General features: G+C 45.6%; 3 protein-coding genes and 1 pseudogene across 3 annotated transcripts; all 4 read right to left on the bottom strand.

Moving 5' to 3' along the window:
- Positions 1-12,954: 12,954 nt before the first annotated feature.
- Positions 12,955-22,904, bottom strand: LOC109777122 (disease resistance protein RPM1-like; annotated as a pseudogene).
- Positions 16,451-16,978, bottom strand: LOC141027386 (uncharacterized). The gene has a single exon (XM_073504394.1). The coding sequence runs from the start codon at positions 16,976-16,978 to the stop codon at positions 16,451-16,453; it is 528 nt and encodes a 175-aa protein (XP_073360495.1).
- Positions 22,905-26,314: 3,410 nt separating the features above from the next.
- LOC120969069 (uncharacterized) lies at positions 26,315-28,598 on the bottom strand. The gene is made up of 2 exons (XM_073502927.1): positions 28,275-28,598; positions 26,315-27,913 (listed from the first exon to the last, which is right to left on the bottom strand). The coding sequence occupies exons 1-2, from the start codon at positions 28,368-28,370 to the stop codon at positions 27,242-27,244; spliced, it is 768 nt and encodes a 255-aa protein (XP_073359028.1). The 5' UTR covers positions 28,371-28,598; the 3' UTR covers positions 26,315-27,241.
- A 25,794-nt stretch (positions 28,599-54,392) lies between these two features.
- Positions 54,393-56,213, bottom strand: LOC109776378 (immune-associated nucleotide-binding protein 9-like). Its single transcript, XM_073502925.1, has 6 exons — positions 55,985-56,213; positions 55,540-55,796; positions 55,314-55,397; positions 55,046-55,150; positions 54,925-54,963; positions 54,393-54,796 (listed from the first exon to the last, which is right to left on the bottom strand). Exons 1-6 carry the CDS (start codon positions 56,211-56,213, stop codon positions 54,713-54,715), a joined length of 798 nt encoding a protein of 265 aa, XP_073359026.1. The 3' UTR covers positions 54,393-54,712.
- Between the last annotated feature and the right edge of the window lie 15,876 nt (positions 56,214-72,089).

Genomic DNA, 72,089 nt, shown 5'->3' with positions numbered 1-72,089 from the left:
GGCCAGTCGACCCGAGGCTCGTGGGCCCAAGACCCGTGGACCGGAGGCTCCTGGACCGGAGTCCGTGTAGCCTCCTCCTCGGACGAGTCCACCCTAGCAGTCACGTGCTCGGGTGAAACAGCTGGGGGTGGCGGCGAGGAAGGTGCCCTAGCAGTCACCCTACCTCCTCTCCCGCGACCACGTGCCCCACCTCCTCTCTTCCTACCTCGTCCCCTGCTGGGCACCGCGGTCGACGAAGAAGGGCCCGGCGGTGTGGACATACTGTCCAGCAACGCTCGGCGGAGAGGTACGTCTGGAATCGAAGACCTCAGACCACGCGCCGACGAAGAAGGGGCCTTGGCGCGCTCCCGACCAGCGCCCACCATCTTTCAACACCTGCCATGACAAATAGTAAACGAAATTAGTACAACATAAAAAAAAAGACCGACATGAATAATAATATGTGTATCACTTAAGTGTATCATCATCAAGTACAACATTAAAAAATTTAATGCCTGACACTACTAATAATCTCGATCAGTATCATCAATAAATGCATAATCATCATCATCACTATAATCAATGACGGGCTCATAGGGTTCAGTGGCATCAACATGTGCAAGGCCACCTTGACGTAATCGGTGAAGCAATGACAGGTCATCTGCAGCAGTAACCTCTTCTTGTTCCGGCTCTTCTTGTTCCTCCTCTGGGGTGATGTCGGATTCACTGTCGCTGTCTACTTCAATGTTTTGGGGTGAAGTATAGCGGTTCTTGAAACGCTTTTTGGAAAGACGTGTCTCTTGGAAGAATTCTCCTTCATATGTGTCTGGGTTAATGTGAGGTTCATAATCCTCTTCCTTTGGGGGAGATAGTCTAGCACGTGGTGGCACTTCATAAACGACATCCCAACCTTTCAGATTTGGATTAGTTTGGCAGGCCCACGGTACATAGAATACTTGGGTCGCCTGTTGAGCCGTAATATAGACATCAGGAACATCTAAATGGGTGCTTTGGTTGATTTCAACTAGCCCTATATGTTCATGAGTCCTTCTAGTCTCCTTCGGCTGAAACCAATAACATTTGAAGACTACGACATTCGGTGGGTTTTCACCATAGAATAGAAGTTCATAAATTGCTTCAACTCTCCCATAATACTCGGTACCTCCTTCGCCGATAGCAGATACACAACAATTTGTAGACTTTCGGTCGGCCATAGATAGCTCTTTGCCATAGGTACGAAAGCGATACCCGTTGATGTCGTATTTGTCAAATGAATGGACCTTATAGTCAAAACCATTAGCGACTTGTCTCAATTCGGCGTCCATAGACTCTGAATTAGCCTACAAGTTTAATATGAAAGGATTGTTGCATTACGCACAAATTAGCGAATGAAACCGGGATAGCCGCCTACAAATTAGCCTACAAGTCTAATAGAAATTACCGTTTGTTTGAACCAAGAGATGAAACCGGGATAGCCGCCTCCTTGCTTTGCGAGAAGCTCATACTCTTCGACAGAATCCTTTTGGATCACCGCTCCATACGAGAATAAGGCGACGTATCGACTGTATGAAATATCCAGGAATAAGAGCAGTTCAAAGGAAATAGAAGTTGCGAAACTATGTACCGAGAACTTACTCGATGTACGGCCGCACTTCTATCAGGTTGTTGAAGATATACAACGAAATGGTCCGCCATTGTTCGTTATCCAAAGATACTAGATTTGAAACACTGGCTGGTGCGAGATTCCCTTTGAATAGGCTGAGGTTGGATCCACCCTTTTTAGGGTCGTCAGCATTGTACCGAGGCTTCGGATTATGCAAATGACGATTTTTGGCTTCGTAGTGTGCTGTCACGAAGTTTGCCGCCTCCTCAGTGATGAATGCCTCAGCCATCGATGCTTCAATTCTACGTTTATTTTTACATTTTTGTCGAAGCGTCTTCTGCATCCTCTCAGTTGGGTAGCACCAACGATTTTGCACGGGGCCCCCCAATCTTGCCTCGGTCGGGAGATGCAAAATCAAATGTTGCATTGGATTAAAGAAGCCCGGTGGAAAGATCTTCTCTAACTTGCAGATCAACTCCGGCGCCAACTCTTCCATTTCTTCTAGCACGCCAGGCGATAGTTCTTTCGCACAAAGAACACGGAAGAAATAGCTGAGTTCTGCCAGTACTAGCCATTCATCCTCAGGGATGAAGCCACGCAACATCACCGGCATTACCCGCTCAATCCATATGTGCCAATCATGACTCTTGAGACCAAATATCTTCAATTTATCAAGACTGGCTCCCCTCTGTAGATTCGCTGCATACCCATCGGGGAACATCAACTGCATTTTCACCCACAAGATAATTTCCCTCATAGCTGGCCTTCCAAGATTGAACCATGCCTTTGGCTTCGTCCAGTTCTGCTTTCCTTTCGGTTCTTTCATGTTTTGTAACGGCCTATCACATAGCGCCTCCAGATCGACTCTAGCCTTAGTATTATCCTTTGACTTCCCATCTATGCCGAACAATGTACCAAAAAGTGCCTCGGCGATATTCTTCTCAGTGTGCATCACGTCGATGTTGTGTGGGCAAAGGAGGTCTTTGAAGTAAGGCAGATCCCATAAGCATGTTTTGTGAGTCCAGACGTGCTTAGAATTATACCCCTTAAAGTACCCTGGACGCTCTGGATCTGGCTCGAGAGCGTTTAATTGATCCAGGGTCTGTTGGCCTGTCAATGCATGTGGTGCAGAGTTTTTGACAACTCTACCTCTGATGAAGTTCTTCTTGTCTTTCCTGAACTTATGGCGAGGATTCAGGAACTGTCTATGCATGTCGAAGCAAGAAAACTTGCGACCGGCCTGAAGCCAATGAAACTCAAGAGCTCCCTTGCATGTGGGGCACGGGAACCTTCCATGCACACACCAGCCAACGAATAGCGCATACGCCGGCAAGTCATGCGTCGAGTACATGTACCAGACACGCATTATGAAGTTCTGTTTGCTATAGGCATCGTATGTCTTGAACCCATTATCCCAGGCTTCTTGCAATTCGTCCTTAAGCGGTTGCATGTACACATTCATATTTTTCCCCGGATAGTTGGGCCCTGGAATTATCAACGTCAGGAAAATGTTGTTTCTTTGCATAATCTGTCCGGGGGGAGATTGAGTGGAAAGACAAATACGGGCCAACAACTGTATTGGGCTGCCGTCATACCAAACACACTGAACCCATCCGTGCTGATGCCGACTCGAGGATGCCTCGGATCTGTCGCTTTGTCACCATGTAATTCATCAAACTTTTTCCACGCAACACCATCCGATGTGTGTACAATCATCAGATTCCCATCTGCATCTAGTTCGGTTCTTTTGCCCGTTTTGTGCCATGTCATCTGTCTGGCCGTCTCTTCGACCATGAAAAGACGTTGAAGTCTTGGTACGATTGGCATATACCGAAGAACACTAACGGGGATTTTGGTCTGTGTCTTCTCACCCATACCGTTGTCTACCACAACATACCTGGAAGACTTGCAAATGGGACAATAGTTCAAGTCCGCATAGTCAAGCCTAAACAAGACACATCCTTTCTCACAGGCATGTATCTTATCATAGGGCATCTTCAGTGCACGGAGGATTTTGTCCGACTGGTACAGGTTTGCAGGCATTACATGGCCTTTGGGTAGAAAGCGTCCAAATACTGTCATCATTGCATCGTAGCATTCTCTGCCCAAGTTGAACTGAGCCTTCAGAGCCATTACTTGTGAGATGGCATCCAACTGACAAAGCTCAGTGTGCTCATGGAGCGGACGTTTTGAAGACTCCAACATTTCATTGAAGGCCTTTGCAGATTCCTCCATCTCCTCGTCCGAATCCCGAGCATCATCAAAGTCTTGCACCATGTTTTCCATCCCGGTACCATGCTCGTCGGTGCGACGACGATCCACCTCAGCTCGGTCACGTTGGGCAGACTGACCATGAAATGTCCACACCGTATAATCGGGCGTAAAACCACTCTTCTGCAGGTGTTTGCCCATTTCAGCCTATGTCCTCTTTTTCCAATTGCCGCACCGTAAACAGGGACACCAGGTTTTCCTCTGGCCATTTGCAAATGCGGCTCGCACAAACCCCTTGGTTTTTGTGAACCATTCAGTGCTCCATTTGTTCTGACCAGTGTGACCGGTGTACATCCACGCACGATCACTCATCTTGACTTTCAGAGCTACTAGACACACAACAAATATATATATAATTCAGCATGTATGTATTCATCAGTTGATCTACTTTGTCAATTTTATTACGTCCATGCAACCTACACTCTAATAGGTAATGATAGGTCCTAATCCCACCCGAGTATGTTTAGATTGGGTTCATTTTCCCATGCTATGCCCCGGATCCTACGCAAAATTTCGGCAGCACCTCCCTGCTGTTTTCCTGATACACGTCTCTGCAATAAACAGAGAGGATGTGTACCCGGAGAACAACAGGGGAGGCACTGACGAAATTTATGCGTCGGATCCGGAGCAAAGCATATGGGAAAACGAACCCAATCTAAACATACTCGGGCTGTCCATGGATAGCGTTGGACAATTCGAAAGAATCAAGGTTATAAATATGCAAATGCATGCATATTTATAACTATGACGCTTTCGAACGGGAGACACATATTGGTTACGCATACTGATGATTCAAGACACATATATATCTAGCTATCAAGTTTCATCGGAATAGATCAAATAATTAATGGGGGAGGAGGACATGTCATTTGTGCTCACCCACGAACGAAGGGGCAGAGCTCGTCAAACGCACGGCGAGGTCGTCGAACACCAAACCTCGCAGCGATGAAACAACTGCACATTTAAAACTACCCGATCAACACAATTATATATGATGTTTTTCATAACAAAATCGAAAGATATATGACCTAACTAATAATTCACAAATATATGACCCCGTCGGCTTCTGGAAGGCCAAAGAACACCTTTTCGGGAGGTGTCGGGGGTCGGGGTGTCGTGTCGGTCTCGGGGTGCCGTGTCGGGGTCGGGGTCTCGGGGTCGGGGTGTCGTGTCGGTGTCGGGGTCGGGGTGTCGGGTCAGGCTCAGGGTCGGGGTGTGGTGTCGGGATGTGGTGTCGGGGTGTGGTGTCGGGGTTGGGGGGTCAGGGGGTCAGGGGGTCTTCTCATTCTTCTACTACTTCTACTTCTTCTCATTCTTCTACTTCTTCTCATCCCCCGTCTTCTTCTTCTTCTTCTTCTTTCTCCTCCTCCTCCTCCTCCTCCTCCTCTTCTTCTTCTTCTTCTTCTTCTTCTTCTTCTTCTTCTTCTTCTTCTTTCTCCTCCTCCTCCTCCTCCTCCTCCTCCTCCTCCTCTTCTTCTTCTTCTTCTTCTTCTTCTTCTTCTTCTTCTTCTTCTTCTTCTTCTTCTTCTTCTTTCTCCTCCTCCTCCTCCTCCTCCTCCTCCTCCTCTTCTTCTTCTTCTTCTTCTTCTTCTTCTTCTTCTTCTTCTTCTTCTTCTTCTTCTTCTTCTCCTCCTCCTCCTCCTCCTCCTCCTCCTCCTCCTCCTCCTCCTCTTCTTCTTCTTCTTCTTCTTCTTCTTCCCCCTTCTACTTAACCTAAACCTAAACTAAAAACCTAAACTAATTAAAACTAAACTATTTAAACTAATTAAACCTAAACTAATTAAACTAAATAACCTACACTAATTAATTCTAAACTGAAAAAACTTAAACTAAAAAACCTTATCTAAACAGAAAAAAAAATACAGAAGAAAAAAAATGGGATGGAGGGGCTCACTGTGGGGGGGCGGCGACGGGTCGGGGAGGGGCCGGCGACGGGGGGCCGGGGCGGGGCGGTGGAGGAGGCGGGGCGGCGGGGGCCCAGCCGGCAGGGGGCCGGGGCGGCGGGGGGCCGGGGCGGGGCGGTGGAGGAGGCGGGGCGGCGGGGGCCGGGGCGGCGGGGCGGCCGGGGCGGGGCGGTGGAGGAGGCGGCGGGGGGCCGGGGCGGGGGGGGCGACGGGGCGGCGGGGCGGTGGGGCGGCGGGAAGCCGGGGCGGCGGGCGGCGGCGGCGGCGGCGGGGTCGGAGGAGAAGGGCGCGCGAGGACGAAGTGAGTAACGGGCGGGGGGGGTACCTGCCGTTAGGCAAGTGCCCTCTTTGCCGTCAGCCAGCCTTTGCCGTCCGCTTTTTTGCCTCTTTGCCGTCTGCTAGCGGACGGCAAAGAGGTGGGCCGTTAAGATTTTTTCAAACAAGCGGGGGGTGAGGGCCATCACAATTCTTTGCCGTCCGCTGGCGGACGGCAAAGAGGTGGCTGATGGCAAAGAGCTTCTTTGCCGTCAGCCTTTTCTTTGCCGTCCGCTTACGTGTAGCTGATGGCAAAGAGCTTCTTTGCCGTCAGCTAGCAGACGGCAAAGAGCTGGCAGATGGCAAATTAGCTGATTCCAGTTGTGATGATGCATATGAAACACTACGGTGGTGTAGTAGAGAATAACGAAGATGCTTGGAACATGACGTACATAAGATGCAGTGGGAATATTACCTACAACCAATTGTACATACTTGGTCTGAATTTATAAATCAAGAATTAAGAGAAACGCATGCCAGAGCAGGAATTACCGCAGGTAGTTGTCCTAAATCTATCTGTACTTAGCAGCCATGTAGTAAAAGACTAAAATTGTTGAGCGGTCCCTCCACAATTTGTAATCTGAAGGGACATCTAAGAGGACCCATCATAGCCACCATGGCACTGGTTTGTTTGGTAGCATTTGACGGAAAAAAGCAATACCTGTGTAGACCAACACATGTCCCACTACCAAACACAAAGGGAACTACAGAACAAAATTAAGCAAGGCAACAAAAGCCTCTCCTGCAAAGAGAACAACATGCCTGGTCTCTCGGGAATAATACGAGAAACTAAAACAAGATAGACCACCAACCAAGCCACAGGAAAATCACCTAGCCTTTAATAAAGAACCCTAGGCTGCCATGGAAAAACCATTCACACCAATATTGTTGAGAAATGAGGATTAAAGAGAGGAGGGCTAAACCTGCAGATCTGTGGATGTAGCTATGGCAGGAAGGCGACCACGAGCACAAATCGGACTCGGGCATGTACGGGAATTCGAGGAACTTGAGACAACAACAATCCTGCGAAAATATCAGACGCACAATTAATGGAAATATGAAAACATAGAACTGAAGGAGAACACCAGGACCTCTATCAGGGGAACGGATCACCTGGCCATCAGCGAAATGGCTGCGCTGGGGAGCACCAGCGCCGTGTCACCCTGGGCCTCCTCACCGCCGAAGGCACTCCTACAGCAATGGATAGGGGGTCCGCAGCTAGCTTTGATAGGGCTTCTCGGCCGCTCCTTGGGGTGGGGCTCCGCCCAGATCCAATCGGGATTGGGTGTGGGGCACTGCCGAGGGCGGGTCGCCGGTTGGATCCGTGGCTGATGGCGACTCCCTCACCCTCTGTCCCGCTGGTGTAGCCATGGGAAGGGGTGGTGCTCGTGGATGGATTCCTGGACAGAAATAGGAGGGAGGAGACGGAGAGGAGCCATCGGAGTCCACCGGAGCCGCGCCGGCGGCGAAGGCGCTGCCCAGCCCAGCCCGAAACCCTAGCCACGGATGAGGGCCGCGGGCGAGCGTGAGAGGCTGTGCGCCGCGGTTCTAGCCGGATAGGAAGAAGAGGCGGAGCAAGGGGAGTCCTCGGTGTGGGGAGGAGGCGCCGGGAAGCGTGAGGTCGGGGACGGGGGAGCGCGGCGGCGGCACCTGGGGGAGGACAGGAGCGCGGTGGGGAAGGACGGGAGCGAAGGAGAGGGGCACGAGCGGGGGTGGGGGCGAACCAATCGGGCACTCTCCTCGCCCATACGTGAAACCCAGCCATCCACACTGCGCCACGCATGACCACACACGTGAAAAGACAAAAATGCCCTCAGCGGGGCATGGGAATAAGGGCGGTGGCACGAGATCTTTACAGCGGGGGGTGAAACTGTTCATTGTAGCAGTAACTCTAGGTCGATCCAATGACCCAGCTCCTCCCACCGCTTGATCCGACGCCCGGAAACGCATCAAGCGGCTCGATCCGACAGCCGACGGTGGCTGAGCTCTGAGAGAGCTCATGTTCTCCCAACTTACCTATTTCTGGATGAGGTGGTCGGTTGTTGGGTGTTTCAATGGATGTCTCACTTGTCTACCAGCGTCCCAAATCTAGTTTAGTTAGGTATAGTGCCGCCGTGTTGTGGGGTTTTGCTTGACTTTCTCGTAATTAACCAACAATATATGGTTTTCCGGTCCAATTTTCCTCGTTAATAAGATCAAGTTTCGTAATGAGCTTCCCTCCAGATTTCGTTCTTTTTTTTACCCCGCAAGCCCAAATGCTATTTGGCACCTAAGCACCAAATGCAGGCAATTCCTATTTAGCGCCATAGGCGCCGGTTTCTTCAGTTTTTCAACAAACCGGCGCCTGCAGCAGCTTTCTCACGGGTCTAGTTGGGCCGGCCCATAATTTTCCATTTTCCCTGGTAAAATCAAAAAAAAGGTGCAGCGACGGTGGTTCTAACCAGCGACCTCCAGACTAGCACAGAACAGAACCAACCACTCAGCCACGTTCACAGTTTGTGTCTAATATACTCTTTCCTTCTTTCTATTCTAGCTCAAGTTCGCTGTGAATCGAGATTTCTTTTTTCCTTTTTCTTTTTCTTCATCTTTTTGAAAAATGCACGAAATTTTCAAATTCAATGAACTTTTTCTTCAAACCGATGAACTATTTTTTTTAAATTGATTTTTTTTTTCAAATTCAATGAAATATTTTCAAATTCTTTGGACTATTTTGAAGTTCTATGAACTTTTTTTATTTCGTGAACTTTATTACAATTTTGATGAACTTTTTTTAAAATTGATGCACTTTTTTTCAAATTCGATAAACTCCTTTCAATTTTGATGAACTTTTTTTCAATTTCGGTGAACTTTTTTCTAAATTGATGAACTTTTACAAAATCGATGGACGTTTTTCAAAATCAGTGAACTATTATTTCAAATTTACAGACTTTTTTATGCAAATTTGATGAACTTTTTAAAAATTGGTGACTTTTGTTCAAATCTGTGAACATTGTTTCAAAATCGATGAACTATTTCCAAATTTGTGAACTTTTTTCGAAATTTCATGAAGTTTATCCTAAATTTTGTGAACTTTTCTCAAAATTCTGATTTTTTTTCCTCAAATTCATGATTTTTGTCAAATTCGATGAACTTTCTTTAAATTTGATGAACTTTCTTTAATTCGATGAACTTTAAAAAAACCATGATTTTCTTTCAAATTTGAAAAAAATTCGTGGATTTTGAAAGAAAAAGCGTTCTTTGATTTTTTTTTTAATAACAGTGCACGCATTTAGCAAAAAAGAAGGAAAAAAGGCAAGCAAAACCGTTACAGAAAAATAGAAACGAGAAAGAAAAAAGCTTGGGTAAGAATAAATGACAGCAAACGACCTTAGTAAGCACTAGTTGTTCTTTGCCGTGCTGGTTAGAGCAGCTCAATTTGTACGCTGAGGTCTTCAGTTCGAGTCCTGTTCCCTGCAGATCTTTTTTTGCATTTTCGAACAGAAAAAAAAACATGTGGGCCGGCCCGCTACGCGTTCCTGCAAGCGCCAGGATCGCTAATCGGCGCTAACAGCGCCGACTAGGCCTGCAAACGAGTCGAGCTCGAGCGAGTTGGAGTTGGCTCAGCTCAACTTATATAAAAATTCGAGCGAGCTCAAACTTAGTGAAGCTCATGATCGAGCTGTAGAACATGAGTCGTGCTCAGCTTGTAACGATCTCGAGTCGATCTCGAGCTAGTTTCGAGCTAGATGAGATGGTAAAAAATATAAATCTATGGATGAATAACAAAAAAATTAAGGTGTATATTGGGAACCTTTGCCAAAAATATAGGATATTTAACACATAGTCGACCATGTGCCATAATTAGGCCTAAATCTTCTCTGCACTTAATTAAGTTTTCATGTTCGTTGGTAAATAAAATGAAGAAAATTGTGGACAACATGTATGATAATAAATCATCTTATTTCCATTTAATATATGACATGATTATTTAACATAATGATATTCTGTCGAGCTATCGAGCTAAATCGACCGAGCCAACATTGGCTCAAGATCGGCTCGTTTCTCGGTCGAGCTACATAAAGTGTTAAAACTCAGCTTGTTTCTTTTCGAGTCGATCTCGAGTCGAGTCAAAAAACGAGTCGATCTCGAGCGGCTCACGAGCCTCGAGCTTTTTTTGCAGCCCTAGCGCCGACTAGGAGCTCCCCCAAATGCAGGCAAAACGGTATAGGGCGCACCCTCCCTGTTTACTAGATTTGGGTGAGGTTTGGCCCATTACCTCTCGTCCCTCGGCTTTTGGGCTGGGTTTTCTATTTCCTTCAGCCGGTTTTCCTTTTCTTTCTTTTTTGTTTCTGTTTGTCTTTCTGTTCTATTTTTCCTTTTCATTGTTTTTTGAAAACGTCCGAACAATTTCCAAATTCATGATCTTTTTAAAAATAGTGAATAATTTTTGAATTCAAATTTTCTTTTCCAAATTTCGTGAACATTTTCAAATACATAATTATAAAATTCACAAACATTTTTCAAAGCCGTGAATATTTTTAAAATCCATGAACATTTTTAAATCCATATTCAAATTCATGAATATTTTTCATGCCCGTGAATGCTTTTAGAATGCACAAAATCTGTGATTTTTAAATCTACGAACCTGACCCAAATTCGTTAACTTTTTTGCAATACATGATTTTTATTGAATCCATGAAATCTGCATACTTTTCCATATCTGTGAAAATATTTTTTCAAATCTATGAAATTTTCAAAACTACTGACCGTTTTTCAATTGGACGATCTTATTTTCCAAATCCATGAACATTTTTTCAAATGCACAAACTTCTTTCAAATCACATTTTTCTTCAAATCTACAAACTCTTTAAGAAAATTCAGGGATCAATTGGTCAATTGAACAGGACACTCTCCCGCCGCTGCGACTATATCTAACTTATGGCGAGGTGGTAGGATCTCTCGCTTTAGTGTCTAAAGTAATCAGCTCGGCCCGTTCGAAGAAATAAAGATTGAAAAGGGGAGGACTCAAGGAGCGATCCCTGGTCTCTTGGGAGTCGGCCAGCCCTGATAACCACTATATCTCACTTTAGTGTTGTTGTTTTTTTCTATTTTTTCACAGGTTTTCTTCGGTTTTCACTGGTTTTTTCTTTTCTTTCTTTGTCGTTGTTTTTCTTCAGTTTTCTTTATTTTTTTCTCAGTTTTCAATCGTTTTTTCTTTTTAGTTTTACTGGATATAGAAGTTTTTTTTAGGCAATACTGGATATAGAAGTGAAATCAGGGAAATGGAGAAGGCCTGTTGGCCCATGGGCCATGACGATGGGAAAGATTGTTGGACAAAGACGGTGGACTGGACTCCGTGCGGAGCGGAGTCCGCACAGCGCCTTTTATATGCAAATCGAGACGACGCAGTAATTCCACGATATCCCCATTCTGCCTTGAGCACTGCTTCACACACGACACTTTCCACACGAATACAGACGACATGTCAAATCCCACCAATCCAAAGCCAAGGCTAAACAGCTTTAGCCGGTTGGACTGGGCATCGTTCAGTATCGTTCACCGAAGCATCGTTCCAGTAATCTATGTTATATACGTCCTGAAGTACATGACTGACATAGGTTGAGTTTGAGTTGGAGCAAGCACCATTAATTTTGAGCGATACCTCGGGTACTCTAGCAAGCAAAATATTGAACCCAGACAGGACATAGGCACACAGCCACCATGTAAAGAAGAGGATGATCTTGTCGATTTAGCAGTTTTGCACCACAGATCCACAAGACCAAACATGTCCATCTCAAACAATTTTGCCACTCTTCTTCATCAACCCTGTGGTCCTGCAATATGACAAACAAGTTTCAAACTTCCAACCAGCATATCATCAAAATTCTCGGACCCGAGAGGGTTTCCTGCCTTGCGATCCTAGTATTTCTTTTGTGGCACTGCACGAGCTAATGATGTTCACCTTCTGGCCTAGAAATTTCAGTGTCACTACTGTTTTTTTTTGGCAACCCTAGCTACTTGCGTAGTATTTGTAGATGCTTCATTGATTCTTCGCAGTTGGTGTTGTGCAATACTGTAGATGCTTCAGACATAGTAGAACAAACCACATGAAGATCTAAATGAACTGCCATCGCCCAGATTTGCATGACAGCTGCACAAAACTGCCCTCTGCTTCCTCGATACACATCCTTAAAAAGAGAGAACATCGGAAATTTCCGAATCACCAATATCCACAAATGCATAAAAGGAACAAGTATTAATATGTAAAGTTCAAACGATAATTAAGATGCTCCAGATAAGTACTCCAGAACGCAGCACGTAAAATACTTTACCATGTCTCAGCGCTCAAAGAAAATGGAACACAATCAACCTTGATCACTGGTAAGATATTTTAAAGGGAAAACAACAAGCCCAAGAAAACAACCAAACATGTACTGATATATCATTTAGAGCACAGCCTATGAGTTGCAAAAATGAGATACAACCACAGAAGGAGCAACCTGATGACAAATGAAACTACTGTGCGAAACTGTAAGCAACATCTTATCAGAGCACAGAATGTAGTATTATTTTCCCTCAAGGAAATGACACATGATTTAACAAACAGAATCGACAACAACACAGTTCACAAGCACAAAAATAGAGTAGTGAAGTAGCACCCCAAGTAAAGCATCATGGAACTACCACCCATACTGCACTGGAGGAGTCTTTTAACGACAGGGGTGGAGCCCAGTAAAAACACAAGAAACCTGACGAGCCACCAGTTGTACCATGCATGGATATGTCTCCCTCATCTTGCAGTCTAAAGCATTTTCTTTCTGGTGACCTAGCCACATGAGCATGTTCAAGTTACACGAGGAAATAATATTGAAATTCCAATCAGTAGTTGAGTGTTTTACATACCTATGCATGTCCAGACCAGTAGCGGTCAATGGCGTAGAGAATGCTGCCATCGCACCCTGCCAATTCTAGACATTGGCGCAGCAACATCAGGAAGTCGGGGTGATTCCGGCAAAGCTTAGCTTTTTAAGGTGCCCAAGGAACTCAATGCCAGGTGGGACCTCCGTCATGCTATTTAGGTTGATCAGTATCAATCTTTCCCAGGCTCGCATGGCATCTTTTTTAAACTCTAGCAGCTTCAGATTAGGAAGGTCTCTTAGAAAGAGGGTCTTCAGATTAGGAAACCAGCCACTGAGAAATATCAGCTCCTCTCCAGTATATGCACTTGTCAAATCTAGGTCTGTCATATTTGACATCTAGAAAGTGATGGCAGGGGTTTTCTTTCAACTCGGACCAATATAGATGCGAAACGAATACAAGTTCTGACCCACAGCTTGGAAGAGAGACTCGCACAAATGTCCCTTCCGCTAATCTTCCAGTCAGACGTAGCTTCTTCAGATTTGGTGGGAGAGCATTCAACTGGAGAACCTCATTCTTATCACTTGCATTCACACTTAGCACAGACAAAAATTGCATCTGAACAAGGATTCACACAGGCGTCCACAGTAGATTCCTTCACATTCCATATCCTGAAGCTTCTAGTTGCCTAAGCTCCCCAAACAACCTAGAGACTCATCCTGTGCATCTAACGCATTCAATGTCTGTAGATTTGTCAGGTTCCCCAAGATTTCTGGGGATACGTACACCACTAGCAGACCTAAATTCTGCCCAAGTTGCATCATACACTCTCTCAGCAAGCAAATGTCTAAGATTCTTCAGTTGACAATCCCTCTAGGAAGCTACTTGTCTATCAGATCCAAAAAGGTCCAGTGTCAATAAATTTGTAAGTTTCTCAACAGACTTAGGGAGGACCTTCACCTTTGAACCACGCAGACCTAAATGGCGGAGATTGAAAAGATCTTCAATAGCATCTGGAACATTCTCAATGGGTAGGCACTTAGCTCCAGTACCGACATATATCTTGACATCCCCACTATTAGAGGCAGTAGACTGGATGATGGAGTACCAATGTCCAATGCAATGAGAGAACGAAGGCGGTGTAAGTTTGAGGGTGATTGGTATATTCCCTTCTTCAGTTTGTGTATTACCAGTCGACGTCCATCCTTCTCCTCAATATATTCTGCATGCTTATCCCCTCGTATACACCACCAAAGCACTCTTTCTGACATAAATCTACTGCCAACTCGTGCATGATATCATGGATCCGGAATGATTTCATCCTACCAAATGAGTTCTTTTGAACAAGTTGTAGCATATTTCTGTGAACCAACTCTTTAGATAACCTCTGCACTTCTCCATTGTGCTTTCACCCCTTCTCTCGATGAACCCTCTGCTACCCACAACCTTATAGTTTTTTTTCTTCTCATGAGATAGTCCTCTGGAAACAAGCTGCAGTATAGGAAAACCTTTTCAAGTGTGTCGGAAGGTAAATGTAGCTCAAATAAAGGATATTCCTGACATGTTCCAAGCTTGGATTATTAAATAGCTCCCAGTTGAGCTGGTCGTGTATTCGCTTCAATTCCTCTTTGGTCTTGTCACGCCTGAAGAGGAGCCTACCAATAGAGACAATGGCAAGAGGTATGCCTTTACACTTGCTTGCTACTTGATGTGCTAATTTTGTCATTTCTTTCGGGCATTTATGATTTGTATCTCCTGGGAATGCTGTATTACAAAAGAGCTCCCATGCTTTATCTTTTGGTAAAGCTTCCAGCATAGGACATGTCCTGCTGAGGCAAGTGCAGCAACGTGGCCTTCCCGTGTTGTGATTACGAGTCTACTGCCCTTGTCATTACAGATAAGTGCCCCAGAAAAATCATTGAATGATTCGAGAGTCCAGATATCATCCAATATGATAAAATACTTCTTTTGTTCCAGAAAATTCCTCAGTGTCTCTTCGAGCTATGTTGGATAGAACACTGGCTTTATCTTTGAATAGTTGCTTGATTAAATTCCTCAAGATATCTTCTCTAGAATAAGTTTGAGAGATGGAGATCCAGGCATGGCAGTCAAACTTTTCTCTGCCCTTCCGGTACACATTTGCAGCCAAAGCTGTTTTACCAAGCCCTCCCATCCCGTGCAGTACTATCACAGATCTTTCCAAATCATCACTTTCCAACCAGTTCTCAAGTGTTTTTTTATTTTCATCAACCCCCACAAGATCTTCTTCACCAAGGGAACGCGAATTGCTTGCCAGATGTTGAGACCTCTCAACAATGTAACTTGAGTCATTGGTATTTATTTATTTTTGAACGGTCACCGGGTGGGGGGGGGGGGGGGGGGGGGGGGGGAGCTTCCCCACCTGAATATATTACCACTAAATGGAAGGTCAGAGAATTACAGCAGAAGTATGGGTACAATTTCAGCTAGAAGGGATTGCAGAGGACAGAAAGTGTAGCCACTGTCTAGCAGAGTTACTATCTTCAGTCTTTTTGAATCGGAAAACCCAGAGAGAGAAATCTGCTACAATATTTCTTAGCGTAATTCTGAGAGAGTGGTCTTCATTCCTGAACACGAGAGCGTTCCTCGAGTCCCAGAGCTTCCAGGAAACTGTTAAGGCCACCTACTATCGGAACCCACCGATCCTTGGCCTGGAACAGGTGCACAAGATTGATCTCTGCTTCCTTAACCAATGAAGCTATCCTATTTAAAGAAAGCAAGACATTTGGATGCTTGAATCCTTTTTTCAGATAGATTCTCCATCCACCATGATGTTTCTGACCGACAATATGCAAATACTCGTCCGCAATATCCTCAATCCCATATGCAAGCATTCTCACCTCCTCCACCCAGATTTCATATGTTGGATTCTTGTGATTCCTCACATCCATTCGGCAAAGAAATTCATGAATTAGCCTGAGTTCTCTTCTTATGCGACCCATGCTGCCTTGAAGCTCTGTTAGCTGCGCAATGAACTTTTTGAATTGTGAACTAGCCTGATTGATTGCTTCATTCCCCAGAGCAGCACCAATCTTTGCCACAGCTAAAAGAATCACTGATTCAGCCATTTGCTACAAGTTTGAGACAGCTAGGTTGAACATCAGGGCACCCTTGATATCTCTCTCAAGATCTTGAAAAGCATGAACTGGAAAAAAGCATTATGATAAATACCACAGTCATTGACTAAATAATCATATAGATGAACATTACAAGAAAACGAAAAAAAGGAAGGATAACCATAATGGCATTAGCGAATGTTCATGTTAGGAGAAAATCAAAATTTTATCTTATAAATGTAGCTAAAACAATGTTATGGGGAGATGCCAGTCACTTTTTAAAGGCTGCAAATTCCACCAACTGGGAGCTGAGAACATCGGATGTGCTACACTTTATATTTTTTTCGAGAAAACGCAGAAGATTTGCGTTTCATTGCATTGAAAAGGAAAGGGGTTTTCAGTTACATCCTCCTAGGAGGCAATCATACAGTATGAGGGTGTTGCAATTAGTGTACATCCCAGGTCTGGGGAATGAGGGCACGCAGGCCCAGCGCGCCGGCTCTGGCCCAAAGGGTCGCCTCCTCCTTGATCTTAGCCAGAAGCGCAGCCATAGAAGGGCTAGCTCTGTCAAAGACGCAGTCGTTCCGATGCTTCCAAAGCATCCAAGGAATGAGTAGTGTCGCCGAGGCGAGGCCCTTGCGCATAGGCGTGGGCGTGTGCTGCCGCATGGAGAGCCACCAGGTGTTGGTTGATGGCTCGCCATCAGGCGGGTTGCAGGGAACCCTTAGCCAGCTCAGGATTTCGTACCATACCTGCCGGGAGAACGGGCAGGCGAGGAGGAGATGCTGGATGGTCTCCGACGCTTGGTCACAGAGTGGGCAGCGCGCTGGGTGCTGCAAGCCGCGACGGGGGAGGCGGTCGGCGGTCCAGCACCGGTCTAGGTGGGCGAGCCAATGGAAGAAGCGTACCCGGGGCGGCGCCCAGCATTTCCAAGTGAGTTTCCAGGCATCACATGCGGTGGATCCGTGGAACATGGCAAGGTAGGCGGACTGCGCGGTGTAGGTGCCTTTGGAGCTCCACTTCTAGAGTAGACGATCCGGCTCGGCGGAGAGCGTTGTGTGCTCGATCATGTGCCAGAGTTGCAGGTACTCGCCGATCTCTTGAATCCCAATGGTGCCCTGTATGTCGCGCGCCCAACTGTTGGCCTGGAGGCCATCCGCCACCGTCCGCAGCTTGCGGCGTCTTTTGGGGATGCAAGAGTATAGCGCCGGCGCGATCTCGCTGACGGAGCGTCCGTCGATCCAGCGGTCCTCCCAGAACAAGGCGAGCTGGCCGTTGCCAATCTGCATAGTGGTCGAGGCAAAGAAAAAGGCGCGCTCGTCGGCGGAGAACTGCAGGCCAAGACCACTCCAAGCCCTGGCGCTGTCGGTGCGGCTTAGCCACAGCCAACGTGTGCGGAGAGCGGGGCCTGTGCGCTCCAGGTCGTGGACACCAAGTCCTCCGAGCGAGATCGGCCATGCGACGCGCCGCCAATTGACATGGCAATTGCCGCCATTGGCTTCGGCGCGTCCGGCCCAGAGGAATCCCCTCTGTATCTTCTCCAGCGCCTTGATGATCCGCTTCGGGGGTGCTAGCGCCAGCAGCTGGTGGATGGGGATGGCGCTGAGCACGGCCTTGACGAACGCGAGGCGACCAGCTTTGTTCATGAGGCGCGCCTTCCAAGTAGGCAGCATGCCAGCAGTTTTGTCGACCACACACATTCCTCCTTCCGAGTTGCTTGTCCGAACTTGGCTCTTTAGTAAAACGAAGGAGCTGCTAAGCTATTATTAGGTATCAATTTAGGAGCCTTTTGTCATTTCCAACTACATTATTGGTTGAAGCAGGGCAGCGGATGGACGCTTGATCGTGAGCGGGATGCCAAGATATGTGATAGGCAGGTCGATGATGGGGCAGCCAAGTGCGTCAATGATGGGTGCCACGCCATCGGCGTCGCAGCAGATGAGGGTGGCTAAGCTCTTCAGGAAGTTCACCTGGAGGCCCGACGCGCGTCCGAAGAGCTGCAGGACTCCTTTCACAGCCATGGTGTCGCCCTGGGTGGGGTGGCAGAAAAGGATCACATCGTCCGCATATAGCGAGACGGCAGGGATCGGGCACCGCGGGTGAAGCTGCTGTAAGATGCCCGTCTCGGTGGCTCGGTGAAGGAGACGGCTAAGCGTGTCGACCGCGAGGACGAATAGCTGGGGCGAGAGGGGATCACCCTGTCAAAACCCGCAGCGGTGCCAAATGGTCGGGCCGGGCTTGCCGTTCAGGAGCACATTGGTGCTGGCCGACGAAAGGAGGATGGCCAGCCAGTCCAGGAAGCGGCTGCCGAATCCGTACTGGCGCAGGACCTCAAAGAGGAACGGCCAGCTGATCGAGTCGAAGGCCCGTGCCAAGTCCAGCTTCAACAGCAAGCGGGGGGCCTTGAGCTGATGGAGGAGGCGCGCGGACTGCCGGACGAGGACGAAGTTGTCATGCAACGAGCGTCCAGGGATGAACGCGTTCTTGTTCGCGCTGACGAGAGCATTAAGCTTGGGCGCGAGTCGCAGCGAGAGGACCTTCGCGAAGATCTTGGCGACGAGGTGGATGAGGCTTATTGGCCTGTAGTCTCCAAGGCAGCGAGCATCCGCGCGCTTGGGCAGCAGCGTGAGGAGCACCTGGTTGAGGCAGCTAAAACCTCGGCCCCGGAGCGCGTAGAGCTGCTGGAACACGTCGACGAGGTCCTGCTTGACGATGGGCCAACATGCGCGCAGGAAGTCAGCGGTGAAGCCGTTGGGACCGGGCGCTTTGCGCGCGGGCAAGCGCTTGATGGCCTGCCAAATCTCCTCGGCGTCAAAGGGTGCATCGAGGTCGTCGAGGTTGGCAGGCGTGATGAGGGCGGAGAGGTCCAGAGTGCACTCCCGGGGCGCGGCGGTGCCAAGCAGAGCGTCAAAGTGCGCGTAAGCTGCCGCGGCCATGTCTTCCTGGTCCGTGATGATTTCCTCGTCAACCACCAAGCTGTGCACCGTGTTCTTCTGCCGCCTATAGGAGCATTGCCGGTGGTAGAAAGATGTGTTGGCATCGCCGTCCTTGAGAGTCGCAAGGTGGGCGCGTTGGCGAGCGATGGATCGCTCCAGGGAAGCAAGGCCTAGATAGGAGGCCTTGATCTGGCGACGCAGCCAGTCTTCGTGCGGGGACAGAGCTCTACTCTCCAAAGCAGTGTCAAGCTTGAGGAGAAGCTCGCGGGAGATCGCCAGCCTGAGGCGCACATTGCCCACGGTCCGCGAACTCCAGCTAGTGAGCCGGCGCGCGGTGGCCTGCATGCGCAACATGAAGCGCCGGAATGGGTCTGTCACGTGGACGGAGTGCCATGCGGCCGCGACGACGTCGTGGAATCCGTCGAGGCGAATCCAGAAATCCTCGAAGTGGAAGCGCCGGTGTGTAGGCACTACCGGAGAGCAGTCCAAGAGCAGGGGACTGTGGTCGGAGACGACGGAGGCAAGGCAGTAGGCCTGCAAACGAGTCGAGCTCGAGCGAGTTGGAGTTGGCTCAGCTCAACTTATATGAAAATTCGAGCGAGCTCAAACTTAGTGAAGCTCATGATCGAGCTGTAGAACATGAGTCGTGCTCAGCTTGTAACGATCTCGAGTCGATCTCGACCTAGTTTCGAGCTAAATGAGATGATAAAAAATATAAATCTATGGATGAATAACAAAAAAATTAAGGTGAATATATTGGGAACCTTTGCCAAAAATATAGGATATTTAACACATAGTCGACCATGTGCCATAATTAGGCCTAAATCTTCTCTGCACTTAATTAAGTTTCCATGTTCGTTGGTAAATAAAATGAAGAAAAATTATGGACAACATGTATGATAATAAATTATCTTATTTCCATTTAATATATGACATGATTATTTAACATAATGATATTCTATCGAGCTATCGAGCTAAATCGACCGAGCCAACATTGGCTCAAGATCGGCTCGTTTCTCGGTCGAGCTACATAAAGTGTTAAAACTCAGCTTGTTTCTTTTCGAGTCGATCTCGAGTCGAGTCAAAAAACGAGTCGATCTCGAGTGGCTCACGAGCCTCGAGCTTTTTTTTCAGCCCTACAAGGCAGTGTAGGAGGCACGCGCTGTGAAGCTCCTCCCAGTCCGTGGTGCAAAGCACCCGGTCGAGGTGGACAAGGGTCGGGGGCGACTGCTCGTTCGACCAAGTGTAGCGTCTCCCGCTGAGGTACACTTCTTTGAGCGCTAGGTCGTTGAGCACGCGTCGAAAGCGACCCATCATGCGGCGGTTGACGTTCCGTTGTTCTTGTCCTCGTCGCGATATATGAGGTTGAAGTCTCCGCACAACATCCACGGTCCGGGGCACTCATCGCGGATGTCGCGGAGCTCTTGAAGGAAGGCAACCTTGTCGTCGTCTAGCTGGGGCCCATAAACAACGGTGAGCCACCATGGAGTGCCAACGCCAGACGCGGTGGAGACCTTAGCAGACAAGGCGTTGGTAGTGAAAAGAGGATCGGTGATGGCCACCTCTCTACTCTTCCATGCCAACAGGATGCCGCCACGGGTCCCGACCGCGGGCAAGTACACATAATCGTCAAAATCCGAGCCAAGAGTCTCAAGGACAACCGACGAGCAAACTAACTGCATCTTAGTTTCTTGGAGGCAGGCGATCGACAATCAATCTAGTGACATATACCTTTTTTTTTTGTTAATGTAAGAAAAACTACGAGGGACATCTAAAATCGGCTGCAGCTGTGCATGAGTAGATTGGACTTGTAGAAGTTTGCAGCTTTAATCTAGGTTTTTGTGCACTCCGCTCTTGCAAGGATTTTACGTTGCACCTCACAGTTACACTTGGCTACGCTCCATCTCTTCTTAGTACACAACATACACTTTTTCCTGCATATTTGAAAGAAAGAAAATTGCAACTAAAAGTCTAAAAGAATACAGGCAGAACAAAAACATGCCTATAACCAAGAGGAGATGCATGCAAACTGAGCAGACTGATAAACGTAGATTAACTTGGGAAAAGGAGTTAAGCAGCTTCTGTATTTTTCTGAAATGGTTGATCCTACTGTTTCATTAGCAGAGGGAATAAATGGTACTCTTGGAAGTATTGACTGTCAATCGCATAGTTCTGTATGAAGTGTTAACGAGTTCAGATATGTTGAGCATGAAATTTCACTAAACGATGTAGAAGTTCAAGGAAGTAGTACAAAAGCTATATTCATGTGTACCTGTTATTGACGCGGCAATCGGATCCTGAAGTTCTTGCAGTCCCCATAACCTTTGGACTTCCACAGATGGTAGTCTAGCCATATGGCTCTGTTGTTTTCTTCAACTTCACATTGCTCATCCATCTCTTATGAGCCCAATGATTGTTCTTTTAAAAAATTGGGAGTTGCTGGTTTGGAATTTCATTTCAAGAACATGGTGTAGTCACAAAAGAGAAGACCTGGAAATGTCTTAGTCAAGTACATCAATCAGGTAGCATCATTCAGGCCGGCGTAAGCCCGCCGTAGCTCCGTCAAAAAAAAAAAATCAGGTAGCATCTTTAGTACAAATAATTGCCGTCCTAACTACTACATAAGTATATATTGCATATGAGTTCACGCGTCCAATTATTGATAGTGACATATTTTGTTGTATTAGTTGCGACTGGCCAACTAAACAATTGCTTGTAATTAATCTGAGAGCTGGTGCTGGCAGCCATGTGAAGGCATATAAGCAAATGGTGGACGGCGACAACCAGATTGAGACCTGTTAACAGCTTACGAGATGCTAAAGAAGCAACTTATATTGCATATGAGTTCACGCCTCCAATTATTGATGGTGACATATTTTGTTTAATTAGTTGCAACCAAGGTTTTGGTTACCGGTCGAAATTTCGAGATTTCCCATGGTTACCGCGTATTTCCGTGCCCCTCGGTAAATCCCCGTACCAAGCAAAAAATACCAATTTTTTGAATTTAAACGCTCGATTTATAGTAAAGTATGTAGGATCTAATTAATGCCATGAGAGTTGGTTCTGACGTGTTGATAGAAACCTAGTTCTTGTTTTGAGAGGTCTCTGGTTCGAATGTTCATTCATTCACTTATTTAAATTCAAAATTTAACTATAAAATTCGCTCGAAATATTCTCGGTATTTCTTGATAACCGTGGTAACCACGTTTACGAGTCCCCCTGGGTAAAATTGTCTTATTCGGTAACCAAAACCTTGGTTGCAACTGGCCAAGTAAACAATTGCTTCTAACTAATCTGAGAGCTGGTGCTGGCAGCCATGTGAAGGCATATAAGCAAATGGTGGACGGCGACAACCTGATTGAGACCTGTTAACAGCTTACGAGATGCTAAAGAAGCAACTTATGATGCCTAATTTGTCCAGAATTCTGGCCCATGGACCATGGCTGGAGATCCCATCAGAAAAGAAATAAGTAAAGTTTAAATAGCTGAGAGCCTGAGAGCAGGTTTCTTTCTGTTATACTTACTCAAAGAAAATACTGCAGTATATTTTTGTCTTAATGGAAATGCAGAAACCCTTATCAAGGGGCTCGAAGCCAACAAATATATAGCTCGACTGCTCAAGACGTAAATGGCTTGAGGACGAATGGATGCTCAATTTGGTCTTAATCCTGTGTTAATATCAGTTCAAATACTTGACATCCTAACGAGAAAAACAAGGGAAAGGTCACAAATATGAGGAATGGCGACTCCTAAAGCAGGGGATGTCGGGGTGCTTCCCTCGTACCTCGCCGCTGCCGCCAATGTGCCCTACTCGCCGGTGCAGCGATTTTGCTGCACGCCGGCCACACCGGCTAAGGGAAGAGAGGTTGGGCCGCCGTCCAACCTAACCGCCGGCAGGATCTGCGAGACGCCATAGCCGCGACCACGGCGCCGTTGACTATCCAGTAGGGTGCGGGGAGCGTGGTTGGGCTGCTGGAGTAGGTGCAGGCGCCCATAGCCCGCCCGTCAGCCCATTTCGTTTGGAGGAAACGGCTCCAGCAGTTCCGTTTGGTACCCTTCGGGCCCGGGGAAATATCATGGGCTCCCAGCCTCAGGGTGCTCCCCTGCTCCAATTTCAAAATATCAATTTTAAATATTTCAAAGATTCCTTCCCTCAATTTTTTTTTCAAAAATTCCGAAAACAATTGTAGGTGTTCACAAGAAATTTGATTACAACCTTTAAAATTTTCAGGTCCAAACTCTAAATGCACATTGAGAAACAAAAATGTGAAATCTAGCATGAATAGTGTAAAAAAAACAAAGCCAACATCACTCAGGCCAGGAATTTTAAGTATCACAGGAATTCAGATCAGAGGATAATTGTTGAGTGTCCAGATAAACAATGCCAGTTCTTTATGGTGGCAGCAATTATAAAAGGGGAGAAAACCTTTGTAATTAAGAAGATGAGACTAGAGCACACTTGCCCTAGTACCACTGAGACCACCAGGGTTAGTGCTAAGTGGCTAGCACAGAAATATGAGCATCTCTTCAGATCTGATATAACTACTGGTATTCAGACAATAATTGATGCATGCATGGAAAAATATGGTGTAGATGTGCCCAAGTGCATGGCATATAGGGCAAAGAACATAGCTATTGAAGCTGTCTGAGGAGATCACAAGAAGCAATATCCTAGGCTTAAAGACTATGCTCAGACTGTCATGACACAAACCCTGGGAGTAGAGTAATAGTCACTACTGTTACTCCAGTACGAAATGCAAAAATACCCCACCCAGGCCCAAGATTCCATGCCATGTTCTTTTGCCTGAATGGAGCAAGGGAGGGGTTTCTCAATGGGTGTAGGCCATTCATTGGTTAGTTCCCGAACCTTGTGCACCATTTACATATTGTAGAGTACTCCATATTGTATATCACTTGAATGTATTTAATGTTTGGAAATGTTGATTATGCAGGTCTTGATGGATGCTTCATTAAGCTCACTACAGGAGCTCTACTCCTTGCTGCCACTGGTAGAGATGGCAACAACAACATATATCCACTGGCATTTGGCATAGTTGGACAAGAGGACACACCTAGTTGGTGTTGGTTTCTACACCAACTGAAAATTTGCCTAGGTGGAGAAGTGGGCAAGTTTGGACCTTATACTATAATGTCAGATAGACAAAAGGTATGTGTTTGCACATTTCATTTTGTTTTGCACAAGTGTTAACAGTAGCTAAGAGTTTCATTGGTGCATATTTATTTACCTTGTAGCTTAGACTTGTTAAATTGTTTGTGTCAAGGGTTATTGAATGCAGTGAATGCTGTGTTTCCAAATTGCAACCAAAGATTCTGCCTTAGGCATTTATATGCAAATTTCCAAAATGCTGAGTTTAGGGGTGAAGATCTTAAGAAGTGCATGGATAATGCTAGCTATGCCTACAATGAACACAAATTTCATATTGCAATGAATGATCTTAGAGCTGAAAGTGAGGAAGCTTGGGAGTGGCTTACTGCAATACCAAAAAAAACATGGGCAAGGCATGCATTTGACACAAACTGCAAGACTGACTTGGTAGTGAACAACTTGTCTGAGGTGTTCAACAAGTACATTCTAGATGTTAGGAGAAAACCTATAAGGACAATGTGTGATGGGATAAAAGATAAGCAGATGGTGAGGTGGCATAGGAACAGAGAGAGTGTAAAGGCAGCAAGATGGGATATAACACCTCATTACAGTGAGAAGCTAGAGGTTGAGAAGGAGAGGGCCAGATATTGCAAGCCAATACAGGCAGGGGTCAACTTATGGCAAGTTACAAGTGGGCAGCAAACACATGCTGTCAACCTGGAACTTGAGACTTGTGGATGCAGGAAGTGGGCCTTAGTGGCATACCTTGCAACCATGTCATCTCTGCAATAAACAAGGCTAAAAGGAAACCAGAGGATTATGTCAGCAAATTCTTCAAGAAAGATTTTTATGTTGCAGCTTATGAACCAATGATCTTTCCTGTGCCTGGTGAGCATGATTGGACAAGGACCCCTGGTCCAGACATAGAACCACCTGCATTCAAAATCAAGAGAGGAAGAAAGAAATAAAAGAGGATCAAGGGCAAATTTGAAGTACCAAAGCCAAAAGACACTTCAAGAATGGGGACCATAACATGTGGCAATTGTGGTCTCCAAGGGCATAGGTACACAAACTGTCTTCAACAGTTGAAGCCTGAGCTAGCTTTGAGGAAGAATAAGCATGTGGTAATAATTTTTCACCTTAATATACAAATCTTTCCTTTATTTCTTGTACATTTCTTTCTAGCATTATTAACTGTTTTCCTTTTATTTGTAAGGCTACTCCAAGTAACTCACAGCCATGAGCTGCTGGTCCTTCTACTACAACAACAGCAAGATAGCCAAGAGCTGCTGCCAGAGGAAGAGGAGCTGCTACTTCTAGTACACCACCACCATCTGGAAGAGGAGCTGGCAGAGGAAGAGGAGCTGGAAGAGGTGCTCCAAGGCCATTCAGTGCCCCCAGGCAATATGCTGACATTCCTACTGATGGTACACACACTGGATGGATGTCCTACTTCACTGCTAGCAGAGGAAGAGGACCATGTAATTTGAAATGATGTGGTCTTATTTTGGTTGAACTTGATGCTGATGTTGATGTGTTGTTGCCACTTGATGCATAATTTGGCACAATCCAGTACTGGTTATTGTAATGTTGAACTTGAGGTGGAGTACTCTAGTTGGGGCACCATATTTTGGTGTTGAATATGTTGCTACTGGATATGTATGTGTTGAACTTGAGGTGGTTATCTAAATGTTGAACTTTAGGTGGTTATTGTAATGTTGAACTTGAGGTGGAGTACCAGTATTTGCAAAGCAGTAACACATTTTCAGTTACTTGTTGCAAATGAGTACCAATACTGCTGCTAGTTGTTGCATGTCAGTACCAATATTGGGGCATCACATAACATGCAGTACCACATTTGGGGATCCTGACATGTGGGACATATACCTCTCCTACTATTAAAGTGACAACACAAGATCTCAGATTTGGGAATGAAACTAGGGTTCGTCCACGCAGTGTCCATTTGGAGCGCAGCGAAGGAGAAGAAGGAGAAATCTCAGCGTGGAGGCGCTGACTGGGGCCGGCGGTGGAGAGAGAGATGTCGTGGTCGTCTAGTGCCAGGTCCGCTCCCGGATTTCGTCGAGCTGCAGGAAGGAGGGGGGAGGAGTCGCGCTCGCCGGTACGCTACCGCGAGCTCCCAGTGGCATACGAGCCTCCAGTGATGTGCCACTGCTCACCTCCGAGGAAGGCGCCAAGATGGATCTCCTGGAGCAGGCAGAACCCTGGTAGGAGGTACTATAGCTGCGTGGATGCTATGGTGAGTGTTGTTTTTTGACTAATTTCCTTCCTTTTTCTTCTGTGCAATAGTATGTGAAATGATATATTTTTGGAAATTTGTTTGTGCATCTTAATAGCACGGTGGCTGTGGATTTGTGCAATGGCATGATGATCCATTGCCCACATTCTGGAGTGAGCTCATTAGGGATCTACGTGATGAAGTATGGAGGCTTAAAGGTGCAACTGTTGCTAGATCTGAAGATCAATTTCCAATCCTGACTCCAAGAAGATGATGGCACAAGGGAGGCCATGTTTCTGTCTCTGCAAACTCAACTCAGAGAGAAGAATGCAGAGATTGCAGGGATTAGGGCCAAATTTCACAATGTGTTGTTTCTTTTCACTATATTTGTGCTTGGCTTAGTTGCAGGCAAGATATTAATTTAGTTAGTTGGTTTAGTTGCAGCCAATCTAAATGCAATGTACTGTCTGGTTTAGTTGCTCTAGTTTAAGCCAAGTTGTAATGGATCAAGTGGTAATGGATCCGTGAAGTTATCTTCTGATGCAATGAGATTTAGTCAGTCTTGTTCCTCTTTTATTTTGTATGAAATGAGTGGTTTGCTGCAACATTGTCATATTGTATCATCATCAACATATCCATCTACATAATCAGCATATCCATACATAATAAGAAACTGATCCATGTCTACCAATCATAGCACACATTAGTTTCTGGAGTTCAACTCATTATAGTCATACATAACCATTGTTCACAATACATAGAGGAGTTCAACTTCAAATGCATAGTTCATCCTTTTCTCACAAAAGGATGAATAGCATAACTACTACATACATACACAGCCATAGTTCACCATTAGTACAAGCATATAGTACACAACCTTAGTTCCTAGATGCTATGTCATTACACAACCATCATTCCCAAAAGGTCAGCAATGCCACTAATCTCATTTTCATCTTCTTCACTTCTCCAAGATGGCCTGAATCCCCCTGAACTTCTCCTTCAACTTTTCATTCTGAAACTCTAACTGCCACTTCTCTTCAATATGCTTTTCATTTCCCTTAAGCAGATCAGCAACCTGAAGCTTCAACTCTAGCTTCTCTTGGGTGAGCTTCTCCTGACACTTTGTTAGCTCTGCATTCTTCAGCTCCAAATTCATACTAGCTTCAGTAAGCGCTTGCTTCTCTTTCATTTTGTTCAACTTCAAGTTCTGAATGACTGTTGCTTGAGCTCTTGTCAGGTTGAGCAGCAGCTCATACTTCTGAGTAAGTTTCTGGGTCTCTGCATCTTTCTTTGCCATCTCACTTGCCATCTGTGCCTTCATATCATCAATCGGTTCTTTTCTTACCTCCTGCTGATATGTAATGGCAGACTGAAGATGTCTGAAATCCACCACCTTATCTTCCTGGAAGTTCATCAGCTCATGCACATCTTGGACTAGCTTGTCATAGTTGGCCTCCAGCTTGTTCTTCTCTTCTGTCAGATGGTGGATAGTGAAAAAACTTTCAAGATTGTCATTCACCCTAGCAGTTTTGGCATCTTCAACCATTGCCCATAGCTTCAACAATGCATTCTGCATTGTTGGGGGCCACTGGTGATCAACCCATTCAACAAAGCCACAATTGCTACCTGCCTGCAAAAACAACAACAACACCAACACAGTTCATACAACAAGTAATTACACAAGATAACTGCAGTTGCCAAAAAGAATATCTAAATTTAGCATCAGAACACTACATTTAACAAGAGGAGCAGCCACTTGAGTAGCTGACTGACTAGGTTAGTTACCATTTTTAAGCAACTCCAGTACCACTATTAACCAAAATTACTATGCCATTGTACTCCAGCAAAATATACTCATGCTTGACCTAAATAAGCTACTCTAGTACCACTATGAACCAAAATGTTGGCAGCAAGCAGAGTACTCCAGCAAACAGAGTTCAATATGGCACTGACAAAGTAAGAAAAATAATCACTATGCCTACAATCCATACCGGCTGTGCACATGCTAAAAACCGCCTGCCTGTGTCTGTTCCTTCAAAGGCAACAAGCCTCTCAGATGCCATGCCATGCTTCTCACATGGAGACATCACATCCAGCTCAAGCCCCTTGTAATCTGGATCTTCAAGGCTGAAAGGGACCTGCAGAAGCTCGCACAAAGACAATGGGCAAATCAAAACCTACCAAAATCAACCAAATCAAGAAATCCCAAATCTGGAACCCTAACCCTAAACTCACTGTACTGACCTCGTTGAGACCGTCTGTGGAGGAAGAATGCATGTACGGGAGGCTAGACTGGTCGTCGCTGCTTTCGTCCTCCAAAACCATGGCGTCGGCAGGGCGGTGCGGCGGCCGACAGTCGGGACGCGGGCGACGGCGATAGAGGAAACGGGTGAGGAGAGGAGGAGGGGAGGGGAATGGTGCAGCGGGGGCGAGCTGGTGCGACCGGACCGGGTTGGAGAGCAGCAGCGGACCGGCTCGTCCTAGTCAGCGCGCGGGCACGCGCGAGCACGCGCCGATTGGCCAGCGTGGCACCTGACGGGTGGGCCCGAGCTATCGGATCAAGCGTCAATACGTATAAATACGCGTTTTAGCCTTATTTGAAAAAACCTGGAGCAATCGTGGTACTGACATGCAAAAATTAGCAATCGTGGTACCAATCTGCATGTGATGCCCCAATTGTGGTACTTCTGTGCAATTAACTCATTTCAGACAGATCTTTAAATCACTGTGGGCAGGTAGGTGGTGAAGAGGGCAAGGGCGTGGGATGAGGGCGGCCGTTGCGGCGTCCTCAGGGGCGGGCACTCCGGCGGAATCGCCGGCCGCGGACCGGGTGCCGTTTCTGGGCGCTTGAGACGGAAGGCGAGGACGGCGAGGAAGATGACGAGGAGCTGGCCGGAGATCCATCCGGGCCGGCGTCACCAACGCCATCGGATAATGTGTGCCTTCTTTTGACGGAGGGTTACGACGAGAAGGAGTTGGCTAGGATCATCGATGAGCTCCTGCCCGCGGATGATTCGGCGAGGGTTGGATTGAAGGACAAGGAGGGCGACGAGGTAATCCGGCGGGTCGCACAGCAGCGGATGGCGGCGATGTCTATTCGGCCATGGATCGGGCCGATACCCAAGGTATGTTTACCTCAGCTCACTCTGTGTGACATGATACATCCGGAGATGTGGACGATGGTGGTTCGTCGGAAGAAGGGACGTCGGCCGCCGATGGAGACGGTGCCGCCGCGATCTCCGGCGAATTCACGGGCGGTCAGATCACAGCGTTTGAAATTTTTGATGGGCTTGATTGGGCTGAATTCTTCGTTGGACTCAGGGCATGCGGCCCAAAATGAGCTAACGCAAGGGCAAGAGGAGGACTGCGCACTGGCGAGGCGAGATGGCTCGAGCGTGCCGGCGGTGTCGGGCCTGGGAGGCTCCCGACCCAACATGGCTAGCCCTGTAGCGCTGCATGATGTGGGCCTGAGGTGCGCTCGGCCCAACATGGCATGTACTAGGGTACGACCTGTGCGTCCTTCGCCCGGGTTTCGTTCGATTGGAAAAGGTAAGGCGCCGCGAGTTTGGCTGTCACCGGTGGCGGGGGATACGCGATCTTTCGCGTCCGTGGTGATGAGCTCGGGAGGTGGCGGCGACTGGCCTCCTCAGCGGGCCGCTGGCGGCAATAACATGCAGGGACGTCCCGACGCCGAGGGCAATCGCGGCGGAGCTACGGGGGGTCGTGGCGCGCCAAACGGCAGGGTGGCGCAGACGGCATCCACTGACCGGCAAGTTGGCGGGCTGATGCGACCGGAAAACATGGCGGAGGCGGCCGTGGAGGCTATGGTGGTTTTGGCAATTACAGCGGCGGCGGCGGCTATAATGGCGGTCGCACGAACTGGAATCGCCAATGGGGTGATGATGGCTACGGGGCATATGGTGACGGGCAGTTTGCTGGTTCTTCATCAGGTGGACAGAGAGCGGGACGTGATGACTATGGTGGCTTTCAGGGTCCTGTCAGAGGTTTCGTTGAGGGACCTGCTGGCCTGCAGCAGTACCAGCCGCGTCGGGGTGGTCCGGCAGGCAAGCGATTCGGGAGGACTGGGGGCCGGAACATACGCCCACCGAGGAGGGATACTCCGCCGCGGCGTGATCCGACGTTGGTGACTCCGTCGGCGGTGGCGGATGCTAGTTTCACTAGTAGAAAAAGAGGCTTCCATACGCCCCCATTAGTCCCTAAAATAATCGAACCGCGACAAAAGGGGTCTTTAGTCGCGGTTCGGGAGGAGACCCGCGACCAACAATCTGGGCCCAGCGCGCTCGGTCGACAGCTGGCGGACGGGAGGGGCTTTAGTCCCGGTTGGCCTGGCCAATCGGGACTAAAGGTCCTCAAGCTGGCCCGAAGGCCTTTAGTCGCGGTTGGCCAGGCCAACCGGGACTAAAGGCCCATCCCTATATATAGGACTCAGCTCACTTCACTTAGCCACAATTCAGAAGGGGGGTGGTGGGTTTGCTTTTGGTTCCTCCTATGCACACAAGGTGTTCGATGAAATGCCCGAGAGCATGAAACAAACATGATATGAAGTGTCCGATCCACACTTGAGCTTTCTCATTTATTTTTCCTCCGCGATCGCGGTTAGCAACTTGAACCTTTCATGTGTCATTGATAAAATATGCATGTGTGTAGTTCATTGTTTAATTTGTATTATTTCTAGCTAGTTAGTTTAACAAATGCATGATGGTTAATTATATACTTTATATAATAATAATGCAGATGAATCGGCAATGGATGTACGGTCCCCGAGTCTCCGGCGAGTTCACTACGGGTTTGAAAGATTTCCTCGTAGTGGCAAATGCGAACAAGCAGCGAGGTTTTATTATCTGTCCATGTGCTGTCTGTAAGAATCAGAAGGGTTACTCCTCCTCAAGAGACGTTCACATGCACCTGCTTCGGCATGGTTTCATGCGAAGCTATAATTGTTGGACCAACCATGGAGAAAGAGGGGTTAGAATGGAAGAAGATGAAGAAGGGGATGATATCGATGACAACTATCATGATCATTTCGGTGATACTTTCATGGAGGATGATGCTGAAGGTGGGGAAGGGTTAGGTGAAGGTGAAGAAGAGGCACATGATGAGCCCGCTGATGATCTTGGTCGGACCATTGCTGATGCACGGAGACGCTGCGAAACTAATAAGGAGAGGGAGAATTTGGATCGCATGTTAGAGGATCACAAAAAGTCGTTGTATCCAGGATGCGATAATAGTGTGAAAAAGCTGGGCTGCACACTGGATTTGCTAAAATGGAAGGCACAGGAAGGTGTAGCTGACTCATCATTTGAAAATTTGCTGAAAATGTTGAAGAATATGTTTCCGAAGAATAACAAGTTGCCCGCCAGTACGTACGAAGCAAAGAAGGTTGTCTTCCCTCTAGGTTTAGAGGTTCTGAAGATACATGCATGCATTAACGACTGCATCCTCTACCGCGGTGAATACGAGAATTTGAATGAATGCCCTGTATGCATTGCATTGCGTTATAAGATCAGAGGCGATGACCCTGGTGACGATGTTGAGGGCGAGAAACCCAGGAAGAGGGTTCCCGCCAAGGTGATGTGGTATGCTCCTATAATACCACGGTTGAAACGTCTGTTCAGGAACAAAAAGCATGCCAAGTCGTTGCGATGGCACAAAGAGGACCGTAAGTCCGACGGGGAGTTGAGACACACCGCTGATGGAACGCAATGGAGAAAGATCGACAGAGTGTTCAAAGATTTTGCAGCTGACGCAAGGAACATAAGATTTGGTCTAAGTACTGATGGCATGAATCCTTTTGGCGAGCAGAGCTCCAGCCATAGCACCTGGCCCGTGACTCTATGCATCTACAACCTTCCTCCTTGGTTGTGCATGAAGCGGAAGTTCATTATGATGCCAGTGCTCATCCAAGGTCCAAAGCAACCCGGGAACGACATCGATGTGTACCTAAGGCCATTAGTTGATGAACTTTTACAGTTGTGGGGCAGACCTGGTGTACGTGTCTGGGATGAGCACAAAGAAGAGGAATTTGACCTACGAGCGTTGCTTTTTGTAACCATCCACGATTGGCCTGCTCTCAGTAACCTTTCGGGACAGACAAATAAGGGATACAATGCATGCACGCACTGCTTACATGAGACTGAAAGTGTACGTTTGGGTAATTGTAAGAAGAACGTGTACCTGGGTCATCGTCGATTTCTTCCCCGAAATCATAACGTAAGAAAGAAAGGCAAGCATTTCAACGGCAAGGCAGATCACCGGCCGAAGCCTGCGGAACGTACTGGTGCTGAGATATTTGATATGGTCAAGGATTTGAAAGTCATCTTTGGAAAGGGTCCTGGCGGACAATCAGTTCCGCGGGGAGTTGACGGGCACGCACCCATGTGGAAGAAGAAATCTATATTTTGGGAGCTAGAATATTGGAAAGTCCTAGATGTCCGCTCTGCAATCGATGTGATGCATGTTACGAAGAATATTTGCGTGAACCTGCTAAGCTTCTTGGGCGTGTATGGGAAGACAAATGATACAAAGGAAGCACGGCAGGACCAGCAACTTTTGAAAGACCCAGATGACCGGCATCCGGAATGGTTTCAAGGTCGTGCCAGCTACGCTCTTACCAAAGAAGAGAAGGTCATTTTTTTGAATGCCTGAGCAGTATGAAGGTCCCGTCTGGCTTCTCGTCAAATATAAAGGGAATAATAAACATGGCGGACAAAAAGTTCCTAAACCTGAAGTCTCACGACTGCCACGTGATTATGACGCAATTGCTTCCGATTGCTTTGAGGGGGCTCCTACCGGAAAATGTTCGAGTAGCCATTGTGAAGCTATGTGCATTCCTCAATGCAATCTCTCAGAAGGTAATCAATCCAGAAGATCTACCACGGTTACAGAACGATGTGGTCCAATGCCTTGTCAGTTTCGAGTTGGTGTTCCCACCATCCTTCTTCGATATTATGACGCACCTCCTGCTCCACCTAGTCGAAGAGATTTCCATTCTCGGTCCTGTATTTCTACACAATATGTTCCCCTTTGAGAGGGTCATGGGAGTATTAAAGAAATATGTTCGTAACCGTGCTAGGCCAGAAGGAAGCATCGTCAAGGGCTATGGAAATGAGGAGGTAATTGAGTTCTGTATTGACTATGTTCCTGACCTTAAGCCGATTGGTATTCCTCAATCGCGGCACGAGGGGAGACTAAGTGGAAAAGGCACGATCGAAAGGAAATCAACGATATGTATGGACGGTCATTCTATGACTGAAGCACACCACACAGTTCTGCAAAATTCCAGCTTGGTGGCTCCGTACTTCGAGCAACACAAGAATATTTTACGCTCGGACAACCCGGGGAAGCCTGAATCCTGGATTAGAAAGGCCCACATGGAGACTTTCGGCAGTTGGTTGCGAAAACATTTAATGAATGACAATGATGTTGGAGATCAGCTGTACATGTTGGCCAAGACACCATCTTCGACTATAACGACTTTCCAAGGGTACGAGATAAATGGGAATACATTTTACACCATCGCCCAAGATAAAAAGAGCACCAACCAAAACAGTGGTGTCCGCTTTGATGCAGCAACCGAGAATGGGCAAAAGGTCACATATTATGTTACATAGAGGAGATATGGGAACTTGACTATGGACCCTCCTTTAAGGTCCCTTTGTTCCGGTGCAAATGGTTCAAGCTAACAGGAGGTGGGGTAAAGGTGGACGAGCAATACGGAATGACAATGGTGGATTTCAACAATCTTGGTTACCTTGACGAACCATTCGTCCTTGCCAAAGATGTCGCTCAGGTTTTTTATTTGAAGGACATGAGTAGCAAACCGAGGAAACGGAAAGATAAGAAAACGATCAGTACATCATGCGATGATCCAAAGCGCCACATTGTTCTTTCAGGGAAAAGAAACATCGTGGGAGTGGAGGACAAGACAGACATGTCAGAAGATTATAATATGTTTGGTGAAATTCCGCCCTTCAAAGTGAACACTGACCCAAGCATTAAGTTAAATGATGAGGATGCTCCATGGATACGGCACAATCGTAAGCAAGCAGGGACACAAGGGAAGAATTGATGTGTAATAATTTATTGTACCAAACTTTGTTGAATGGATCATGTGAATTAAAACGTACGATGGCGAATCCGGATGATTTGTATTTGGTCGATGAACAGAATGATGTATCAAACCTTTTGTCAAACCTTCAAGGGATCGATGAACTGAATTTTTTGGTATATTATTAGTATTTTTAAGATTTTAAAATGAATTAGTTTTATTTTTCTGAATTTTTTGATAAATTATTTGTATTTTTAAGATTTTAAAATGAATTAGTTTTATTTTATTGAATTTTTTGATATATTATTTCTATTTTTAAGAATTTAAAATGAATTAGTTTTATTTTTCTGAATTTTTTGATATATTATTTGTATTTTTAAGATTTTAAAATGAATTAGTTTTATTTTTTTGAATTTTTTGATATATTATTTGTCTTTTTAAGATTTCAAAATGAATTAGTTTTATTTTTCTGAATTTTTTGATATATTATTTGTATTTTTAAGATTTTAAAATGAATTAGTTTTATTTTATTGAATTTTTTGATATATTATTTGTATTTTTAAGATTTTAAAATGAATTAGTTTTATTTTTCCGAATTTTTTGATATATTATTTGTATTTTTAAGATTTTAAAATGAATTAGTTTTATTTTATATGAAAAAGGGCCATTAGTCGCGGTTCGTGACACGAACCGCGACTAAAGGTTCTTTCCGCGCGGGAACGAAAGCGGCGCGAAAGAACCTTTAGTCCCGGTTGGGGACACCAACCGCGACTAAAGGTAGCCTTTAGTCGCGGTTGGTGTCCCCAACCGGGACTAATGCTCTGTCTATATATACAGCACTTAGTAATTTTCCCCCACCTCCCATTCTCCTCTCGACGCCGACGCCCTGCCCCGACACTGATCGACGCCGACGCCGCCAGGCTACTGCCCCGACGCCGATCGACGCCGACGCCCTGCCCCGACGCCGACGCCCTCCCCCAGTGAGCTCCGACGCCCTGCACTGCCGCCGCCGCCCCTGCCCTGCCCTGCGCGCCGCCGCCACCGCTGCCCCTGCCCCTGCGCGCCGCCGCCCTTTCCCTGCACTGCCGCCGCCGCCCCTGCCCTGCCCTGCGCGCCGCCGCCACCGCTGCCCCTGCCCCTGCGCGCTGCCGCCGCCGCCACCGCTGCCACTGCCGCCGCCGCCTGCCTGCCGTCCTCCGCCTCCCGCCGACGCCTGCCGTCCTCCGCCGCCCGCCGCCACCTGCCGTCCTCCTCAAACAAAGAAAAGGAAGAAGAAAAGGAAAAAGAAAAGGAAGAAGAAAAGGAAAAAGAAAATAAGAAAAGGAAGAAGAAAAGGAAAAAAGAAAATAAGAAAAGGAAAAAGAAAAGGAAGAAGAAAAGGAAAAACAAAAATAAGAAAAGGAAAAAGAAAAGGAAGAAGAAAAGGAAAAACAAAATAAGAAAAGGAAAAAGAAAAGGAAGAAGAAAAGGAAAAAGAAAAGGAAGAAGAAAAGGAAAAAGAAAATAAGAAAAGGAAAAAGAAAAGGAAGAAGAAAAGGAAAAAGAAAAGGAAGAAGAAAAGGAAAAACAAAATAAGAAAAGGAAGAAGAAAAGGAAGAAGAAAAGGAAGAAGAAAAGGAAAAAGAATAGGAAGAAGAAAAGGAAGAAGAAAAGGAAGAAGAAAAGGAAAAAGAAAAGGAAAAAGAAAAGGAAGAACCAAACAATCGGTCTGAATTTTTAAAATGAATTAGTTTTATTTTTCTGGATTTTTTGATATATTATTTGTATTTTTAAGATTTTAAAATGAATTAGTTTTATTTTTTTGAATTTTTTGATATATTATTTGTATTTTTAAGATTTTCAAATGAATTAGTTTTATTTTTTTGAATTTTTTGATATATTATTTGTATTTTTAAGATTTTTTTCAAATGAATTAGTTTTATTTTTTTGAATTTTTTGATATATTATTTCTATTTTTAAGATTTTAAAATGAATTAGTTTTCTGAATTTTTTGATATATTATTTGTATTTTTAAGATTTTAAAATGAATTAGTTTTATTTTTTGAATTTTTTGATATATTATTTCTATTTTTAAGATTTTAAAATGAATTAGTTTTATTTTTCTGAATTTTTTGATATATTATTTGTATTTTTAAGATTTTAAAATGAGTTAGTTTTATTTTTCTGAATTTTTTAATATATTATTTGTATTTTTAAGATTTTAAAATGAAAAGTATTTGAAAAAGGACCTTTAGTCGCGGTTCGTGACACGAACCGCGACTAAAGGCTCTTTCCGCGCGGGAACGAAAACGGCGCGAAAGAACCTTTAGTCGCGGTTGGGGACACCAACCGCGACTAAAGGTGGGACTAAAGGGGGGCATTGGTCCCGGTTGGTGCCACGAACCGGGACCAATGCTCTGTCTATATATACAGCACTTAGTAAATTTTCCCCCACCTCCCATTCTCCTCTCGACGTCGACGCCCTGCCCCGACGCCGCCGCCGCCAGGCTACTGCTGCGCCGCCCTTCCCCGAGCCTACACGCTCCCCCAGTGAGCTCCGCCGCCCCCAGTGAGCTCCGCCGCCCCTTCCCATGCCCTACGCCGCCGCCCTTGCCCTGCACTGCCGCCGCCGCCCCTGCCCTGCCCTGCGCGCCGCCGCCACCGCTGCCCCTGCCCCTGCGCGCTGCTGCCGCCGCCCCCCAGTGAGCTCCGCTCCCCTTCCCCCTGCGCCGCCGCGTGCTGCCGCCCCTTCCCTGCGCTGCCACCGCCGCCGCAACTGCCCTGCGAGTTGCCGCCGCCACCGCCCCTAATTAAAAGAAAAGGAAAAAGAAAATGGCATAACTAATTAAATAATTATCCAAAAATTATGTTTAATACCTCAAAATGTTCAGTGAAACATTTGGCACATGTTTTCAACCCTATACATTCAGTTTGACATCTAAAGTATTTCTGTTTTTGTTGTTTTCCAAAAATGGCTGAAATGAAAGCAAAAATTAATAGCTCTTAATCATTCAACCGTCGCTGCTCCTCCTCTATGTCCCCTTAATCTTATTTTTAATTCCTTTATACTTAATTAATTTTTACTACATGCAGGAGTGACATATGGCGGACGATAGAGCCGAGCCGCTTAGGGATCCGGAGGGCTGAACGTTATTTAATGCGCATCATAAACAACGAGATTCCTTATGTGCCGGGCTCAGAATATGAGCAAGAAGAGGAGTAGTCTCTTCTTTTCTGAACCTTGACGGTGGAACAGACATTGTCGATGATCAAGAAGGTGAAGGAACGGACATTGTCGACGGAGGTCAACCGTCAACAAATGACGATCTCGAATTGCAAGTAGCAACCACCTCCGGCGAGGTATATATATATACATTGAGCCTCTCGTGATACAAACTTACTGAAATGTGAATACATATGTATTAACGCGCGCGACTCTCTTTCTTTTTTTAGCCCTCGGCCGGATCGAGTACGACAAAGCGTGGCAAATCCAAGGCGATGAAAACAGGAGAAACATATGCCATTGATTTTGTCAGTGAAACCGGCAAGCCCCTACAGCACACCTCAAAGTTTATCAACCAATGCGGAGTCGTTGTTAGAGACAACGTCCCGATCACCTTCCAGGAATGGAAGGAGCCAAAGAAGGCACGTCTTGGTTTCAGTTTTGTCGACAAGAGAACGAAAAAGGATTGCTGGAGAAAGCTTATGGAACATTTCATTCTACCACTGGAATACAACAAAGTCGATGAATTCGGTAACGAGGTTCCGGGTGGACGTGAGAGGAGGAGGCTAGTTAAAGAGTTCGCTCTTCAGAAGATTGGCCGAAGCATTCCGGAACTTCAAGAAAAATTTAACCCGTGACTATGTCAACAAGGGCAAGACTCCGGATTTCAATGGACAACATGAGAAACTGAAAGATGATTGGCCAGAATTTGTGAGGCAAAAGAAATCGGAGCATTTCAAGGAAATATTAAAAAAAATAAGGATAATGCGAGTAAGAAAAAGTTCCCTCATATTATGGGGCCAGGAGGATACCGCCTTTCGGAGCCTAAGTGGCAGAAGATGGAGGAGGACCTGAGGGTGCGAGGAATCCCTCTAGGTACAAAGGGATGGGACCCAAGGGCCAAAAGCTGGTGGTACGGGCATGGGGGATCGCTAGACCCGGAGACAGGGGTGTGTGTTCACCGGAAGAAAAAGTTTGCTCCCACCCAAGCCCTTATTGACGCAATGACCCAAGCTCAAGAGGGCTTGATCAAGTTCAACAGAGAGAAAGACGCACTGACAACAGCCCTCGGGAATGATGAACACGGAGGACGTGTACGAGGCAAAGGCAGAATTCCGTGGAAAGTAGGGTTTTCCCAGGACAATGACCCGTACTGTTACAGAAGCCGTAAGAGAAAGACGGACCGGGATGCAGATCTTTTGGCGAAGTAAGAGAAAGCCCTTACTAGTGCCTGTTGATGCCGCGACCACCGATGGCTGCAAACACTGGTAGATAATAGGCCTTTAGTCCCGGTTCGCAAAGGCCTTTAATCCCGGCTGTGCAACCGGGACTAAATATGCGCGACTAAAGGCCCCCCCCCTTTAGTCACGCCTCCTACGAACCGCGACTAAAGGCCCGTCCACGTGGGCGCCAGGAGTCCGTCGGGGCGGAGGACCTTTAGTCCCGGTTCTCGTGGCTAACCGGGACTAAAGGCCTCCTCCGCAGGTTTAGGGTTTTAGCCCCCCTAAACCTGGTTTCTTTTTAATTTGTAGTGTTTTATTTCTTTTATATTTTATTTTGTGTTTTATTTTAATTTTGATGAAGTTTCAGTACACATATTCTACGCTACTATATACATGCATATGAAATTTCAAACAAGAAGAATTCAAGAGGAATATATAATATATATTCAATCTCGGGTGACCATATACAACTTCGAACAAGTTTCCATACACAATTAGGATGGATGACCATATACAACTTCGAACAAGTTTCAATCTCGGGTATGCATATAAATTTCTTCGTCCTCGGTATAGTGTTCTCCTTTAGGATTGATGACTTCCCTCATGAAAAATCCTGCTAATTCATCTTGAATTGGTCAGAAGCGAGCTTCTGGACTAAGCCTCCTCCGCAAGTTATCCGTCGCCTTCCGCACGCTATCCGATGCCTTCCGCTCAGAGGTGTGTCTCCGGATGTTCTCACAAACATAGTATCCACATAGATTGGTCCCTGGTGGCTGCTTATCCACATTAACTAACCTTCTAAAATCTAGCTCATGTTTGAATTCACCGACAATTTCTTCTGAGAACCGTCTCCAAACCCTACAGGGCAAAGAAAATTAAATGAACAAGGGAGTTATTAGTTACTTGATATTAGGAAATGAACGAAAGAGACCGATCGATATAGAGCTCAAATGATTGAAAATAATTACTTTTGCAGCATTTTTCTCATGTCGGCCCAACGCTTTGGATCCGAATCCATAGAGTCCATGATTAGAACTCTGGAGGTGTGAAGTTCAATATTTAGCAGAATCCAGTGGAACCTGCGGACACGTTACATGCACAGTCATGCATAACTCATCGATTAGACATACCATGCATGGAGTAAACAAAAGAGAATGGGCACAAGAGAGAAACACTCACCCAAAATGGTAAGGAAATAGAATATGACTTTTGAGTTGATGCTTTCTAAGAAACTTGTACAAGTCTTTCTCCATGTCTTCGGGGTGATTTTGTAACACATGTCCATTAACGATATGTGGGTCAATGAACCCAACATCATGGATGTTTCTTATTTTGCATTCCCAAATCTTCAATCTGCATAATAGCGTACGCAACAATATAGTTAGGACAATATATCACTTACAGAACATAGCAACTCAGCATAGATTTGTCGAGCTCGCGCAGATTGAACAGCTGGAACAATTCACTCATATGAACTTCTACAGAGTACCGTTTGGTGTGATGCTCCTCTGTAACATCCGCATAAACATATTCTTTGTCGTCCCATGTTATGAATTGCTTGTACCAACGTAGCAGATTTCGCATTTGTGGTGGTAGACTCTTTTCCCGCGCAGGCTCGACGAGAGGCCCATTCCGCACATATTGTAATGCTATCTCACATATTGGCGCATCCTCAAGGCCTAAGAAGGCACGAAGAGTCAAACCCATCTCGGACGCTTGTTTCATGGCACTCGCTACAGTCAATCCAAGTGCTGCCGCAGCTGCTATGATCTCGGGGTCCTCTTCTGGACCGGCTTTCACTATGAGCGGGGGGGGGGGGTCGATTGTTTATTCTGCATCCCGAGCTGGTCAACTTGTTTCCCGCTTTTTTTACTTTCTTCTTTCTCCTCCTTCAATATTTTTGCTTGCCTACGAAGTTCATGTCCATAGTCGTCAGGCATATTCAGCTCGGCTTGGGACGGTGTCATCAAAAAATCCTTAGCCCACTTCTTTTGCTTCTCAGTGAATACTTGCTTGGGCTCAGGCTCTTTTATCGCCTTCGTATCCGCCTTCCATTTCTCATAATGAGCAGACGCGGCCAATTTGGTTTCAGCTTCACTAATTTCCCAAGGCCTTGGGAGGAGAGGCTTCAGTGATGGCTCCGGTGCCCTTGTGGTCTTAGGTACATAAGGGTACGGGTTAATAGTCCAGGAGCGGGTTTCCTTGCTGTCAGCCTGCTTCTGCTTCTTCGCCGGAGGTGGATTGGGGGGCGTCGTACCCGCCGGAGGAGGATTGGGGGGTGTCGTACCCGCCGGAGGAGGATTGGGGGGCGGCGGCTGCTTACCCGCCGGAGGTTGTGGATCGGGGGACGGCGTCGAATGGCGTGAAGGAGGTGTAGGTGAACCACCACGACCACCACCACCGCCACCACCACCACCACCACCATCGGAGGGGGGGGGTGGACTTGTTAGCCTTGGCGCCTTGCCTGGAAACACTATGTACTTCTTTTTCCATAGAATGATCTGGCGCTTGACATCTCCAAGTCTTCTCTCCCCTTCGGGTGTAGCTTTGTCAATCTCCAGGTCCTCAAACTCTTGGACTATGTCTTCCACCGTGACACGAGCATAGCCATATGCAATGGGATTGTTGTGGTGGAGTGCTCCAGGTGTACAGGGTAAAGCACTGCCGGTAGCTACCTTCGTGGAAACGTTCCCCACGGGATAATGCAGATCACATTCTTTCATCTCCTTTACATCATCCATGGGGTAGTGAGGCTCCGGTGCACGAATCTCGATCATCGGTGCATTAGCACCAGGCGGGGCATCCGTGGAAGCCATGCTGCTTCTCCGCTGCTGGCTTCCGCGATCCGCTTCATGATCTTCATGCACGGTCTGCTTCAACTCATGGAGTTCCGATGCAAACTTCGCCAAAAGATCTGCATCCCGGTCCGTCTTTCTCTTACGGCTTCTGTAACAGTACGGGTCATTGTCCTTGGAAAACCCTACTTTCCACGGAATTCTGTCTTTGCCTCGTACACGTCCTCCGTGTTCATCATTCCCGAGGGCTGTTGTCAGTGCGTCTTTCTCTCTGTTGAACTTGATCAAGCCCTCTTGAGCTTGGGTCATTGCGTCAATAAGGGCTTCGGTGGGAGCAAACTTTTTCTTCCGGTGAACACACACCCCTGTCTCCGGGTCTAGCGATCCCCCATGCCCGTACCACCAGCTTTTGGCCCTTGGGTCCCATCCCTCTGTACCTAGAGGGATTCCTCGCACCCTCAGGTCCTCCTCCATCTTCTGCCACTTAGGCTCTGAAAGGCGGTATCCGCCTGGCCCCATAATATGACGGAACTTTTTCTTACTCGCATTATCCTTATTTTTTTTGATATTTCCTTGAAATGCTCCGATTTCTTTTGCCTCACAAATTCTGGCCAATCATCTTTCAGTTTCTCATGTTGTCCATTGAAATCCGGACTCTTGCCCTTGTTGACATAGTCACGGGTTAAATTTTTCTTGAAGTTCCGGAATGCTTCGGCCAATCTTCTGAAGAGCGAACTCTTTAACTAGCCTCCTCCTCTCACGTCCACCCGGAACCTCGTTACCGAATTCATCGACTTTGTTGTATTCCGGAGGTAGAATGAAATGTTCCATAAGCTTTCTCCAGCAATCCTTTTTCGTTCTCTTGTCGACAAAACTGAAACCAAGACGTGCCTTCTTTGGCTCCTTCCATTCCTGGACGATGATCGGGACGTTGTCTCTAACAACGACTCCGCATTGGTTGATAAACTTTGAGGTGTGCTGTAGGGGCTTGCCGGTTTCACTAACAAAATCAATGGCATATGTTTCTCCTGTTTTCATCGCCTTGGATTTGCCACGCTTTGTCGTACTCGATCCGGCCGAGGGCTAAAAAAAGAAAGAGAGTCGCGCGCGTTAATACTTATGTATTCACATTTCAGTAAGTTTGTATCACGAGAGGCTCAATGTATATATATACCTCGCCGGAGGTGGTTGCTACTTGCAATTCGAGATCGTCGTTTGTTGACGGTTGACCTCCGTCGACAATGTCCATTCCTTCACCTTCTTGATCATCGACAATGTCTGTTCCACCATCAAGGTTCAGAAAAGAAGAGACTACATCCTCTTCTTGCTCATATTCTGAGCCCGGCACATAATGAATCTCGTTGTTTATGATGCCCATTAAATAACGTTCATCCTCCGGATCCCTAAGCGGCTCGGCTCTATCGTCCGCCATATGTCACTCCTGCATGTAGTAAAAATTAATTAAGTATAAAGGAATTAAAAAATAAGATTAAGGGGACATAGAGGAGGAGCAGCGACGGTTGAATGATTAAGAGCTATTAATTTTTGCTTTCATTTCAGCCATTTTTGGAAAACAACAAAAACAGAAATACTTTAGATGTCAAACTGCATGTATAAGGTTGAAAACATGTGCCAAATGTTTCACTGAACATTTTGAGGTATTAAACATAATTTTTGGATAATTATTTAATTAGTTATGCCATTTTCTTTTTCCTTTTCTTTTATGACCAGAACAGAAAATTGATGTTTTTCCTTTTCTTTTAATTAGTTATGCCATTTTCTTTTTCCTTTTCTTTTAATTAGGGGCGGTGGCGGCGGCAACTCGCAGGGCAGTTGCGGCGGCGGTGGTAGCGCAGGGAAGGGGCGGCAGCACGCGGCGGCGCAGGGGGAAGGGGAGCGGAGCTCACTGGGGGGCGGCGGCGGCAGCGCGCAGGGGCAGGGGCAGCGGTGGCGGCGGCGCGCAGGGCAGGGCAGGGGCGGCGGCGGCAGTGCAGGGCAAGGGCGGCGGCGTAGGGCAGGGGAAGTGGGGGCAGAGCTCACTGGGGACGGCGGAGCTCACTGGGGGAGCGTGCAGGCTCGGGGAAGGGCGGCGCAGCAGTAGCCTGGCGGCGTCGGCGTCGGGGCAGGGCGTCGGCGTCGAGAGGAGAATGGGAGGTGGGGGAAAATTTACTAAGTGCTGTATATATAGACAGAGCATTGGTCCCGGTTCGTGGCACCAACCGGGACCAATGCCCCCCTTTAGTCCCGGTTGGGGACACCAACCGCGACTACCCTTTAGTCGCGGTTGGTGTCCCCAACCGCGACTAAAGGTTCTTTCGCGCCGTTTTCGTTCCCGCGCGGAAAGAGCCTTTAGTCGCGGTTCGTGTCGGTCCTTTTTCAAATACTTTTCATTTTAACATCTTAAAAATACAAATAATATATCAAAAAATTCAGAAAAATAAAACTAACTCATTTTAAAATCTTAAAAATACAAATAATATATCAAAAAATTCAGAAAAATAAAACTAATTCATTTTAAAATCTTAAAAATAGAAATAATATATCAAAAAATTCAAAAAAATAAAACTAATTCATTTTAAAATCTTAAAAATACAAATAATATATCAAAAAATTCAGAAAAATAAAACTAATTCATTTTAAAATCTTAAAAATAGAAATAATATATCAAAAAATTCAAAAAAATAAAACTAATTCATTTGAAAATCTTAAAAATACAAATAATATATCAAAAAATCGAAAAAAATAAAACTAATTCATTTGAGAATCTTAAAAATACAAATAATATATCAAAAAATTCAAAAAAATAAAACTAATTCATTTTAAAATCTTAAAAATACAAATAATATATCAAAAAATCCAAAAAATAAAACTAATTCATTTAAAAAATTCAGACCGATTGTTTTGTTCTACATCCTCGATCCGTTGAAGGTTTGACAAAAGGTTTGATACATCATTCAGTTCATCGACCAAATACAAATCATCCGGATTCGCCATCATACGTCCTGCCGTGCATTTGGTATGCATATATGCACTCAGTAGCCACGGCAGGGCTGTATGATGGCGATACCGATTGTTTTGTTCTACATCCTCGATACCTTGAATGTTTGACAAAAGGTTTGATACATCATTCAGTTCATCGACCAAATACAAATCATCCAGATTCGCCATCGTACGTTTTAATTCACATGATCCATTCAACAAAGTTTGGTACAATAAATTATTACACATCAATTCTTCCCTTGTGTCCCTGCTTGCTTACGATTGTGTCGTATCCATGGAGCATCCTCATCATTTAACTTAATGCTTGGGTCAGTGTTCACTTTGAAGGGCGGAATTTCACCAAACATATTATAATCTTCTGACATGTCTGTCTTGTCCTCCACTCCCACGATGTTTCTTTTCCCTGAAAGAACAATGTGGCGCTTTGGATCATCGCATGATGTACTGATCGTTTTCTTATCTTTTCGTTTCCTCGGTTTGCTACTCATGTCCTTCAAATAAAAAACCTGAGCGACATCTTTGGCAAGGACGAATGGTTCGTCAAGGTAACCAAGATTGTTGAAATCCACCATTGTCATTCCGTATTGCTCGTCCACCTTTACCCCACCTCCTGTTAGCTTGAACCATTTGCACCGGAACAAAGGGACCTTAAAGGAGGGTCCATAGTCAAGTTCCCATATCTCCTCTATGTAACCATAATATGTGACCTTTTGCCCATTCTCGGTTGCTGCATCAAAGCGGACACCACTGTTTTGGTTGGTGCTCTTTTTATCTTGGGCGATGGTGTAAAATGTATTCCCATTTATCTCATACCCTTGGAAAGTCGTTATAGTCGAAGATGGTGTCTTGGCCAACATGTACAGCTGATCTCCAACATCATTGTCATTCATTAAATGTTTTCGCAACCAACTACCGAAAGTCTCCATGTAGGCCTTTCTAATCCAGGATTCAGGCTTCCCCGGGTTGTCCGAGCGTAAAATATTCTTGTGTTGCTCGAAGTACGGAGCCACCAAGCTGGAATTTTGCAGAACTGTGTGGTGTGCTTCAGTCATAGAATGACCGTCCATACATATCGTTGATTTCCTTCCGATCGTGCCTTTTCCACTTAGTCTCCCCTCGTGCCGCGATTGAGGAATACCAATCGGCTTAAGGTCAGGAACATAGTCAATGCAGAACTCAATTACCTCCTCATTTCCATAGCCCTTGACGATGCTTCCTTCTGGCCTAGCACGGTTATGAACATATTTCTTTAATACTCCCATGAACCTCTCAAAGGGGAACATATTGTGTAGAAATACAGGACCGAGAATGGAAATCTCTTCGACTAGGTGGAGCAGGAGTTGCGTCATAATGTCGAAGAAGGATGGTGGGAACACCAACTCGAAACTGACAAGGCATTGGACCACATCGTTCTGTAACCGTGGTAGATCTTCTGAATTGATTACCTTCTGAGAGATTGCATTGAGGAATGCACATAGCTTCACAATGGCTACTCGAACATTTTCCGGTAGGAGCCCCCTCAAAGCAATCGGAAGCAATTGCGTCATAATCACGTGGCAGTCGTGAGACTTCAGGTTTAGGAACTTTTTGTCCACCATGTTTATTATTCCCTTTATATTCGACGAGAAGCCAGACGGGACCTTCATACTGCTCAGGCATTCAAAAAAAATGACCTTCTCTTCTTTGGTAAGAGCGTAGCTGGCACGACCTTGAAACCATTCCGGATGCCGGTCATCTGGGTCTTTCAAAAGTTGCTGGTCCTGCCGTGCTTCCTTTGTATCATTTGTCTTCCCATACACGCCCAAGAAGCTTAGCAGGTTCACGCAAATATTCTTCGTAACATGCATCACGTCGATTGTAGAGCGGACATCTAGGACTTTCCAATATTCTAGCTCCCAAAATATAGATTTCTTCTTCCACATGGGTGCGTGCCCGTCAACTCCCCGCAGAACTGATTGTCCGCCAGGACCCTTTCCAAAGATGACTTTCAAATCCTTGACCATATCAAATATCTCAGCACCAGTACGTTCCGCAGGCTTCGGCCGGTGATCTGCCTTGCCGTTGAAATGCTTGCCTTTCTTTCTTACGTTATGATTTCGGGGAAGAAATCGACGATGACCCAGGTACACTTTCTTCTTACAATTACCCAAACGTACACTTTCAGTCTCATGTAAGCAGTGCGTGCATGCATTGTATCCCTTATTTGTCTGTCCCGAAAGGTTACTGAGAGCAGGCCAATCGTTGATGGTTACAAAAAGCAACGCTCGTAGGTCAAATTTCTCTTCTTTGTGCTCATTCCAGACACGTACACCAGGTCTGCCCCACAACTGTAAAAGTTCATCAACTAATGGCCTTAGGTACACATCGATGTCGTTCCCGGGTTGCTTTGGACCTTGGATGAGCACTGGCATCATAATGAACTTCCGCTTCATGCACAACCAAGGAGGAAGGTTGTAGATGCATAAAGTCACGGGCCAGGTGCTATGGCTGGAGCTCTGCTCGCCAAAAGGATTCATGCCATCAGTACTTAGACCAAATCTTATGTTCCTTGCGTCAGCTGCAAAATCTTTGAACACTCTGTCGATCTTTCTCCATTGCGTTCCATCAGCGGGGTGTCTCAACTCCCCGTCGGACTTACGGGCCTCTTTGTGCCATCGCAACGACTTGGCATGCTTTTTGTTCCTGAACAGACGTTTCAACCGTGGTATTATAGGAGCATACCACATCACCTTGGCGGGAACCCTCTTCCTGGGTTTCTCGCCCTCAACATCGTCACCAGGGTCATCGCCTCTGATCTTATAACTCAATGCAGTGCATACAGGGCATTCATTCAAATTCTCGTATTCACCGCGGTAGAGGATGCAGTCGTTAATGCATGCATGTATCTTCAGAACCTCTAAACCTAGAGGGAAGACAACCTTCTTTGCTTCGTACGTACTGGCGGGCAACTCGTTATTCTTCGGAAACATATTCTTCAACATTTTCAGCAAATTTTCAAATGATGAGTCAGCTACACCTTCCCGTGCCTTCCATTTTAGCAAATCCAGTGTGCAACCCAGCTTTTTCAGACTATTATCGCATCCTGGGTACAACGACTTTTTGTGATCCTCTAACATGCGATCCAAATTCTCCCTCTCCTTGTCAGTTTTGCAGCGTCTCCGTGGATCAGCAATGGTCCGACCAAGATCATCAGCGGGCTCATCATGTGCCTCTTCTTCACCTTCACCTAACCCTTCCCCACCTTCAGCATCATCCTCCATGAAAGTATCACCGAAATGATCATGATAGTTGTCATCGATATCATCCCCTTCTTCATCTTCTTCCATTCTAACCCCTCTTTCTCCATGCTTGGTCCAACAATTATAGCTTCGCATGAAACCGTGCCGAAGCAGGTGCATGTGAACGTCTCTTGAGGAGGAGTAACCCTTCTGATTCTTACAGACAGCACATGGACAGATAATAAAACCTCGCTGCTTGTTCGCATTTGCCACTACGAGGAAATCTTTCAAACCCATAGTGAACTCGTCGGAGAGTCGGGGACCGTACATCCATTGCCGATTCATCTGCATTATTATTATATAAAGTATATAATTAACCATCATGCATTTGTTAAACTAACTAGCTAGAAATAATACAAATTAAACAATGAACTACACACATGCATATTTTATCAATGACACATGAAAGGTTCATGTTGCTAACCGCGATCGCGGAGGAAAAATAAATGAGAAAGCTCAAGTATGGCTCGGACACTTCATATCATGTTTGTTTCATGCTCTCGGGCATTTCATCGAACACCTTGTGTGCATAGGAGGAACCAAAAGCAAACCCACCACCCCCCTTCTGAATTGTGGCTAAGTGAAGTGAGCTGAGTCCTATATATAGGGATGGGCCTTTAGTCCCGGTTGGCCTGGCCAACCACGACTAAAGGCCTTCGGGTCAGCCTGAGGACATTTAGTCCCGGTTGGCCAGGCCAACCGGGACTAAAGCCCCTCCCGTCTGCCAGTTGTCGACCGAGCGCGCTGGGCCCAGATAGTTGGTCGCGGGTCTCCTCCCGAACCACGACTAAAGACCCCTTTGGTCGCAGTTCGATTATTTTAGGGACTAATGGGGGCGTATGGAAGCCTCTTTTTCTACTAGTGAGGGACTCAGACGGCAGCGGTGGTGCCCACGGTTGGTGCAACTGCTGTGGGTTCGACGGCTGCTACGAGCTCGACGGCAGTGACGATGACGTCTACAGATGGCGTGGCAAGGCTGCCGGGGGAGGCCATGGCTGCGGTGGCTGCCCTTGCCGCCGTTCCAGTCGAAAAGGTGAAGAACGCTGCGGAAAAGGGTGATAAAACAAATCAGCGCAAGAAAGAGAAATTGTACGGCTACCGATGTGGCGAGCCTGGTCACTTCTCAGTTGGATGTACCAGAGTTGTGAAACATATGTCAGAAGCCAAAACATGACACGGAGTGTCCGCTTTTGTCTGTACCGGTGCCGACGGTATCTATTTATGGAGTGTGCGATGCTGCACTCATGTTCTTCGAGACGCCTGTGATGCATTCTTGCAGGCCTCGTCTGGAGAATGCCAGGGCGGGCTTGATTAGAGTTAAACATGGTATTTTGGCTGAGGATCAGATTATTGCTCAACTTAGACGGCTGGTATCGAGTTCTTTTCAGTGGGCTCTAGAGAGGATTGGAGATCAAGTGTACAAGGTTAATTACCCGACTAAGGTTGATCAAGATAGGATCAACAACTTTGGCATTTGCAAGGTGCCTGGCAGCTCTTGTCGCCTTGAGTTTGATGAGTGGAAACAGAACGAGCCGGTTGGGATTCCTCTTATGAAAATCTGGGTGAGATTCTCGGGCGTTCCTCCTAAAGCACTTAATGAGTATCTTGTGGTGGCGAGTCTGGGCTCTCTGATTGGTAAAACTCAGGAGGTGGACATGGATTTCACACGTAAGCAGGGGATTGCACGGCTGCGAGTTGGGGTGATTGATGTGGATTTGGTGCCTGCTATGTTACCGTGGTTTTATGATGGTTTGGGATATGATCTGAAACTAGTGATTGAGGGCCAGCCTATCGCTTTGGATGAGGACAGAGCTAGGGGACCAGGGGACGGCGCGAATGATTCTGATGAGCGTCAGGATGATTTGATGGACCAGGATAAGAGAGGAGATCCACCTCCCTCATCTGGGGGAACTGGATAGTCGGACTCCACGCCAGGAACGGCGGCTCCAGTTTCCGTGTCCACGCCCATGGCTTCGGTTCGGTTCTTTCGGGGCGGCTTCGGCGCCTGCTCGCCTATGGGCTGATAGGATGGATAGTAAAGACCCGGCGGAGAGTGAGTTACCTCCGTTGTCACATGTTCGCTTCTCTTATGCGGTGGGAGGCGCCAGTTTGTGTTCGCCCTCGAGGTCGCCGCGGGAGGGGAGCCCCAGACGGGTGGATACCCCTAAGGTGACTATGGTTGCTATGATCTCTTCGGACACTACTGAGGATAGGTCTCCTATACTAACACAGGAGGTGGAGATGGTGGGAGAGTTATCTTCGGCAGCCGAGCGCCCGACACCGGTTGTGGTTCGGATTCCTTCTCCATCGCCTATGCAGGTGTCACAGGTGGTGACACCCGCACAGGAGGATGCTGCTTCGCGGATTCAGACGACATCACTCCCACCGCAGGAGGCGGCGCGAGTGTTGCCTTTGGAGACCTGTGTCCAGCCACACACTGCTGACCGACAGGAGGCTTCGGTCGAGGAGGTGGTGGCATTTGGTGGCATCCCTTATCCGACATCTGGGGGGAGACGGACCAGCAGACGCATCCAGGAGCAGCCGGACGCGGATGACTTTCAGATGGGGCGAGCCATGCGGGCTGCCAAGATTCGAGATGTCGAGGCCGTTTCAGGTTTGTCAGTTAACACTGAGTTTTCAGTTTTGCATTTTTCCGAGAATGATATTATGCATAGGGCTGATAGTTTAGGTATTTCTTTGGGTAGTAGCAATAGTGAGGTTGCAACTTCCATTAACGATTTACTTGATCTAGAGGCTGATCGCGCACTTAATATGGTTAAAACCATAGCAGCTGTCAAACCAATGAAAGAAAGCGAAATTAATGAACTAGGAGTTAATGAATTGGATGTGTTATGTGAGGATTTAGTCCCGAGTAATTTATTAGAAGGAGAGACCGTGGATGTGGATGGGCATGCGGCCGATCTACAACCATATGATGGTCTTGGCAACGAGCACGGTCATGCGGATTGTGAACTCGAACCGTCAGCACCTAGGCGTAAACGGCAGAAGAATTACGACCTTTCTGCAGTACGGCGAAGTGCTCGAGTTAGAGCTAGAAAGAAATTTCATGATGAAAAATGAAAGGTATCTTCTGGAATAGCAGAGGTCTAAGGGACTTGGCTAAACGAAGATTTCTAGCTGACGCTTCTAGGGAACACAAGCTGGATTTTGTAGCACTGTTAGAGACAGGATGTAACAACTTCACATCACAATTTTTGGGGACGATATCAGGGGGGTTGGATTTTGACTGGCATTGCATGCCGCCTCGGGGAAGATCAGGTGGGATTCTCCTTGGAGTCAATTGTGAGACTCTTGAGGTGCTAAATGTTTTCTTGGGAGAATTCACTGTTAAATTCCATTTTCGGTCTAAGGTGGACAGATTCAGATGGGCTCTTGTGGCTGTGTATGGTGCGGCACAGCCGGAACTCAAACCGGACTTTCTTGCTGATCTTGCCAAAATTTGTGTAGGTGAGACTCTACCCATTCTGGTAGGTGGGGATGTCAACATCATTAGAAGAAGGGAGGAGAAAAACAATGATAATTTCGATGCCAGATGGTCCTTTATGTTTAACGCGATCATTGAAAGTTTGGACCTACGTGAGATTGCGCTCACTGGTAGGCAATTTACTTGGGCAAATAATCTTCCTACCCCGACTTATGAAAAGCTTGATCGGGTTCTCACGAGTGCTGAGTGGGAAGAAAAATTTCCTCTAGTGTCAGTGCAGGCAATGCCTAGAGGAGTTTCTGATCATACGCCACTTCTTGTTGATTCAGGTGAGGCGACTCACTTGGGAAATAAGAGTGTTTTCTCTTTCAAAAATGCGTGGTTCGAGAGAGAGGACTTCCTTGAGTTGGTAGCAAGGGAGTGGGCGGCTGAGCAAAGAGGTGCCTCTGCGGAGGAAAGATGGCAATACAAGATTAGACATCTTAGACAGTTCCTTAGAGGCTAGGCTAAGAATAGTAGTGGAGCTTATAGACTTGAGAAGGAGAGCTCTAGCCATAGATGACCAAGTATCAAAGAGAGAGGCCGAGGTCAGTCTGGCAAAGCTTCTTAGAGAGGAAGAAATGAAGTGGGCGCGTAGAGCAAAAGTGCGCCAAGTGGTTCAAGGGGACAACAACACTCAATTTTTCCACATGATAGCTAATATAAAACATAGGAAAAAGAAAATCATTCAACTTGAACAGGATGAGGGAACGATTGTTGGCCATGAGAACCTTAAGCTTTACATCTCTAATTTCTATAAACAATTATTCGGGGCTCCAGTTGAGAATTTTGTCAACCTGGATGAGGACAGAGTTGATGACATACCTCAACTTTGAGATGATGAGAATGAGATTCTCACAGCCCCTTTTTCAGAGAAGGAGGTGTATGAAGCGATTGCTCAAATGAAAAACAACAAAGCTCCTGGTCCGGATGGTTTTCCAGCGGAATTTTATAAGTGCTGGGGTATCATTAAAGGTGACTTGATGCCTATGTTCAATGACCTCTTTAATGGACACCTGCAACTTTTCAAATTAAACTTTGGGAATATTACTTTGCTGCCAAAGAAGGAGGGAGCGGTCCGCATTGAGCAATTCAGGCCGATCTGTTTGCTCAATGTGAGCTTTAAAATTTTCACGAAGGTTGGCACAAACGTTCTCACATAGATTGCGCACAGTGTGGTGCAGCCAACACAGACCGCTTTCATGCCAGGACGACATATCCTAGAGGGGGTGGTTGTCTTGCATGAGACCCTTCATGAAATCCACTCAAAGAAACTTGATGGAGTGATCTTCAAAGTGGATTTTGAAAAGGCCTACGATAAAGTCAAGTGACCTTTTTTGCAACAAGCTTTGCGCATGAAAGGATTTGACGAAGCATGGAGAAAACAGGTCAAATCCTTTGTGCAGGGAGGTAGCGTTGGTATTAAAGATAATGCCGATATTGGTCATTACATTCAAACGCTTAAAGGATTAAGACAGGGTGATCCCATGTAACCGATCCTTTTTAATATTGTGGTTGATATGTTGCCCGTGCTTGTTAACAGAGCGAAACAAGATGGTCAGGTAGGTGGTCTTATCCCCCATCTAGTTGATGATGGGGTATCTATCCTACAATACGCAGACGATACTATTATTTTCATGGAGCATGACCTCGCGAAAGCAAGGAACATGAAGTTAGTTCTTTGCTTATTCGAACAACTATCCGGACTCAAGATTAATTTTAATAAGAATGAATTATTCTGCTTTGGACGCGCTAAGGAGGAGCAAGAAAGTTATAAACAGTTGTTCGGGTGTGAATTAGGTGTGCTTCCCTTTACGTATCTAGGGGTACCAATTCATCATCGCAAACTTACTAATAAAGAATGGAAATGTATTGAGGATAGGTTTGAGAAGAAATTAAGTTGCTGGAAAGGCAAACTTTTATCGTACAGAGGAAGGTTAACTCTTATTAATTCGGTGCTAACGAGCATGCCGATGTTCCTCCTCTCTTTCTTTGAAGTACCAGTAGGAGTACGGAAAAGATTAGACAACTACCGATCCAAATTCTTTTGGCAAATTGATGAGAATAAGGCCAAGTATAGGCTAAGTGGGAGATGATTTGTAGACCAAAGGACCAGGGCGGATTGGGTGTTGAGAATTTAGAAGTGAAAAATAGGTGCTTATTGAGCAAATGGTTATACCGCCTTTTAGTGAGACTGAAGGTGTGTGGTTGCAGTTACTTCGAAACAAGTACCTATACGCTAAGTCTTTGGCTCAGGTAACGGCGCAGCCGTCGAACTCACCTTTTTGGAAAGGACTTATGAGGACGAAGGTTGCTTTCTTTAACAGAGTGACATTTAAAGTGGGGAATGGGCAAGGAATTCGATTCTGGGAGGATACCTGGTTAGGGGCACTCCATTAGCGTTACAGTATCCAGTTTTATATCACATTGCACAACGGAAAGAAGTTTCTGTTGCGTCTGTGTTGCAGTCCATTCCACTTAATATTCAATTTCGACGGGCACTTGTGGGTCCACGCTGGGAGACATGGTTGCATCTTGTGCGTAGGTTAATGGAGATTAATCTTTCGGATGCCAATGACACGAGAAGTTGGAAGTTAACGGGTCAGGTGTTTTCACGGTTAAATCAATGTATACGGATTTAATCATTACTGGAGACATCCCAAGGTCGGGCCATATCTGGAAAATAAAAGTGCCGCTGAAAATAAAAGTGTTTATGTGGTTTGTTCACAAAGGTGTAATCTTAACCAAAGATAATCTAGCCAAACGCAATTGGGAAGGGAGTCAACGATGTTGCTTTTGTGACCAGAATGAAACAATTGAACATCTACTTATTAAATGTCCGATTGCTAGATTACTTTGGAGAACTATTCATGTTGCTTTTAACATCACTCCGCCAACTTCAATATCACAGTTTTTTCATGACTGGCTGAATGGGCTGGCACCTCAGACAGCTGCACAAATCAGAGTCGGAGCATGTGCGTTGCTTTGGGCGATATGGAATTGTCGGAACGATGTTGCCTTTAACAGACAAAACATTACTATTTTTTGCAGGTCATCTTCAAAGCGTCTACATGGATCCGTACGTGGTCCTTGCTGAGCCATACGGACCACAGGGCGCACATGGCTATTGGGTGCAACCGATGAGAAACGGTTGCACGGGATACATAAAACCGATATGGATGGCGGTCCAGTAATAGGCTAGGTGTGTAGACATCTTGATCTATTATAGCCGGTTGTGGCTTTTTTTATTTTTGACCGTGTGTGGCATTTGTTTCTTCATGATCTTTTGAGACCACTTGAGGAGACTTTTGGACCTCTTTTCTTAATAAAAGGGCCGTGTGCATCGAATGATGCAGAGGCCGGGGGTTAACCTCCTTTTCTAAAAAAAATGCTTAGCTTCAGGATTTGTTATCTTCAAATACCCCTTACTGTTACCTTTTCCTTCTTTCACTTCTGGGTCTTCCTACAATGAGGACGGATCATGCAAATGAAAGAACTTACATTTCATTTCAAAAAAAAGAAGGAAAACGTTATAAACAGACTGCCATAATGCCAGTGTGCATTTCCTCTTAAAGTCATAACAGAGTCTACCTTATGATCAGCACCCTTTTCTTTCACTTCTGAGTCTTCCTACAATGAGGACGAACCATGAAATTGGAAGAATTTATATTTCATTTAGAAAAATGAGAAGTAAAAGTTATAAACAGACTACCTTAATGACAGGGTGCATTTGCTCTGAAAATGGATGTCCCTGATGATCAGTCATTACAGAGTCCACCTTATGACCAGCTCCCTCTTCTATCTCTTCTGGGTCTACCTACAACGAGACTAACCATGAAAATGGAAGAACTTATACTTCATTTCAAAAGTAAGAAAGAAAAAGGTTATGAACAGACTACCGTAATGACAAGGTGAATTTGCTCTGAAAGTGGATGTTCCTGATGATCAGTCATAATAGAGTCCACCTTATCAAGCAATACCTTGCGTTGTTCTGCTTGAATCCTTGAATGATTCGTTCTATTGTCAAAGAGGACCACCCTATCTTCGCACAACCTCACCATCTCCTATGAAGATTAAATGGCTCATTTCATTTTGAGTCGATAAAATCCACACTTTGTCTGATTTTTTTACAAAGAGTGCACTAAATGTGATTTGATGCGAAGAATCATGCAAATACGAGACGGTATATATGAAGCTGAAACAGACCTTCATGTACTCTGGAGCATCACTCATCATCTCCTTGAATTCATTCTGCCCTACCTCGTCTCCGTGAGTGAAAACCAAGACCATGCGCTCACCAAACATCCTCTTTATGGACTCAACCGCCGTCGCGTCTTCTTCGGAGAAGCGAGACGTGGCCGAGAAGACAACGAGGGCTGCTTGTATCCCGTCTTTTGCCATGCTCATGCACTCCATGGCCACTTTCCCGACATCAACCGTCACGCTGGCGGTGTTGAGAAGCCCTAACCAATACCAAAAAAAAGTACATTAATTGCATCCAGGAGAGACAGAATCTTGATCATTAATTGCATCCAGGAGAGACAGAATCTTGATCAGAAATCATATGTGTAGCTAGAAGTAGATTATAAAGACCATCTCTGATTCTCTGCAGATGTCACGAGATTAACATAGAGCATTCTTGGTCGATTACCTGGTGTGTCTATTACTTTGACGATGCGCCCATCGTCGAGCGTGGTGCTTTCCATTTGGCAAGAGAGCGTGACGCTTCTGAAGGAGTGCTTGGAAAAGAACGCCTCCTGCCCGAGGATGCTGTTGCCGGTGGCGCTCTTGCCGTTGCCGATCTTTCCGACGAGGAGGAGCGTGACGCCGGCGGGACGAAGGGGCACCCCGGCGTTGTCCTCGCCTCCATCCCCAGCCATCACGGAGGAACTCCTTTCCGCTGGGAAACTGTGTGATTACTCAGTGAGTGATCAAAGCAGGACGGAAGAGACGGAACAAGAACGGAGAGATCTCGGTCGTTTTACCAGCACATGATGACGCAAGCAAGAGCAAGAGCCAGGAGCTGTGAAGCTGAGCGGCCGGCTGAGAGTGAATCCCAGCAGCCAAGAAGCAGTAGTGTCGCCCAATACTTATCGTTCAGATCTACTAATTCTCCTGTTTTAAGGAAGAAGAAAAAAGAGGAGGTGAACGGGCGTGCCTCGATCGCGTTCCCGATGAGTTCGTAATAACTTCCTAGACGGCCGCTTCGCATCCCCACTCTGCACGGCGTGAATGACGAGAAGACAAATTTGCCCACACAGAAAATTGATCCTCTGTTATTTGACTGATTTGGGGAAAATGAATCAGTGATAAGGGAATGATTAGTGGAAGTATACCAAACTAGAGTTGAGTTTTCAATTTTTCTTATCTTGGTCATCGCCACCTTTTTCTAGCTATAGTAGGTTCTTTTTACTACGCAATGAGTTTTGGATGGATTTTTCTCGCATTTCCAAAAACTAAATGGGATGGGAAAGAGCGCGACAAAACCCACGCCCGGGATGCCCCTATAACTTCGTCAAAGTCACAAGCAACTGACACCATGGTATATAAACCCGTACCACACGGCATGACGGCTTCCATTACGTTGGAATTTGAGTATTCCCAGTTTCATTAACAAAGTTACTCGCATAAATGTGCGTGGCAGTATCTTTTAGTGGTATGTTATACTCCATTCAGAATTTTTATGTGCGGAGTACTTCTTTTTGCGAGAAAAATGGTCTGTTATACTTTGTTATTAAACTTTTATAAAGTGAGGTTACATACATTTAGAATCCACTCAGAATTTTTGCTTATTATGTCTTAATTTTATTTGAAAAATATAAGTAAATGCTAGGTGATGCCCCACATGTTGCTGAGGGAGCAGTATTAATTAACACAAATGCATAAATATGTGCTTAAAATAACTAAAATTAATAAAAACAAATGTAAGCGTGTATTCGCTATACATTTTAAAAACAATAACATTTATGAATTATGTGACAAAATGATGTACAAAAAGAGAAAATAATAATTGAACTTAACACAACACCATCTTTTAACAAAAATGAACCATGAAGTACATTTTTTTGGTCCAAGCTTCCAACACATATAGTGTCCATGACCGCACCAAAACTAACGCAAAAATAACAATTTGTGACTGACATGCATAACTTTTTATTCCTCTCAGGAAAAAAGAAATGCGTGACTTGATGTTGTGGCTTGGTTTGTATCGATAAATTAACGCAAAAAAATACACACTTGCTTAGATATGTATACAAAATGTGTGTCAGATTCCATGATGAAATACGTTCTGATGTGGGCCGCACAAGAAAAGATTTGTGTACTTTTATAGTGAAATAATACATATGCTGGGAATACATTTTTTTGTCTATAACTCGCATAAAAATGCATTTCATCATGAAAATATACAAGCAAATTGTTCAAAAAGAGAAAATATACAAGCAAGTGGTGTACAACCATATGTATGTGTGTATTTATTTTCATAATTTTTTAATTTAGATTTTTATTCCTTTTCAAAATCTGGACTCATCGAGCCCAGGAGCCAAAAGCAGTTGCCGGCCTTTGTTGCGTTTTGAAGTTGTAGAGACAACTGGAGGGGCCTCAAACAAGAGAAAATGTGTTACCAAACAGTAGAGCACCATCACAACTTGAATCCATTCCACAAGTTCCCTAGATCAATGAGATATTCAAAAGGTGGGTGAACTTAGTAGCTTGTGTATATAGAATCATTAAAAGCAGTTACAATGTAAATGTAAGTATGATGGCATGGAAGCAAATGCATAAAATACAGAAGTACTAGTGTTATGGTCGATACTATCTGAAGTAGTACTAGTGTAAAACACACAAGACAAGAGGTATTGTGTTAATTCAGGAGGTGCTTAAGATACATTGTATTGGGAGTGCCCTGACAGGGCACTCTCTCTTTTAGGATGGGGGGATGAGGATATATTGCCATCTGTCGTGGCGAGAATATATAGCTATGGAATTTTTTTATCATTAATAATCTCCACTAGTACCTAGAATGTGTATTTGGGTAGCACGTTGTTTGTTGAAAGTGAATCGATTTCAATATCATTCTCTAATATAGTGGTCAACCGATTTGCCATGATCAATGTTGTGTAAGATTTGCCATGTTTTTGAAGTGAAAAATTTCCAGGTAGTGTAAAAAATGGTCATAAAAATTGCCATACTGCAGTGAGTAATTGTCATGCATTTGGGATCCGAAGTAGCTGAGGTAGCCAAATTTATGACGCTAAAAGATCCGACGTCAGATGTATATTGGGGTTCTCATAGAAAAATATGTGTATTGGGTTTCTCTATCTTCTGACGAGAGGTATAGGCCACAACTTTCTTCTCTTGCATTAACACGGCACCAAGACCTTGAAGAGAAGAATCACAGAAAACTTTGAATGGCTTGGATTCGTCAGGAGGAGTTAAGACAGGAGCTGTGACGAGTTTCTCTTTGAGAGTGTTGAAAGCAAGGTCACACTCAGGCGTCCAGACATACTTCACATGCTTCTGGAGGAGGTTGGAAAGAGGCTTTGCAATCTTAGAGAAATTCTCAACGAATCTTCGGCAATAGCTTGCAAGACAAAGGAAACTGCGGAACTGCTTGACATTCTGAGGAGGTTCCCAATTCACAATTGCAGACACCTTCTCGGGATTAACAGCGATGCCCTTGGCAGAGATGATATGACCAAGGTAAAGAACTTCATCAAGCCAAAACTCACATTTGGAAAACTTCGCATAAAATTGATACTCTTTGAGCTTGTCGAGCACCAATCGCAAATGTTTGGCATGATCCTTCTTATTCTTGGAGAAGACCAAGATATCATCGAGATACACCAGGACGAATTCATTGGTATAGGGGTTGAAGATGAAATTCATCATCCGAGAGAATGTTGGAGGAGCATTGACAAGGCCGAAAGGCATGGCAGTATATTCATAAGAACCAAAGCTTGTTCTGAATGCTGTCTTGGGAATATCTTCTTCACGAATGCGAATCTGATGATAACCCATTCGAAGGTCAAGCTTGGAGAATACTTTAGCACCTTTGAGTTGCTCGAATAGCTCATTGATGTTGGGAAGTGGATACTTGTTCTTGATTGTCTTCTTGTTCAATGGACGGTAGTCGACACAAAGTCGGTCCGGGCCATCCTTCTTCTGGACAAAAAGAACACCACAACCCCACGGAGATGAACTCGGTCTGATTAAACCCAGACGCTCTTGTTCATCGAGTTGTTTCTTCAATTCTTTCAGCTCCTTGGGTCCAAGCTTGTATGGACGCTTGCAAACGGGTTCAGTGCCAGGCTCAAGATCGATAACGAACTCAACTGGCCGGTGAGGAGGCATACCCGGAAGCTCTTCTGGAAAGACATCTTGGTACTCACAAACGACTGGAATTTGAGAAATAGCATCCAATTCGCCCTTCTCATTGAGAGAAAATAACCGAATGGTTTCATCACGAGCGGCATAGATGATAACATCCTCAGAAGAGTGTGTCAATTGAATTTCCCTGGCAGCACAATCGAGTTGAGCCTTGTGCTTAGAAAGCCAGTCCATCCCGAGAATAAGATCAATATCCGAGTCACCAAGAACAATTGGTTTGGCCAGAAATTTATAGTCGCCCATCTTGATAATGGAATCCCGAACGAATACTCGAGAAGTCATCTGCCGAGCCGGGGAAACAATAGACAGAGGACTCGGCAAAACTTGAGTAACCAAATCATGCATAGCCACAAAAGGTCTTGAAATGAAAGAATGCGATGCACCAGTATCAAATAAGACTTTTGCAGGAATATCATTAACTGAGAGATTACCCATTATCACATCAGTAGATTCCTCCGCTTGAGCTGCATTCATCATGTTCACCTTTGCAGACTTGGGATTATGCTTGACCACTGCATTGCTGGAAGATTTCACAGGAGGAGGAGGCGGAAGGCGCCTTTGGTTGAAGCACTTGTTAGCATAGTGACCTTTCTACTGACACTTGTTGCAAGTCACCTCTGAGAGTGGACGATGATAAGGAGCATTCGACTTTGGATCTTGATTCTGAGACTTGTTCTGATAGCCAGGGTTGGGTGGGTGGGAAGATCCATGGCCACCTTTGTTCTTCTGCTGGTAAGGCTGACGAAACGGAGGAGGAGGAGGCAACCAGAACTTCTGTTGCTTAGCAGCCACTAGTGAGGAAGAAGAAAACTGCATCCCTGACTCTCTTCTTAGAAGCCTCACACTTGAGCTGAGCAGCCTCTTGCTTCAGTGCCATATTGTAGAAATCATCATACTTGGTCGGCTCAAAAACCACGAGAGGTAATTGTAGATCTTCTCTGAGGCCACCTCTGAATTGATAGATCATGCTCTTTTCATCAGGAACATCTTGCTTAGCGAAGCGAGCGAGTTTCTGAAACTGAGTATTGTATTGATACACGGACATGCTGCCTTGCTTGAGATTGCGGAACTCCTCACGCTTGCTCTCAACAAAACTTTGTGGAATGTGGTGAGCTTTGATGTCTCGGCGGAAATCATCCCAGGTAATCACACGACCTCCTCTGGAATCTTTGTATTGTTGATACCACTCGGCAGCTTGATCCTTGAGTTGAAAAGAAGCGAACTTGACAAAGTCCTCAGGCCTGACATTGCTACATTCAAAATGCTTGTTGATGTCCACGAGCCAATTATCGGCATCTGTGGCCTCGGCACAGCAGCTGAAAGACTTGGGCTGATTAGCGAGGAACTGGTTGAGGGTAGCGAAGTGAGGCTGATTGTTGCCTTGGCCTTGATTTCCTTGATTGCCTTGCCCTTGGGTGCGTTCTTGCAAGAGTTGCAAAATCATCTGAGCATTGGCGTTGGTGGCTGCCATGATAGCTTGCCATGCCTCTGGAGGCGGAGGTGGTGGCGGAGGGTTCGCCTGACTCCCTTCATTGCGTTCCGGATTCTGATGCGTTGGCGGAGCCATCTTGAAGAGGGTGACATCCGTTAGCATCTTGATAGACAAATAGACAAGTAGAATCAACGGATAGAAATTGCAACATATAGTCTTCACAATAAACATTCGAACGAGGATGAACGAATGAATTCCAAAGTAAATCATCACACTTCCATTAAGGTGAGAAGCCACTTGATAAGAGATTGATGAATAAAATAAAAAGGTATGAGTGGAACAAATAAGTGGTAAGGATTACCCAATCACAAACCAAATATCTGTGGGAAGAAAAGCTAAGAGCTACATGAATCCCACCTATAAACTCCCGAAACTTTCTGGTTATGCAATCTGGTGTTGGGGATACAGGGGACACAAAATATATCACCCAAACTAGCAATCCCTAGATCCAGCTGTATCCATCCGTCAACACATAACCAAGAAACCTTCGGAAAATCATGTACCTCAACCTTCGAAAAGCATCCGTTATACGAGTTATGGCAATACTCCCGAACTCCCGCCCCAGTACTGGGTGGCGTCGAGGTGATCTCACCAACAACTGCATAAAAGAGATTTTCGATGTCGGTGAAACTCAGGTATTCCAGAACTGCAATGATAAAATTGTGACGACAACACCTCGGAGCTCAACTCCCCGGGACACTTCCACAACCCCTAAATGTCAGGAGGCACCAAGAACAATGTTCTCGTCACAAAACCATCGGAACGATTCCAAGATACCCGCGTGATCCTAAATTTTTTTAAGTGAAATTTGAGGAGAGAAGAGTCAAAACTTCTACGTCGGGAGGCCTCACCAGAGCGACGAAGGGACTGAGGAGTAAAAGAATCCTACTCTCCGATATATATAATCCTAAGACTCAAAACATTTTTGTTCTAGACTCAACAACGCCAGCGATTCGATCAAGCAGGGGGCTCCTAAGTCGGGGATGGCTCTGATTACCAACTTGTAACGCCCACGATGCAGCTATATCTCCCACGTGTCGAGGCACGACTTAGAGGCATAACCACATTGTGGTTTTGTCGCAAGAAGGGTCACCTTCACACAATCCCATGTAATGAACAAGAATGGGATAACGAGAGTTGGCTTACAATCGCCACTTCACACAATACATAAATTAATTCATACATCATCCAAAATCCACACATAGACCGACTACGGTCAAAATCCAAATGAAAATAAGATAACCCCAAATGCTAGATCCCCGATCGTCCCAACTGGGCTCCACTACTGATCATCAGGAAACGAAACATAGTAACGACCACGTTCCTCGTCGAACTCCCACTTGAGCTCGGTTGCGTCATCTGCACTGGCATCGTCGGCACCTGCAACTGTTTTGGTAGAGTCTGTGAGTCACGAGGACTCAGCAATCTCACACCCGCGAGATCAAGACTATTTAAGCTTATAGGAAAGGATGGTGTAATGAGGTGGAGCTGCAGCAGGCACTAAGCATATATGGTGGCTAACATACGCAAATGAGAGTGAGAAGAGAAGCAACGCAACGGTCGCGAAGCTAGAAATGATCAAGAAGTGATCCTGAAACTACTTACATTCATGCATAACTCAAACCGTGTTCACTTCCCGGAGTCCGCCGAGAAGAGACCATCACGGCTACACACACGGTTGATGTATTTTAATTAAGTCAAGTGTCAAGTTCTCTACAACCGAACATTAACAAATTCCCATCTGCCTCATAACCGCGGGCACGGCTTTCGAAAGATAATACCCTGCAGGGGTGTCCCAACTTAGCCCATTATAAGCTCTCATGGTCAACGAAGGATAAACCTTCTCCTGGGAAGACCCGATCAGTCTCGGAATCCCTGTTTACAAGACATTTCGACAATGGTAAAACAAGACCAGCAAAGCCGCCTGAATGTGCCGACAAATCCCGATAGGAGCTGCACATATCTCGTTCTCAGGGCACACCGGATGAGCAGTCCGTACAACTAAAACCAGGCCTCAAGTTTCCCCGAGGTGGCGCTGTAAAGGGCTCTAGTTTGGACCAGCACTCAGAGGAACACTGGCCCGGGGGTTTAAATAAAGATGACCCTCGGGCTCGCGAAAACCCAAGGGAAAAGGCTTAGGTGGCAAATGGTAAAACCAAGGTTGGGCCTTGCTGGAGGAGTTTTATTCAAGGCGAACTGTCAAGGGGGTCCCATAAATCACCCAACCGCGTAAGGAACGCAAACTCAAGGAACATAATACCGGTATGATGGAAACTAGGGCGGCAAGAGTGGAACAAAACACCAGGCATAAGGCCGAGCCTTCCACCCTTTACCAAATATATAGATGCATTAATTAAATAAGAGATATTGTGATATTCCAAAAATATCCATGTTCCAACATGGAACCAGCTTCAACTTCACCTGCAACTAGCAACGCTATAAGAAGGGCTGAGCAAAAGCGGTAACTTAGCCAAACAACGGTTTGCTAGGAAAGGATGGTTAGAGGCTTGACATGGCAATATGGGAGGCATGATATAGCAAGTGGTAGGAAGCGCAGCATGGCAATAGAACGAACAACTAGCAAAGCAAAGATAGAAGTGATTTCGAGGGTATGGTCATCTTGCATCAGAGATTTGGGCATCAAGATGGACTCAAATGAACATGGCATAATAGAACAAAATGAAGAGCATCTCGAGACGAACATTTTGATATATCATGCACGCAAAACGGAGCAGTATGCGATGAACAGGAGCATATAATGTAAGATATACGGGACTTAGAGGATTTTCGGGGGGGGGGGAGAAGGTCAACCGCGCAGTGGATCTGGATCGGGCGTGGCTCGGACGCCGAGGAAGGAGGAGGGCGCCGACCGGAGCTTGAGGGAGGCGGACCCGACGACGGTGGGGTCGGGGGTCGCCGAAGGAGGCGGGGGAGGCCGGCGACCGGAGCTGGCACGGGAGCTCGCCGGCTCGGGTGCCCTCGGGCGAGGGTGGAGACGGCGGAGGGCGGCGCGGCGACGATAGCGGCGGGGCCGGGCGCGCGGGCGGCGCTGGAGGGAACCGGGCGGCGGGGATGGGCTCGGGCGCCCGCGGGGCTGCGTCCCGGGCCGGGGAGGGCCCTTCACGGGCCGAACGGGCTGGCGGCGGCGCAGCGGCGTGGGGGCCACGTGGCGTGCAAAGATTGGCTGCGGGTGGCGGCGGCTGAAGCGTCCGGCGGCGGTGGACGTGTCCGGTGGAGGCGAGGCGATTTTGCTAGGGTTAGGGGTGGTTTTGCCCGAATTTTCGGTGGGGGAGGTGTTTTTATAGGTAGAAGGAGTTAGGAGAGTCCAAATGGAGCACGGTTTTCGCCCACACGATCGTGATCGAACGACCGAGAGCATGAAGGGGACTTAGGTGGGTTTTTGGCTGTTTGGAGGTTTTTTTTTCTGCAACACACAAAAGGACTTTGCGGTTACCCGGTTAACCGTTGGAGCATCAAACGACCTCCAAATGGAATGAAACTTGACAGGTGGTCTACCAAGGCCACTTGGCAAACCTCGGTCCATTCTGAGAACGTTTAACACCCGCTCACGAAAAGAAACAAGAGGGGTGCGCCGGTGCACGTGGGAGTGTCGGATTGCAAAACGGACAACGGGAAAAATGCTCGGATGCATGAGACGAACACGTATGCAAATGAGATGCGCATGAAGACATGATATGAGATGCATGACATGAACAAAATGCAAAACGAAAAACAAAACCCGACCACGGAGGGAATATCATAACACATAGCCGAAAATGGCAAGAGTTGGAGTTACAAATATGGAAAGTTACATCCGGGGTGTTACATTCTCACTGAAGCCGTGCATCACCACAAGCACGGTGGCGGCGGTCGCTTTCGCCGGCAAGGAGTTTCAGTTCAAGCAGACTACCAAAAGGAAGGTTCTGACCGACGGGCACGACGAGGAAGATACTGTTCTGGCCGACTCAGACTCAGTGACTACAGAGCAGGTCATCAAGGTTGCAGGAGCGGACTCCGAGGTGGACAGTTCCGATGACGATGATGAACCGGTCTCGGAAGCTGAGTTAAGGCAAAGCACGAGAGGTTCTATATCGAAAGGGTTTTGCCTTTGGAGCTCAAGAATGCAAGTCTTCTGGAAAGGCAATGCAAGGCTGAATCTGTTCTCGAATCCAACTGATATCATCAAGGATTTACTAGGGCTGCCAGATTTTGAACTCCCAGGTCAGTATAATTTCCAAGACAAGAAGTAGCTGACCACCATAGTGTCAAATTTTAGGTTTTAGTTTTGACTATTCAGAACATTGTTGACAAACCATTTTACCCTTTAATGTGCCTTGCGAAGGACATTAGTTTACAACTCTTGTAAACGACCATTAATGGTTCCAACTTCCAAGATAGCACAGTATGTCATACTCAAAACTGTCTGTTTAGTCTCTTCCCGTTCACGTTGATATGAAACATTTGGTCACATGCACATCAAATTTACTTGCACCAAAAGCACAAATATTAGTAATCCAATGATCACGTCTTGACTAGACTTCCAATTTTAGTCATGTTATCTCTTCTAATAAGATGCCACGGGTAATAGTGCGGTAGTGCCTATTGATAATATCATATTGGCTTGAAAATATCAATAATGTAGAGTTTAAAGTTGTTTGATAATTGAACAGATCTACAATTGTATGGTCAATTTTAGGTTTCTAAACATTGCTTTATTATGTTCCTCCACAAACCTACACGGGGATGCCATGTAGTAAATCACTACTTACCTATACCTAGGTTTACAGAAAACCCCCTTAGGTTTCAAAGAATCAACCCACAATCTTATTTTAAGTGGCAAATCAAATCTTTTTTTATTTTATAGAAAACCTACACTTTCACATAATTAACCTATAGTTCACTTTTAAGTGACAAAACGAATCTTTTTTACGCTTTTACAGAAAACACCGTGTCTTTTATGGTAATTAACCCGCAATCCACAATATCCATATCTTTTGAACAATAAATTCAATTTTAACATGTTATATATGAAATTTGATTAGAAAAATGTGTAGAATATGAATACAATGTCATTTTAACTATTAACCATTTTTAAGGTGCTATTTAGAGTGCAACCTTAATCAATAGCACACAATCCGTCTTTCTTTCGTGCCGGCACCAATCTGGATTGCAAATAAACACTTCGACAAACAATATTGGAGATGAAAGAAATGTAGCAGTGGAAAAAATCTCATCTTATGCATTGTGTTTCTGTAAGCACTATGATCATCGTATGCGAGAATGGGACAACGGTCAAATGGCAACAAAGATGGGTTGTTAACCTATTGAGAACATGGACCTATTGAGATCTTGACTCGTGATTATTGGGTTACACGCAAGTGGTATCTTTTTCTCCCGTTGTAACACACAGGCTCTTTTTCTAGTCTATACTATTAAAGGAGGATCGAACATGGTGATGGTTCGACCTACTCCTCCTATCGATAGTCCCAACAACGTCCTCCCGCTCCCGCCCCTCGCGCAATGAAAATTGGGTCCTCCGCCTCCCTCCCCACCCGCCGGTCTTCATCCGCAGACCTCTCTCTCTCTCTCCGTCCCTATCCCTCTCCCACTCTCTCTCCCTCTGTCTCTCTCTCCCTCTGTCTCTCTCTCCCTCTCTCCCTCTCCCGCCGCACGGTGTGGTTCATCACCCCATCTGCCCCGCCTCCATCTGTCTAGCCACAGCCTAGAGTCGCCCAACAACACCCCCAGGAGCCCTCACAGCGGGGCGACATCGTGCCGCCCATGTCGCTGCAGCCTAGGGCCAGGCGATGCCGCCTGCCTATGTCGCGTACTACCTCAGGCCGGAATCCCTGGCGTAGCTACCCGGCCTCAAGCTCCCCAGAGCGGCGGGGGGGGGGGGGGGGGCAAGATCCAGGGCGACGATCGGCACATTGTGAGTAGATGTCGGGGATGCGTGAAAGAAGCTGCAGTGGCTGAACCCGGTAATTGTAATTCACTATATTTAATTATATCTCCCTCGTGTTCCTTCTTTGGGTTTTGATCCCTCGGTCTTTTCTGATTCTAAGTTATAACTGTTTTTGTTGCGGAAGGAAGACAACCATCGGTGGGCTGAGTTGGTTGGAGCAGCGACTGAGGGTGCGGCCGTGGGTGCCCTGAGGTCGTGGGGCGGTGGTGTGTCTCACGTCACTCTGCCTTGAAGCACCTCCTCTCCCCTCGTGCGGTTCATCTTGATATGCTGCTTATCTATGGCCGCAGCTGCAGTTCCCAGAGGTAGCATTCTGTTGGTCGCCCATAGCCTGCTGCGCAAGTGGACAAGGTTTCTGGTGAGGTCAAAGTTGCAGCATTCCGATGGTGAGGCCCCCCATAGATTGAGGGGATTTAATCTCCGTACTACTACCTTCATCCTTGTTTATTAGTTCTCATTGTATTTTATGTCAAATTTTGACATAAATTGAACTAACAAAATTTTCATGCATGCCATAAAAAATTATATAATTGGAAACTATGTTCAAATACAAATCCAACAATATAATTTTTGTTAACATGCATTAACATTTTGTTAGTTAAATATTTGATCAAAATTTGGCACAAACTACAAAGGGGACCAATAAACCAAGACGGAGGTAGTACCCTTGAATGCAGAGCACTTCCGTTCATTCTTTCTTTTAACACCAACATAAGACTTTTGTTCTTATATTTTCATATGTAACCATACAACAGTTCATTCATTCCCTAATAAGGCTAAACTGGATACTCACTGTGTTAATTGGCCCTCTATGCGGCTTATTAATTTTAAGTTGCAGCCATATTTAAATGGATGGGTTTAAGTCTAAGGGAGCAAGGTGATACCATTTAATAGTTGTGCAAATCCTTTTCAAACAAGACCCATGAACTAGCTTAGCTGTAGCGAACCTTTACGATTGGAGGGTAGGTTAGGGGTTCGGCACAACGGACGACATGCTAACATTTTTAGTGGACCCGGGTTGACTCTTCTTAGAAAAGACAGGGCGTTTGCCATAAAATTTTAGGACGGACCAAGTATATCACCTTCTTTCTTGGTAAAAAAAGTTATACATTGGGGTTTTTTTTATCTAAGACACCAACGGAATGAGTAATTATTTTTTGAGTGATAGTACTTTTTTACAAAGAAGACACCATCAAAAGGAGTTTTTTTTGGACTGCCACCAGAAGGAGTTGAAAACGGAGAGGTTAGCCGGCGGCCTTGGCGACCAAAATCAAACAAAACCGAGCGAGTATTTTTTTAGACAAACAAAACCAAGCACGTGGAGTGGAAGGAGCAGTTGGGCCATATCCTCTCCTTGTTGGAACTTGGAATCAAAAGCGGGAAAGGGGAAGAGGCCTGTTGGCCCAAGGTGCGAGGGGGAGGAAAGAAAAAAACCGAAAAAATTAGACGGAGACGGACCGGACTCCGTGCCGAGTACTCCCTCCGTCCCATAATATAAGAGCGTTTTTGACACTAGACTAGTGTCAAAAACGCTCTTATATTATGGGACGGAGGGAGTACTAGACAATTGAGCCCGGGAAGCACGCTAGGGCTCCCCTCCACCTTTATATACGACCAGACGACACCGCCGTTCTCCCCCAGAATCCCAAATTCCGCCTTGACGCAACCGCACACAAATCCCTAGCGATTACGCCCAACCCGACGCCGAAATCCCTCGTCGCAGCCAAGCATGGAGGGCACCACCATCGAGCAGGAGTGTCCGCTGAAGATCTGCTCCACCAAAAGGAAGGTGCCGACCGACGGGAACGATGAGGAAGATACCGACTCAACCATTGATGAGACCAAAGAGCAGGCCATCAAAGTAGCAGAAGCAGACTCTGATGAAGGTACCAGTGATGATGATAGACCACTCTCAGATGCCGAGTTTAACGCCTTTTATGATGAGTTGAACGAGCAGCACAAGAAGTTCTGGCGCGAGGTGGTTTTGCCTACCCAATCTAAATTGAGGATTTAGTAGGCCTGATCGGTCCACCAACGCTGTTCCGTGCTATCATCGCTCTATTTATATGTAACTAATGCAGCGCTCATCTATGTTATGGATACGCCGCTATATCTTCATGATGATGTGATCTTGTTATTAAGCTGTGCTATGACCTTGTATATATGTTAAGTTTAGCACTGATTATCCAATGCATGTGTGTTATATTGTGTGTTAATTTGCAGTAGCAGACTCTGACGAGGACGGCTCCGATGATGATGATGAACCGGTCTCGGAAGCTGAGTTTGCAGCCTTTTATGAGGATTTGAAGGCCAAGCACGAGAAGTTCGTGGTCGAAAGGGTTTTGCCGAGACTCAAGAATGCCTTGGCTACCCAGAGGCTTATGCAAGGACAATGGAAAGGTTGAAGCTGTTCTCGAATCCAACTGATATGATCGAGGATTTACTAGGCCTGCCAGGTTTTGAACTCTGAAGTCAATATAATTTGCAACAGAAAAGAGAAAAATAGCTGCTCATACTGTCAAATTTTAGGTTGTAGTTTTCACTCTTCAGAACATCGTTGACAAACCATTTTATCCTTTACGTGACTTGCGAAGGACATTGGCATTAAAATTCAAGATCAGCATTAGTTTACAACTCTAGCAAACGACCATCAGTGGTTCCAACTTCCAAGCTAGCATAGTATGATATACTCAAAACTTTATTTTTAGTTTCAAATCTAGCATGGGAAGGTTAGCTCTTCTCATTCAAGTAGATATGAAACATTTGATCACATCCACGTCAAATTTACTTGCACCAAAAGCACAAATATTAGTAATCCAATGATCACGTATTAATTGACAGTAAGCAGAAAGCTTACTCCATTGACCAGACACTTCTAATTTTAGTCATGAACACCTGGCTTGTGCCCAAAAGTAAACAAACCTTTTAAGCATGAATGGCTGATTCAAACCAGTCAAATTGTTGCTGATAATAAATGAACATGTCAAGAACTGAGCGTCGCTAAGTTGGCTAGCAGCCTCTGTGGTCAGCACACACGGGTTCAAGGCCAGGCCTCCATGCAGTGCTTGGTATCTCTTCTAAGAAGATGCCACAGGTGCTAGTGCAGTAGTGCATATTGATAACATCATACTATTGGCATGAAAATACCATTAATATAGAGTTTTAGGTTGTTTGATAATTGAACAGATCCGCAATAATATAGTCAACTCTAGCTTTTCAATTTTTGCTTTATTTTGTTCCATGTAGTGAATTGCAACAAAGAAATGAACATTAAGGGAGTCAATAAATCAATCTACAAAAGGTATTAGACTTCAAATGGTGCTATGGGTGCTTATATCCAGCTAGGTTCCTGGGCAGAATCACCCCAGGCTATCTTTTTAGTCATGAACAACTACACCCTTTTTTATCTCCAGCCGAACTGTGACTGATAGCATATCAACACTTACATAACAGTGATATGAGAAATCTAACGGCTCCCAGGTGCCCCTACCCCATCATGAACAGTAAATTCATATAAATTGAAAAAAATCAAAAAAATCTGAAACTTTCAAGGATCAAAGATTATCAAAGGTTTGATGTTCCCGCAAAGTTTCAGCAACAAATAACCTTCGTGGAGCCCTCACCAAAAAAACAAAATCACTCCTCAAAAATGTACATAAACTTTGAACAATGATTTTGTTTCTTTATTTGAGTGCTCTTCGAATGTTATTTTTTAGCTAAAACTTTGCAAGATCATCAAAAGTTTCATGATGTTTGATGTCCCAAAGTTTTAGATTTTTTTGATTTTTTTTGAATTTATTTTGAATTTACTATTCATAGAGGGTGTAGGGGCACCCAGGTGCTGAAAATCCTATCTCCAGTGATATTGGCTTGAAAACACAGAGTACTAGGTTATACTTCCTCTGTAAACTAATATAAGAGCGTCTAGATCACTACTTTAGTATTCTAAATGCTCTTATATTAGTTTACGGAGGGAGTACTATAGTATTAACGAATCAACAACATATGGCCAGTTCTAGCTCTTCTAACTTAGATTCTACCAGATTGCACGCTCATGATGTTAAATGCAATGCAACAAATAAATCAGCATTAAGAGCGTCACGAAATCAATCTGCAAGAAGGAATAAAAGGCCATGCGGGGCAGACATCACTCGGCACTAGAATAACCGACTTTAGTTCAATTTTGGCAAGATGAGATGAGACATAAAAATATGGAAGCGTTATTTGGCGAATGTCAGATATCTGGCACTCCCTAGCGGCCTGAATCACGACGCGAGGTTGGTGCCACGTCAGGGTTCCAAGTTAGTTTTCGTTATGACCAACTCCGTGGCGAACACCCCTATTTTTACTGTCCCCCACAATATTTTCCACCGGAGGGGCATGGAGGGGGACCTCGTATTCCATGTCCCGCGTGAATAATAGAGAAGAAACACATGGCCCTCCTCCCCGGCGCTAGATTTGAGCCGGCGCATATGCGCAGCGATGCTCCATTGTTTCTGTTTTGTTTTTTGTTTTTGATTTGTTTTTTTCTAAAAATGTTTGGGATTTCCCAAAAAAATGAAATTTAAAAAAATTCCAAGTCGAAAAACTTCAAGAATTTGAAAATATTCCTGGATTATTAAAACTTTCGTGAATTTGAAAAAACTATTCTGATTTTGGTAAGTGACAAATTTTAAAATGCCTCAAACTTAAAAAATGTTCCTGCATTTCATAAATTGTTAATAAAATTGATAAAAATGTTCACAATTTGGGAAAAAGTGTTCCCAAATCGAGAATTGTTCCTGAATTCAAAAAATGTTCATGAATTTTAATGTTTTTCAGATATTACAGGAATTGTTCCCAAAATTTCAAAAATGTTTGCTGTTGCAAAAAGTTCAGAAATTTTTAAAAAATCCGATTAAAAAATTATGC

This window comes from Aegilops tauschii, chromosome 7 (assembly GCF_002575655.3).
Source record: "Aegilops tauschii subsp. strangulata cultivar AL8/78 chromosome 7, Aet v6.0, whole genome shotgun sequence".
In the NCBI taxonomy this organism is placed as follows: Eukaryota; Viridiplantae; Streptophyta; class Magnoliopsida; order Poales; family Poaceae; genus Aegilops; species Aegilops tauschii.
This window is presented reverse-complemented; position numbering and strand designations above follow the sequence as displayed.

Excerpts from the sequence above, each read along its gene's own strand:
- LOC141027386 (XM_073504394.1), bottom strand. The coding sequence starts at position 16,978 with ATGTTCCACGGATCCACCGCATGTGATGCCTGGAAACTCACTTGGAAA.
- LOC120969069 (XM_073502927.1), bottom strand. The coding sequence starts at position 28,370 with ATGTCTCCATGTGAGAAGCATGGCATGGCATCTGAGAGGCTTGTTGCC. Across the intron at positions 27,914-28,274 it reads TTTTAGCATGTGCACAGCCG|GCAGGTAGCAATTGTGGCTT; the intron begins GTATGGATTGTA and ends TTGTTTTTGCAG.
- LOC109776378 (XM_073502925.1), bottom strand. The coding sequence starts at position 56,213 with ATGGCTGGGGATGGAGGCGAGGACAACGCCGGGGTGCCCCTTCGTCCC. Across the intron at positions 55,398-55,539 it reads ATGCTCCAGAGTACATGAAG|GAGATGGTGAGGTTGTGCGA; the intron begins GTCTGTTTCAGC and ends TAATCTTCATAG. Across the intron at positions 55,151-55,313 it reads TTCAAGCAGAACAACGCAAG|GTAGACCCAGAAGAGATAGA; the intron begins GTATTGCTTGAT and ends GTCTCGTTGTAG.